Raw genomic sequence first — 72,089 nt, 5'->3', positions numbered from 1 at the left:
TGTAGTAGACTAAGTAGTTATAGTGAAAATATCAACTAAAATGTCCACGTTTTTGAAATAAAGTGAAGTTATTTCCCCTTGATTTAAAAAAAACCCACATTAAATTAAAAAAAATGTTCATAAAGATATTTTTGAAAATAAACATAAATTAACCTTTATTAGAAAAATGAGAATCCTGATTTACAAACGTTTTTATGGTAACTTGAAGCTGAATGTTCGAAAATTTCCTTTCGTGCAAAATAAATTACAGATGAAAAGAACTGCTCAAACATAAATTCGATGTTGTATCATATATCAAATCTCTTTTTAAACTGTATGATGTTGTTGTACTACTCCCGGAAAATTCACACAGCAATTAACTAATATTTTGTTGTTTATTCCCCGACCACGCCTGACAATTTGTCAATAACTTAGCGTGTTCCGTGTTATAGATATAAACATTGTATTCATAGACACAACATATTTATCCAAATAAAAGAAACACCAGCAACAACAACTCCACCACCACCACCACCAACAACAACATCATCAACAACAACAGCTTCACTTTCATGTCGATGGAATAGAGAGTCATTGCATTCCTTCCACGATTGCATAACTGGTTTATGTCAGTTGTAACGGTGGCTACTGCTATAAACCGTCATAAATATTGGGATCAGCATGCAAACATACTTTACGCAAAATGGATTCTATTTTGATATTAATATAAGGCACATCTTCAAACACCATCCAGCATCATCAATTAAAACCATAACAATGGCATGACTGAAAAGTCCGCCAAAGCAAAAACTTATCCTGACCAGCCATGTATTCAAAAAAAGGGAGTTCAAGTGCATTAACTTAAAACATTTAAAGTCTAGAAACTCAAATGAGTTCCCCTCAGGGAAAATATTCAACGGATATCGGAACCATAACTAGGGCTACAAACACACGCTTATGGTTTATTGAGATTTTGAATGTATTTTCTAGTTTTTAAACTGTTTTACGATAAGTAGTGAATTAATCAGCCGTTCATATTTTTTTATTTGTTATATTCATAACCAAAAAATTGCATCAGGTGTATTTCTTTAAAAGGATTTATTTCCCCACCGGTTTCGAAAATATTAAATGAACTCCGCTTTAACCGATGATAGAGGCGTTAACAGTGCTGACTGTTCCACTATAGCCCCAGAACAGTTTTAATCAAGTTTCATACTTAACATGTAGTTTGTTTCGTTACGTTAACCCATTTCGGATTGGTCTTGATTTTACTGGATGTAGTTCGTGCTTCTTAAGTTAATCCATTCCAGATTGATCTTGTTTATACTGGATGTAGTTCGTGCATCTTAAGTTAATCCATTCCAGATTGATCTTGTTTATACTGAATGTAGTTCGTGCTTCTTAAGTTAATCCATTCCAGATTGATCTTGTTTATACTGGATGTAGTTCGTGCATCTTCAGTTAATCCATTCAAGGTTGGTCTTTTTGATACTGGATGTAGTTCGTGCTTCCTAAGTAAAACCATTTCAGATTGATTTTGTTTATACGCGATGTAGTTCATGCATCTTCAGTTAATCCATTCCAGATAGGTTTTGTTAATACTGGATGCAGTTCGTGCTTCCTAAGTCAATCCATTCCTGATTGGTCTTTTCTCTACTGAATGTAGTTCGTGTTTCGTAAGAGACTCCTTTTTAGATTGTTTTTGTAGTTAAGTGACATTTCAGGCAGCCCTCTCTGTTTTGCCCAGTAGGTTTGTGTATCTCTACGAGTAAAGACAAAAACAACAGGTTGTATAATTCCTAGTGAAACCTGCTCATTATCCTACTACCTAATAGAAACTGTGAACAAGAATCCTAATTTCAAGTCCTGCTTCCGGTGAGCGGAATATTTGTTTCCTATTTTATTGGTTTTGAATTCATTTTCTTCAAAAAATGTATAACATTTATTTTATGTCTTATCTTCTCACCTATATATGTTTTTGAAAATGTTCAGGAACGTTTCATATTTGAATGACTTCAAAACAGGCGCTTACGGGCGATTAAGGTGCAATTCCTAGATCGATGCACGATTATCCAACACAATCGGAAGAGATTAGTGCGTATAAAATGTTAATGAATTATCTAATCGAAACTTTGAGTTGTTTATTGTAATAAAGATGAAACTTGTCTTATTCGTAGGTAGATAAACCTACATTTCGATAAAAGATCAAACAAGAAAGCACCTGTGATGACTCTTGGAATGTACAGTTTTATGTCAAACATCTGTTTAAGATACAACATTATTGAACCATGTTTATGTCAATTTTAAGACAGATGCACTTAGTTCAATAAGAAAATATTTTTTTATTTCTCGGCCCCGATTCATCCAAGTTAAAATATATGCTACTCAAACTGTTTTAAGGATCATCAACGGCGAATACTGACATGTGTGTTTAAAGGAAACCAATGTTCCATATATTATGGATAGGCGAAAATAATAACAGGTTAACTAGTTAATTTCAAAGAAAAATGTTAAAGGATAACTAATGTGTTTTTACCAGAAATTCATTTTAATGTGTTTATCAATTGATTGATTCAAAAGATATATTTTGCATTTTTTCAGTCACATTTATATTGATATAATAAACTACAGAAGCAAGCCCAGTTACCAAACGTTTAAACATAAACTTATATCTGACAAACGGTTATAATTATTTAATTGCTGTTTTTATATGTAGTTTTAATTTTGTTCATAATAACCATGACGTCATGTTTTGGTGTCAATTTAATTGATTCTTACGTTGTGACTAAATAATAATTGATCATAACAATTATTGTCTAGTGAAAAAAGTATCAATAACAGTTTATGTTGCCTTTTCCAGTAAATTATTTTGATACCAAAATAAGGTAAAGGAGATTTGTTAGCAAAATATGTGAAGTATAGTTCGAGCTATACTTTCGCAATTAGCCTTTTTACACAATTTCCCTCCGTAAATTGGCTTACATCAAGACAACACTATTAGATATATATGTTGTAAGTGTTTATATCTTGAAAATATAATAATCATGTCATACAGAATTGATAACTTTGTATGTTTCTGAATATATTCATTGCAATATGACTATTTGGGTGCTATGCATGATCATGTTAAACTATTTGGTTTTATTTCAACCTGTCGTTTGCTCCCAGTTTTGTTTATATACATTTTCATCCTGCAATATCTATAACGGTTTAACATATATATTTTTATTGATATTAGTGATCAAGCCATCCATAATGTGTTCCCAACTTTTCGTCTTTCAGGTTGGTCTCCGGTATATATAAGACGGCCAAGCTACGTAGTCTATGCCAACTAAGTTCGAACGGTCGGACAACCTAATAAGATGTCTTCAGAAACACTGTCTCAAGTCAACGGGACTGTTTTTTATGGACGAATCAATACGACAGGAGATGGTGTGAATAGTACGCCTACTGTTGATGTTTACGAGGAGCCACACGAAAACGTGGAAGCCATTCTGGTGCCTATTCTCTTCGCTATAATATTCCTTATTGGCGTCGTGGGAAACGTCACTCTCATCTTTACGGTGTTGAAAAACAAGTCTTTGCGGAATACTCCTAACATTTTTGTAGTCAGTTTATCAATTGGTGATTTACTGTTATTATTGTGTTCTGTGCCGTTTTCGTCCACGCTTTTCACGTGTTTCTCTTGGCCTTTTGGGCGATTTCTGTGTAAATTTAACGAATACATGCAAACACTTTCTCTTGGTGTCTCGGTATTTACACTAACTGCCCTAAGTGGTGACCGGTATATTGCCATTGTTCACCCCATGAGTAAGCACACGGGAAAACCTACGCTTATAACCGTAGTAACTGTGGTTGGAATTTGGATTCTTTCCGCCGCTCTCGCAATACCGGAGGCAGTTACATCAAACGTACTATATTTTGAAGGAGGAGCCCAAATGGATAATGAAAACACCACAATCGTACCAGTAACTATCGCGATTTGTAAAATATATCCGGAAGACAGCTTGCCAGTGTGGTACAGCAAGGCACACTCCATGTACAGATTTATAGTGTTCTTTGTTATACCTCTTCTCGTCATCGCAATGTTCTACGTCATGATGGCGAGAATCCTGGTAATCAGTAGTAAGGCATTGCCCTGTGAATCCGTAAAAGGATCAGCGATGAATCAACAGCAAAAAAGGCAGATTCAAGCGCGTTTGAAGGTGGCCAAAGTAGTTCTTTCCTTTGTCGCCATCTTTGCTGTATGCTGGCTACCACGTCACATATCGATCCTAGCTGGACATTTCGCAGATCCGGAGTACAATATGTCTTGGCATGTTCTTAAAATAACATCATTTTGCTTGACTTATATCTACTCATGCGTGAATCCATACGCGCTCTACTTTCTAAGCAGTCAGTTTAGGAAGTATTACAACCGCTACTTGTTCTGTTGCTGCCCTAAGGGCTCTTATATAGGTTTAGCGGGCGGGGAACATTCGGCTATGTACAATTTTAAAAGCACTATGCGGCGGGGTAGCATGACTTGTACGGGCGTGGTGCATTCGCAGTCTATTTTCTAAGACTGTCAGTGGTGACATATAAATAAACATTTATAGCTATAACACAAAAAGTATATAGTTCTCACCCTTCCATATTTTTTCTCATCTGATCTTAGCGTAAAAACGATCAAAATTATTTTGCTGACGCATCATCTTATGATTGAAACATAACTTTTTACGAAAACCTAATTCTAAAAGCTTTTTGAATAGCCCATTCGAAATCGTTTTATTCAGTATTAATCAGCAATACTGTATATAACTATTGTGAACAACATGGGACTTAGTTAATGTAAGCCTTTCTATAGCAGAACGATAATTTACCACTGCAACTGTATTTTATTTCGGATATGTTATCATTAGAGATTTCAATGTCATATCAATAAATGGTTAATATAAACGTCACGCTTAGACATATTTTTCTTAGTAATAAATTATATATCTCATGCAAAAATTATTTCAGTGTAAATATAACAATATGTGTAGTCGCAATATTATGTATGGTGGTGATTTATTTATAATTGTTCGTACTATTGTGTCAAAATATATCGAGAGAAAACGGGACGATATGAATGCATTTTTGTAGTAATGCTTTAACAAAAGGGACAATATATTGACATAATCTTAAATAAGCACGCTCCTGGGAACTAATGTTCATTCGATATCTTGTTCTTTTGCTTCGTAAACTAATTGAAATAATTAACTTTTCTGGCAAAAGCAATAGCGATATAAGGCCACAAGTACAGAGTTATTCGTTATTGTTGAATTACACAAAGTTAAATGCAAGTATGGCTAATGAATATCGTATAATAGCGTATACCTTTTAGTACAAATACTTGCTAATAGGTGTCTCAAATCTTTACCAGAAACCAACACGTTCGTTCAAGTCGCACATTTCTGGTATGCATAGTGCATTAATTAATGGTACCTAAAAGTTTAATCAAGAAAGACAAAAACGGTACCCGAAATATATGTACTCAATATACACTGTTTGTCCTGAATTAAATGTTTAACTTCATGTTCAGACATACGCTAATGTGTAAATTTCTTTGTAAGGTGTTATAACCTTATAGAAACACTGGCGCAAAAAGGGTATATTTAGGGAATTAAGAAAGGACATCGTATTGAAAGGTCACGTAACAATCAGCGGTTATTCCCAGTCACAAGTTCGTCGAAATCATGTGTAGACACCGTATGTGAATGCTTGAAAAGTGTTGCTTCATTCAATTTGTGTTATTTTTTTAAGAAATGAAATCTGTGCCATTGTTGCTAATAGTTTTATTGTGGTGAATTTGTATTATGTCATATATTATGGACTGTAGAAATGAGTTATTTAAAAAAATACTTACCTATAATAAAGACCTTTTCTGCAATAGTGTTATAGCGCTGTTGTGAATGTTCATAAAATCGTTTGCCATTTCCAAATTCTATTGGTTCGAAACGTGATTACATTGCTTTGAATTGAAGGCAAACCTATCAAGTATCATGTTTTGTATATTATGTACTGATCTATTAAACAAAATAGCTTAAATATGTTACACTTGCATGTGTTGCAGAAACACCTTATTATAAATTGTTATTTGTTGAAACGAAAGAATGTAGGCATGTATATATATTTAAAAAAAGACATGAACATGTATATAGCTAATTTAACTGTTGTAAAGTTATTAGAAATGTTGTGAAAGCAAGATGAGAACATAAAGTACACGAATGAGCATGCTGTTTGTATGTCAAATGCCGCTTTATCTAAGTTTGCTTTGAACGTATGAATGGAAGTGTATTTATGTCCATATACAAAACAATGTAGAGGAAAAAATGCATATGATATCGTAACAAAAACAACTGGCCGATTGTTCGGAACGTTGTTAAAATCAAAAACTTTGTTTACATTATTGTTGTTAACTCTCAAATCTTTACTTCTCTTGAATCTGTATGATACACATGTAATCTGCTGTATTTCTAACAAGATGTAAAACAAAAGTTGCAGTTGTTCTTGTTTATATTTAAATATAAAAGGACATCAAATATCTACGTTAAAAAAATAACAACCATTACGTTCATCACGTTGTTAACATTTATAAACTTATTAACTTATTAAAATTTTGAACAAACGATGTATTGGTTTAGTGTCTTGTCATTGCCCCATTGTTAATATATATTTTAATATATACATCTAAAATATTGTTATATGTGTAATTATACATTAAACAGTACGACAATTTACACATCACATCTTATACTACATATTTGACATTCTTTTTTTTCAGAAAATATTTTTATTTGCAAAGATTAATTCAAGTGAATGTCTAATTCTATAGTTTTTTTTCTAAAATGCAAGTCCAAATTGCATTTTGTAAAACAAACAAAAAACAAGTATTTTCAAAAGAGATGGATCAATCTTAAGCTTTCAGATACTATGTTATCAGATTTTTTATACCCCCCAAAACAAAGTTTGGGGGGGGGTATTCTGGAATCGGGTTGTCCGTCTGTCCGTCTGTCTGTCTGTCTGTCCGTCTGTCCGTCTGTCCGTCCGTTTTTTTTTGTCCGGGATTCATCTTTGTCGTTATTGAACAAATCTTTTTCAAACTTTCAGATATTAATGGCCATGATGTAAACTTGCGCCTCTGTGAAATTGGTACGGGTCACATGACCCTGACCAGAGTTATCTCCCCTTGATGTGTTAAAGTAGGCAAAATAAGCCCTGTCCGGGATTCATCTTTGTTATTATTCAACAAATCTTTATCAAACTTTCAGAAATTAATGGCCATGTTGTAAACTTTCGCCTCTGTGAATTTGGTACAGGCCACATGACCCTGACTGGAGTTATCTCCCCTTGATGTGTTAAAGTAGGCAAAATAAGCCCTGTCCGGGATTCATCTTTGTTATTATTCAACAAATCTTTATCAAACTTTCAGAAATTAATGGCCATGTTGTAAACTTTCGCCTCTGTGAATTTGGTACAGGTCACATGACCCTGACTGGAGTTATCTCCCCTTGTAGGCAAAATTAGCTTTGTCCGGCCTAACTCCAGGGCAAACAACCTAGACATGGAGGGGTGGGGGGTATTCGTTAGCCTATGCTTACAGTTCTAGTTTGATTTTTTTTTTTAAATTTTGATTTTGCTTGCCTTTCAGAACAAAAATGTTAATATTTAATTACATATAGGGTTATGTTGTAGCTATTTTCTTTCAAACCAAGCTGCATGTAGACAATGGCATGCTTTCCTTTCCTATTTGGCATGCTTTTAAATACTTTAATTTGTTTAATTGATCAACTCTTCCAAAAAGGCTTCATTGCTGTTTACTTACTCCTACTCACACATGCTTCTTTTATAACTGACCAAACCATCTTGATATGTCTTTATATATGTCAGAATTGGAAACATCAAAATACAGTTTATGCGAATATGTTAACGGTATATAGTTTGTTTAAGTAATACACATGTATAAAAAAATGTTGAGGAAAGGATGTCTTTTTAGATATTGCAATAAATTAACCAGATGCCATCTTCAAGGTTTTTTTTCTGTAATTCCTCGTTCTAAATGTTTCGTCGTTTACAGTCTGAAACAATTCCAATTTAGCAAAGTTTGAGTGTGTGCGTGTGAAGCGTTCATGTTTTTTTTTCGAAAAAAACAACAACAACACTGTACTGATAAATTATGTTGTGACTTCGCTAATTTCTTCTCTATGGGATCGCCAAAAACGGGAAAAAACCACCACCAGAGTTAAATTTATATTTAACTGAGTTCTTTCCAATAGATAGTTAAATTAGCGGATTGTTTATGCGTACGGACTAGTAAAATGACTTATACATTAACGAAAACACTGTTATTGCTGCTTTGAGAACAATAATCAATTAAATTAACAGAAAGCTCGTGCGATTCATTTGACTGGGACTATTCTTTTAATGCAAAGTAAATCATTACCAACGTGAAAGCAGCGTCTGATATGGTTCCGTGGTTTTTTTCTCAAAAGAATGATCCAGGAGATGGCATCTGTTCAACTGCGCTGATAGCGTGATGTAGCTTGTAAAATATTGCTCAAACTATGCGTATGTATTATTATTGAGCTTTTGTTGAATACGATATGCATTCTTTTGCAATATCATTATGTCTTTAAATGAATTGATAGTGTGATGTAGCTTGTATTGTTAAGTTCTTGCCCCAAACTATGCGTTTGTAATATCAGTCAGTCTTTCAGGAATCCGACACACAAAATAGGAGCTTTCTGATAGCTTCATCAATGCTAAAATTCATTTGGATGGCTTGTGCACCCATCTTTGTATGTTTCGAATCCTAATTACTTATCTATAAAATGAATGACTAAATGTACATTATACATAAAGATATAACAGTGTTTATATTTGTTCTTTATTCAATTGAAATTAGTATTAGAATGACCTACGCAAAATTTAAATGCAAAAAAACCCAACTTAACTATAATTATATTTATCTTCAAACCTGATTGGTTTTATTTTGTTTACTGCACAGAAAACAATACAAGTCATCACAAATAGTATGGGGTCAGAAGGAATCCAAAATCCACATGCATTTGTACAGGATATCTTCACTGCCTTGATAACATGTTGTAGCTTGTAAGTTATTGCTCATAACTGCATAATTTCTGGGACTCTATAAATGCTGTGATGATATATTTTAGGCTTTAAAAAGCTTTTTTACTCCAACATGTTTATGGATGAAGTGAATACAATTGTAAATTAATAAGTCGTCTGTATAAAACAACCATGTCAAACTATATATGATCCAATTAGAGGAAAGGTCAAAATCATTTTCATAATACGGTCACTGTTTTTAAGAGATCGTGTTTCAAACTATTATCCCAGTTATAAATGGCCGTAAATTAAACGTATTTCTGAATAAATTGTGGACAAAAGGGCCAAATATCTTGTTATCCAGTATTTACACTCTTACTTTGAACAAGTTCACATTTTTATTCAAGTTTCGAAGGAGTGTCTAATGATGCCAACCTCCCACCGATGTGTTGGTGCTGAAGGCGTTCCAAGTTTTCAATAAGTCAGGCTGCACATGCCCAGCATACAGTGATGAGGGATTATGAGCAATTGTATTGACTTATTATGTATTCTATGACGATATTTAATATAACATTGATAAACGAATAACGCATGCACGTTCTTTTATCGCCGTTATCTGCGTTACAGTTTAAACGAAATATGTGCATTCCATTTATCAGAGCAATGAACACTTTTAAAAAAGTATATTTACAGGTAAGAGTTTTGTTTTAGGTACATGAACTGGTAAGAGTTATAATGAAAGGAATATTGTGCAGGTAAGAGGTGCTGAGACATATTAAACTATTTACGAAGGACTAATCTATTGTTTTAGTGAATTAAGATGAAGTGCGATGAAATTCGATTCGCGAACCTCTAATGCACATAATGGTGAAAGTTTGTGTCATAAACACGATAAAAAATGTTAAGGCGTCTTTAGCGGGCACAAATAATTGACATACTATACTTTGCAATGTATCGTATAAATACGTATATACTGTAAGAATACTCGAGAGAACGTCAAGATAGCTCAGTGGTAGTGCGTTCGCCTCGGTTAGGGAATGTCCCCGTATCAATCCCGTACCACGCAATATTGAAATACTGACACGTTAACAATTGGTTACAGTAGCTCCTTTGTCGTCCATGTATCGTTTCCTGAGACTTTACCCTACTATATAAATTCAAACGCGAGTAATGTAACTTAATATTGAAGCTTGATGCTATTTTCACCCTCTGATTTGTATATATTGTAATTATCAACTGTAAGCAATTATTATTAGTGCCAATTGCGAGATTTCGGTCGATTTGTATTGTTTGTTTCTTCTATTTATGGAGACCTGACCGCACCAAAAGGATAAAAAAAACATGTTCAAGGACTTTGTATCTAGGTCTATTTGGCAAAATAATGGTTATAATATTGTGTTCGTTTTGATAATCAGTAAAACGTTTTTAAAAAGATCATTAAGATAAAAATTCAAACCGAAAGCAATCAAAATATTATTTGAGAAACAATATTCGCAATGTGATTTCTTGACATAAAAAGGCATGAAATCATGTTTTACGTGTTATTGCACGAAATGTCTGTTTTAGGTCTCTGTTATAAATCAAAATGCCGTTAACAACCGGTTTTTGTTTTACGAATGTATACAACGTTTGATGCTTTGTCATTTTACACTTTATGACGCATACACACACCGGGTGTTGTATTTACCTGACATACGGATAATACAACTTCAGTTGTTGATTTCTTTATATATTTATCCAAGATGAGAATTATCCATCATAGTAGTATGTTTACAGGTATATATGGTTTTTTTTTCAGCGACCATGCATTCCTAATGTCGGTTAGATGTCACATGTTTTAATTTTATTTTAACTGCTTCTAATTTGGTTATTTTTTCTGAATGAAATGGATTCTGTAGATGGATAAATCAAATGTTGTAACATGTCATTTTGTTCTTTTAAATGTAGTATCGACATACTGGTTCGTAAATGGTAACTTTACAATAAACAAAGTGTTGTTTATTTTTTCCTTGATTTACAACATTCCATAAATGTACCATTGTGAAACTGCACGGTGTTTACGTTTAGCGGTCATAACAACGTGCCCCTGGTTGGACGCAATTGCAACACTTCTGGGAAAAATCAGGTAAAACGAAATAATTGCCATTCAATTGTATTAAACATTTTTATGAAATATATAAAATAAAAGTATCAATGGCAATTGTTCCATTAATCGAGTTTTAGTGTATAAAAAGTAACAACAAATCATTTTTCCACCATTATTTGTTAAGGTTTTCATAAATTATTTTGACGAAAGACAAGTGGCAACGACATGAATTCTAATTTTCCAATATAGAAAACAGTAGGTTTTAAAACTATATTGGTCATTTCTTCAGCTAGTTTTCACTCAGTTTAGTGTCAAAGTTGTGATACTCTGTTACAAGCAACAAGAAACTAGACATTCTTCTCATGGCCGGAATCACTTTGTTACATGCCAGGAAGCAGATGTCAAAACCTGAATGCCGTTTAAATAATACTTATTGTCTCTTCCCTATCCAACTGTCGTTTTCTAATAACAACCAAATTCGTTCCTCTATTTTTTAAGATAAGTTTAGCCCTGTTAAAAAACAAAAATCACAATCTTTGGCCATTCATTTACTTCAGCTGTGTGTCACCTTCTTGTCATAGTTTGCTAACTGAAGTTTTGTTATCTAAGAGGAATAACATTTAGGACTATCAGATATGTATTTAATAACAGAAAGTATCAATGGGCTTTTATCGCTTACAAAATACGACTTTGATGAAATTTCGCAGGACAAGAGACATAATAACGAGATATTAGAAAAAATGTACCCATGGGCTTTTACCGCTACCAGAATACGATTGTGATGAAATTCCGATAGGCACGAGACATGATTATGAGATATTTAACAGAAAGAACCCATGGGCTGTTATCGCAGACAAAATACGATTGTGGTATAACTCCGATAGACACGAGACATGATTACTAGAGTTTTAACAGAAAAAAATGGGCTTTTATCGCTGAAAAAAAAGATTGTGATTAAATTCCGATAAACTCAAATAATATTTACAAGGTATTCAACAAAAAGTACCCATTGACTGTTATCGCTGACAAAATACGATGTAAGACATGCTTACGAGATAATTAATAGAAATAATCTATGGGCTTTTGTCGCTGACAAAATATGATTATGATGATATTCCGATAGACAGGAGACATAATTACGAGATATTTAAGAGAATGGAGCCGTGGGCTTTACGCGCTAGCAAAAAACGATCATGATGAAAATTCCGATAGACACGATACATGATTACGATATAATTAACAGAATGTAAACATGCGATTTACTCGCGTACAGTATACGACTGTGATCAATTTCGGTTATGAGCAAGTTTCGCAGTGCGTCTTATATTCAATCTTACATCCTATGAGAGATATATGTGTAAAAAGAAAACGTTTATGATACATACATATCGTGTTTTGTCAACTATTATTTAATGACGCGTTAAGCACATACTAATATTTATCACTAGCAATATTCGACTTCGCGTCTTTAGCCAGTTTTTTTTTTAAAATACGGAATACTGTTCATGATAAATTATATTAACGACGATGTAACGTTACCATTTTCGTTAACAAGATAATATTTTAACTATATCTCTCTTTCTTTCTTTTTTTACGAGTGCACCTTTTGGCAAATTTGGTTTAATATTGGGATTCTTTTACTTTTTTGAGAAATCGTATGGCAGTTACATCGTTCAGTGTGATGCTAAAAAGGTCATAGCTCTCTTAAAAGGTATTAACCCTTTTCTTGCAGGGATTGTTATAGGTCAAGTGGTTTTAAGATGAAAACCACCTGACTCCGCCGCAAATAATGTCTACATTATGAAAGTTTATACAAAATTAAGGAAAACTTACAAACGTATATACTGGCAGTACATTCAGTATGATTATCAGCTTCGTACGCTTAACATATTTACCCCTACCTTGAAGGTTTCGTACCAAGACATATTGCGATTCGATTCGATACTACCTAATTTGCTTTTGTAGAATTTACATAGGGCGTCCTTTAGCTTCTTGGATATAGACATTGAAAAATTCGTATGCATACGTCAGTTGATATAATGGAGCATTTCTAATGTTCTGAAAACCATACCGTGAAAATACTTCAATCTGCCTCTCCAGCTAACATGACAACGTGACATGTCATCATGCCAACCATCCCCTCCAATAAATTCATTAATTTGACTAACTCTGCTATCGGTGCAATAAAGAGCATAAACAATTAATACAAAGACCAACACAAGCGTGTTTATGTTTGTATCATTTTTGCGTTGCCTGAATGGAATACCAAGAAAAAAACGTCCGTTGAAATCAAATTCATTCCAACGCAATCATAGACGGGAGAAGTTGCAGACAAAAACAAATGTAATCTTTTGATTAACAATATTATCTTTTTTTCAAATTAAACGGCTAATTATATTTTTTAAAATTGCTCATTTAATGTAATTGATATGATAAAACATCGTATTAAATTCCGTTTAATGGGATATGTTTATGCATAAACTAATACAGCCAATGAAGTAAATAAGAACATCCATTGCAGATTGACAAAGTATGCATATATCATACCACTAGTGCCTGCTTTTGCCTTACTCCAGTTGCACGTACACAGATATATGACATTATAGATTATGTTTGAGCACAAAGTGTTTAATGGTTAATTACGCTTTGATATAGTATGTACTATTTTAAATCTATATGAGGGTTTTCGGGCATAATGACTTTTACAGGTTAAGAGAGATATTTCTGAACCTTAGTAGGCATCATCCCCTTAAACAATAATACTAAAACTTAAATATTATTGGCAATACTCAGCCATTGAGTACGATCATAAGTATATAGACGAAATTTGTTTATTTCAGTGTAAGATTGTAATTTGTTTCACGAGTGTCATAGAAAAACTTATTTTCCACGAGTGGCAAAGCCACGAGTGAAAATACAGATTTTCTATGATCACGAGTGAAATAAAATATGATCTTACACTGAAATAAACATATTTTCTGTGTTTTTATGCTTATTTTCGGAGTTTTATTATTTTAGTCTATTTTTCTTGATTTTGAAAAGGGTGTTATTTACGCAGCTACCCGTGGGACGCCCCTACACGCAAAAGTATAGATGATGACGTAGCTGTCAATTATCTATTTCTGGTTGGTTGATAAAAAATTCTCTAATAGTCTTTTTTATAGTTTATTGTTCGCTCGTTTTTAGTGCAAAGATTTTATGAACAGTAATCAATGAAGTTTTATTAGTGCGTCTTTGTCCTCCCCCCCAAAAAAACACAAAAAAAACCCGAAAAAAAAACAACAAAAACAAAACAAACGAAAACACTTTTATATTAAACGGGGCATGAATACATAACCAAATTACTACGCCTCAATATATTGAATAACAATTTGAAAGGTCGAACGTTTAGCAAAAGAATTGCGGATTATCATTGGATATAATCATGATACATTGGTATTCAGTCATCTTACTGTAAGAGACCAGTCTGTTTCCAGGGAAAGAGAGAATACCACGCTTGGTTGTTGATAACTTTTGAGGCTTGGGTGGGGTAAAAAAAATATAAGTTAATCTGAAAATTGTTGAGGATTTTCCGGGGAGTTCGTATTACGTATTACAACGACAAACAGTTCGAAATACATTTGAACTATGATGTAACATTCTATTTATGTTAGAGCAGTGTTTTTCGTCTGTAATATGATTATTATGAAAGTAAATGTTCGAACATTTAGCTTCAAGATCAAGGAAATGTTTGGAAAACGGGTTAACATTTTTTTTATAATAAACGGTAAGTTGCTAATTTTCAAATATATCTTTATTTAAACTTATGTAACCTTTTTTAAATTTTAAATATATGTTTTGCCAACATTTTTTGGTTCAATGGTTCAAATAAGTGTTTTGTTTTGATTTTCATTGTTGTTATTTCACAGATAAAACTACATATTTTATCAAAAAGCATGAACGAAAAGATGTTCACGAGATGTCAAATATTTATAAAACTACTCTTATTTCATTGATTCAAAATAACTAAAACCGTTACAAATTAACGAGTACATCTCACTTTATCCCGTTTATATTTTCAACAAAAACATTTTACCCATTTATCATACCTAGAAGTGGTTTCGAGTAACCTACAACGAAAGCATCTCCCAACGGTTGTTTAGTTCTTAAGTGCTTATTTTGTTTTCCAATTAGGCAACAGGATTATATCTTTCTTTTAAAATAAAGATATAAAAAATATAACGATATAATTTAACTTATTTTAGTAACATTAACACTAATTTGAACCATTGCATCATACATATTCATGAAAGAAAAATGGCAGGAGTGGGATTTAAGAGCAATTCTAAGAGTATTACTAAGCCTTTTAATTGACTTACTTTTCGTTAGGATGGGTGTTGATGTATCGATGAATATTTGTTTCCGTTAAAATGTATCAATATCATTAAACAACATCATGCTAAAAGTGCAAGTATTGGACATGATTATAATTATCATCTTAATTGTTATTATATTGTTTTACTTTATATTGTACTGTTTAGTGTATCATTTTGATGTTTTATTATGATGAATAGTTATCAGTTATATGATGTTAATCTTCAAATACAGACGCTTGTAGTACGGTTTGTGGGGTTAACCCCAGCTATCAACCTTTAATTTGCTAGGCGAACTATGTCCGATGGCTGTGTTTGAATGACTGCATCGTTCCTTTAAGGTGTTTGCACTTATGCTCCGGCTGGATTCATTTGTTTTCATGTGTTGTGTGTATCCGGTCGTTTGATGCTGCAAAGTACCTTTTCAGGTTACATGTTAGTTTTACTTTATTTGTCATTGTTTTTATCTTTACATATACATTTTCATAGTTTTAATTTTGTAAGTAGTGATAACTTTAGAAGAATTCATGATTCAGAAAACTCGTGTTTCACTGATCGTTTCAAGGTGGTGAGTCCACCTGGTGAATCCACCATTAAAAGACAAAGCAACTTTGATGCGAGTGTCTGTTTGTGGTGTCTCTTATTCCGTGTCGTTTGGGCCGTTACGTTCTGCCTCTTAGCGTGGTTTATATTTGAATTCCTGTCTACTGGGCTTGCCCCTGTATTTTTCATAATGTTATTGCTGAACGGGTAAAGTGACTATATGACATTTTTTAGAAAGATTGCGATGGATTTGTAAGTGATTCAAATTTCTACTGGAAGAAGTTTAGTTTTATATACATTGGAATAGCTTTAAAATAGTTTATTTATGGAAAGATAAACTTGACAAAAAAGTGTCGATGGCATTGAATTTTGAAATAAAGCAAGTTAACCGTTTAACATGTATACATGGCTTCTGTAAGTCTTCTTTGTCATTATGCACTGGATCATTTAAGCCAAAATATTACGTCAAAAATAGTTTCCCGGCATTGCGAAGTGTTTCAAAATAGACATATTTCCTCCAACAGGACTCATGTTTCCTAGATTTGAATAGACCCACGAACATTGCGGGTCATAAAATAAATAATGTAATGATTAATTGATATTCACTAGAAGCAGAGCTCATTGCAGATCATTGTAGATCTTACAGAGGTTTAAAAAGCATAACATAACAATCTATTGGATTATATATACTAAAGAGCTCTTGTGTGTTATTTAAACGTAGTTTAAGCATGTGTCCTAAAATCAGTAATCAGATTATCTTTAATTTGTTTTAAAGCTAAACCTAAGAAAATAATGCATACTAGTATTTGTTTTCATTCATCTTCAACTTCGAAGAGGTAAACCACGTCCAGAGGATTACCGTTCTGTGTTTGACAAATGGAGAAGGGCAAATACACACGCAAGATAGGATAAGCTTGTACTTATTTATAATAAACCGTTGTTTAAGCTTGCTTGCTCGTTTCTTACAATCAAAATTGAATATAAGTTTGTCATTGCAATTGCAAGGCTCACATTTGCTTAAGTTGATTTCATATTACGTGTCTGGCTTTACTTATTCCCAACAAACGGTAATTGCAAACTGATTTAGCTTTTGAAAGTTTTCCTACAAACTTTATCATTACAATCAGTTATATACTTCTCATTATTTGCAATGTAAAAATGTATTCTTTTTACTTTTTACGGAGAAGCTACTTTATGATAGTACCGTAGCAGGGTGGTTCAACGTTTATCATTTTTGCGGAAGCATATACGTCTGGCCACCGGGTAGGCGTAATTATATTGCAATAAAAGTTATACAAACTTACTTACCAGGTCAAAATATCATTCGAACACACCAACATACTCAGAGAATCAGTCATCTTGTTCCGCATTGAACATGTCCCTCTTATAACATTCCGCATTAATTAAAGTTAGATTAAGTTACGTTGGGTCCCCTGCGTAGAAATGTACGGAAAAACTAAACGTTGCTGTCCCTGAAGACGCCTTAACTAGTTGTACATTAAAATTGTGGCTTCTGAAAAAGACTGTTTTTCAACACTAACAGCGATTACATCAACAACTTTCCTGCGAGAGACGTCTGTGGACGTTTGTAAAGCAAAATGCTCATATGTATATGAGCGAATATGTGTTGGTCGGAACTAGTCACAACTGTGTTCAGTAATAATTATTGTATGTTGACCTTTTGACTATACAGATATTCTTCGATATTTAAGACTGGTTCCTTATTTATATTAAGGCCAGCTGAAGATTAGCTGTGCGTTAACTGCGAGAAGACTTTACAAGGCAGATATTTGTTTTAGTACCTGTCAAAAAGACTGTCGTCTGAATTAAAATTTGCTTATTTACAGAAATTGTACAAAAAATCCTTTTAAGGTGCCAACCTATAAAGTGCGGTATATTATAATATAAGAATCATTACATACCACTTTGGACCTCCTGACCTTAAAGTGGTCTCCTAGTAAGTCGCTATTATATCAGGATACTCTCAGTGATCTGTATTAATACTTTAATACGGTTTCAACATATTAAAAGAAGAGTTTAGAGTTTTAATATATATCAACGTTTAAAAGCAATTCCTATTGTTTAGTGTTTAACAGAACACTGTTGTTGACAATGATATATTAAATTAGCCTGGCGTGAAATTATAATACTGGAAATCAGATTTACCAATTATTAAGATGCCGATTCATTTATCTAAACCGATTGTTTCTGTCAAGATTTTGAGTTTTTCAGGAAGTTAAAATGAACATAGAACTAAAACATGCGACTATTTCTATTAACTTTGAAAAGCTGTATATTCCTCCATAAATCAAATAAATGATGTGGAGAACTGGGAAAACTAGAAACACGACTAGAATGATAAAAATAATTCATTCAAGTAGAACAATTATCACTCAAAGTGATTTGTTGGAAATCATTAAACTGCTTATTTCAATAAGCAGGTACATTAAGTCACCGAAACATGTCACTTTGAAAACAACTTACAAATTAGCAGGTCAATACATGTGCTTAAATTGCATATGGTCGAATTTGTTGTGAGAATTAACAATGGTCTGACTGCTGAAATTGCACTTTTGCAATGAAAATTCTTTAATATACTCACACATGACAGTAGAAATATTTGAACATATAATATTAAATTCGAGAGGCATTCGACACAGTGCACCATATCAAGTCGCCTAAATATTATGTAGATATTGACAAAATTTTTAGCTACATGGGTTAAGATATTGACTGTAAAGTGATCACACACTCCATAAGAACAATGGCGGTGTGTTCTTGATCACACAACTTTGAACTTTGATTCTTAAACACTGCGGAGTTCAGCGTGTTTGGCTAGGAAGAGGGTTTAATTGCATAGAACTGAAAATGTCGATGTTGAGAATGGCACTTTCGTTTTAAGTAATCTGATTTGAACATATACATGTTGTTTTGCTTGACAGCACACTAGAGGTTTTGCGTAGCATGTTTTTGATATACTTTTGTATTTTCATTTAGGTGAAATGTTTTGATGCAATCCATTTTTATCTACACAATTATAGATGTTTGTTGATATTTCAGAAACACAATAGTTATCTTGAATTTTAGACATTGGCAAGATGCTTATGTTTGAATGTATGAACTATTTGAATTTGTTTTGCAAGGCATTAAAAGGGCTCTGTCAGAGTCACATACATTTGATCATTTGTCAAAAGACAATGTCACATATTGGTGCAAACATGTGAATCAATTGAGTTTAGAATAGCTGATACTATGTTGTTTTCCTTCCATCGTGAAGGCAGTTGAATGAAATGCATATATCACTCACGAGATGTCCCAGTACGTTTGTCCTTTTTGAAATGGCAAGGACAAGTTGACACCCATAACACTAAATTTAACTCTCCCCTTTTGATAATTTTTGTTTGCTCGTTGACCTTGTTTATTCAATATTTTATCCCAAGCTGATGTGTTGTTTGCAACGACAGTGGTCAACGTGCATCCTCCTTAATGAGAGTTTAGCTTTTTTACGTAATGATTGAATATTTTGGAAACTTTATTTGTATTAGGAACATTCACTTTCCTTAGGGAAACCATATATCAAAGCAAAAACAAGTCATAGTTCTGCACCTATATCATGTCCCATATTGATATAATTATGCGACTGTTGTTCACTAAAATAAAATGAGTTCAGAATAAACTGACGGTTTTCTGATTGCACGGCTTTTGTTTCTTAAATTGTAAAATGTCTGTATCTGGCTATCTTATATGCGCTTTGCTTTCGAAAACCACAAAAACATTTTTTTTGAAGAAGAAGTTTAAAGTGGCACACTTCGTGAACAATGTTTGACTATTTCTTTTACTATTTTGAAAGTAAACAAACCCACAATGACATTGAACTGGTCATAAATGCTTTGAATGGATAGGAGACCAAAGATCTTGATAAATACCGTATATCTTCAGGAAATTAAACATAAAACTTGTTTTCAGTATTATGCGACAAATTTTATCAATCAGTCTGAATGTGGTAGTTGAATATTTGTGTTTGTGATTAAGGAAATATGTCTAATATTTATTGCTTATACATTGTTGCTTTGTCAAAAACTATTTTAAAAATGTATATAGCTAATCATATAAAGCACAATATTGGCGGTAAATAACTAAGCATGATTTGAACATACTAAAAAGAAGATAACACCCTGTGACAAGACAGTGTTTCTTGCATGTTAAAAACACAAGGTACACAGGTGAATATACTTTGTAGATTGCTTTAGATGATTATGAGAACAAATTACCTTAGGTTTATTTAAATCATTCTGTATCTCAGTTATCCTATAAAAAGATTGGATACCATCTATCGAACTTCAACAAGTAGATTTGATATGAACGATTTAACGTTTCGGCTGATGATTTGTTAAAGTATATTTTGCGACCGTGTTACAAATTAGGACCTGTCTTTGTCATTGATAAGTTATTGTGATTTTTTGCTCTAAATATCGCCAAGATACTTGAGAGTTTCCATAGTGAATCTTTTCAGAGCTAATTTCTCTTGAGTGTGATCCGCATTATTACTGTCACGGTTTTGGAGTTATCACTGAAAATTCATGATGCACATTTAGAAAATGTATCGATATTTTATGGATTTACCTAAAAAGTACTTTAATTAGACATTTAAAACTAGTTAACTTTGAAAAGGAGATCGGTGCATTATGCTCAATTAAGAACATTCCACATCAAATAAGATTTGTACCACGTCTGTATTTTAGGTGTAGCAATTTTTTGGTAGTTGAAACAAATATAATTTGCACAACAGTTTAAAATGTTGCATTGAACATTCAGTGAACATTTATTATTATGTTCAGCAAAGTATCTAAATGCTCGTATATTATTGTGTAAGGCTGTTTCTGAAATTGTTATTTATTATGGATGTAATAAGAGTCGTTGATCTTTTATTGTGCATTGTGTGATTGTATACTGTTAAATGTAGTCTGGACACGCAAGTGTGTCAATGGTTATATTACACTAAACGAAAGTGTTGTTTATTTTTTCCTTAATGCACAATTGTGTTAAATGTTCGGTGTTTACTTCTTCCGGCCATGATTGTTTCCCTGGTTAGACGTGATACCAAAACCTCGCGTGTCAATACCACTGCACAAAATCAGACGAAAGTAATTTTATTTTAATTGATTATTTCTAGAAATCAAAGAAAACGGCTTAAATGACATGTTCAACAAACAACAATTTTTAGAAGTAAAAAATAACGCATTTGCCTAGCAAATTGTTCGTTGTTTTCACCCAATGAAAATTGGCAACAACATTGAACCAAACCATCAATAACAAGTATGCGTCTATCGTTTGGACACTTGGTTTTACACGCCTCAATATGCATCATTTTAGAGGCTTCAAGTGAATACTTACGTCCGCCAACTAATTCTCGCGAGGTTTAGAATGTCTTAAGCAAAGGGCTTATCATAGCTCTTCGCCAAAGTTATACATTACTTCAACGGGTGTCTATCATATCAATATATATCAAAGCCCGTTGAGCGTTCTAGAATGATGTTTGTCATAAATGTCCATATATTTAACAAATAAAGGTAGAATAATAAAAATATGTTTCATCGAACTAGAGCAATAAACTTACATAACACTACGAGAATAATACAGATAAAATTCACAAGCCAAAGGTTAAATTGAATCTAGAATTAGTTTAAATATCTTTTCATTCTTTGCAACTACTTGGATTCAGGTTCCCTTCACGTTAGCGAATATCCTCATGAATTAGATAAGGGTAAAGTTATTTACCTACATATCTGCTATATAAAAACATATGCATTTAAATGTTTTCAATTTTTCTATTTATATTTTAAGTGGTTCAAGTTTACATGTAGTGTTAACTATCTGTAATGTACCGTTAGGCTTTAGTCTATGAACTTTTATGTATTTTCCTTTGTTTCATCGACCTTTATTTTTTATCCGATTTTTTGTATCAATTTTGTTTACAGCGAAAACAATGCATCAGTACAAGAGTTACGAACAGCAGAACTGAAATATGTTCATACAAGTTTGTAACTTCTGGAATGTTTTAATCACGTAAGTGTTATCACACAATCTTTTTTTATGTTTGTTAAAAAGTAGTGTAGGCACGTGTTACAACGGATGCACTAGCTTGTCTGCTCTATGTTACTTGTATTTTGTTGAATTGAATATGCAGCCTACTGACTTTGATCCACTGGAAGAAGTACTGTTATTTTTTCATGCGTAGATTTTACTGTGTCTAGATACGTTCTTTTTGAGATTTTTCCGATCAGATTTACTTTTATTGTGTTAAGCTTCTGTAAAGAGGAAAACAAAATTAATAGAGCCTTACTCAGGCACAAATTCAGCAGGAGTTGTCCTTACAAGACCGTGTTAAATATGAATATGGCATATGAAAAGTAAACATTAGAAAAAGCAATGGTGACAGTCAAGCCTTTTGTGATTTTCCAGCGTAGAATTGTATATAAATTTAAGGATGTTTAATTCATTTCGTCAGCTATTTATCAACTTATTAATCATTTATAATGGTTAGAAAGTTTTTTCAACAAAATGCAAATTAGGTCATTGGCATGTCAATGAAAACATCATTACGAAAATACCGCAATGACAATTGTGACGCGTACATTTTTGAAATATGAAAACACAACGAGGCCAACAGTGACGCGTACATTTCGTATAGGTCAAAGAGTGGAAATAAAAGTATAAATGTTGCTCAGAATGTATTTTTATAATTAATTTATAGATCGAGTCAACGCACATACATTCATACCGACAAATAAACATGTTACCTTAATACAGTCCAAAACATGTGCTAAATCACGAGATACCTTTCTATATCAAGATTGACTGTTACGAATAAGTTTGAAATGGTCTTCGCTTTATTTGTTTATATGATTGTTCGTATGAAGCCAACATATCTTGTTAATCAACAAGTTTCACGGGTCTGGGAAAATGTGATACAATTCAGTTGTAAAACACTTAGACTAATTGACCCTTGTACCGTACGATCTCTTTTTCAAACTGGCGAATCCAAGCAGAAATATTAATTTCTTTTCGACATAAATTGTTGTATTCGTCAAAAAAACACAGTAAGTTTGAATACACAAATAGTTCTTACAATTCATTAAGAATTCTTAAGGTAATTTCCAGCTATTGCGATGATTAGTTGTACGCTAGTTGTTAAGATGATGGCTCGAAGTATTACCATGTGTTTAAAAAGAAATACCTCTAAAATTAAATTATGTTACATGAATTGTGCTTTAGAAAGCCTCATTTATTACCAATACTATACAATACAATACAATTCAAAAATGCTTAGTTTGTAATACCGGCCCCAAAATACGAAAACTCAAGAATGGTGTACACTAACATGTTTTTGGACATGCGTTATGATAGTAATAATCATAACAAAAAATAGCGAAGTGGTTAGATACCATTTTTAAAACAACCTGTTTTACTTAAAATGACAATTTTAAATATTTCGATAATGAAACAATTGAATCAGATACTCTTCAATAATGTTAATTTCCTATGCTCACACGATAGATATACATTTGGTCCTAAAATGATAGATCTCATTTTCAACAACATTTAAATGTCTTTTAAAGACGAACTGTACAAAATACATAGTCTCTTTCAATATTTAAGTGCCGTCCTTTTCCAATATTTAATGCGTGACATGAGCATCTGAAATTTGATAAAATGTGTTTCAATTGAAATGTCAATAACATATATGTTCCGGGTGTTATAGACTTAAACGGTTTATAACACAATGCGTACACTTTTTGTCCTTTTGCTTCACAAACTATGCTTCAGTCATTACTAAATGTTGTCAACGTATTCAATGATAAAGAGATTTCAAATCAAGAACCAACATTTTTAAAACGATTTACTAGATTTAAGTTAGCCTGTTTTCAAAGCAGTCTTAGCCTTGGCGTCATGGTCGTCTGTGTCTTTTTTGGCGTGGACAAATACGTTAATCTTGCTCATTACTTTACAATCATCAGAAACTTATCGAAGCATCTATTTCCAAAATATCATTTTAATTTGAATTTGAAATATGTAGCAAAATAACAATCTTATCACTAATGGGCCAATGTTGGTTAAACCCACAATAAATTAATGTTTAATTTAAGTCTGCATGCAAGATCGCTGTCTTTCCAATGATGTCCAAAACATTCTCTGAATATTGGAAATATTGGGCTTTATCACGGAAAAGAGCAACCATTGCAATTTATTCTTGTTTTTTTTTTTATACTTTTATCGAATTACTACTAATCAAATCGCTCATAAAGTCAGCTTTTCAAGAATAAGACTCAAACGTAATGAACATCGTGTCGTATTTAGCCTGATACTAGTCTTGTTTGGCTTCAAAAACTGAATTATTAAACCCTTGATTAAAAGTAACATTTCATTAGCACTTTGTGGTGAGATATTAACAAGTTTGTAGATGTTTTCCCTAAAAACGCTATACAGTATTGAGTTGTGCTACGGAAAAAAGGATTTACATTTGAAACGCTCCAAAATATAGATCTGGTGAGGATGTACTTTGGTTCGAAATAAAAAAAACGATGTGGTTTGAAATAAGTCTTTCGAAAATCAAGTAACAAACATTAGTTTGTCAATAAAAAATATATACAGTTACCCATCAGATCATTGTCCGAACATCACTTTCGATCATCACTTTGAAATATACGCTTCGTCTGTCAATGAATAAGCTTTATTGATATGCGGATTTGACGTTAGAAACGTACTGCCAATAAATACTCCTACCACTTTTAACAAAAACAACAACAAAATTTAATTGATATCAATGCGACGACTTTTGAAAGTGTTTTCCTTCAACAAAGTTATAGAATATAGCATTATAAGTAATCCAATGTGCAAAGGACGGACTGTTTATCTATTTATATTTAAATATCATAAAATATGGCATACGTGTGACTAGTACACTAGTGTCGCTTACTACCTCCTGCATTCGCCAGGTCATGTATGCGCCCAATGTTTTATTTCATATCATGCTTCTCATTTTACCGTAAAATTTCGGACACGTGAAAATACGAACTGACAGAAAATTCGAAAAATGGCTGATAATACCTAGTACGTTTTATTACCATTTAAAACAAGATGTGTCTATCAGAAAACGTAGAATGGAAATAGTTCTCAGGCTATAAAACGTTGTTAAAAGATTTTTGTGACGGCATGCATTGTTCTTTTTGTACTCTATATGGGTTATTGGACTGCGTACCGTAATTATTACGGAAACTTTAAAGGCCCTATATGTTTAGGTGTAATAAAAATACATTTTTTTATAAAACTCCGATTTTTAGGTTGTAACAACTCAATGCTCAATGAAGATGTGACTGAAGTTTGCGCAGCCATAAGGGAAAATGAAAATGGTTATTTGTTGTATGTCCAATAAATAGTAGAAGACAGAAAAATGCAGTTTCCGTATTAAACGAATAATGAATAGTGATTACATATTTTGCACTTGTTATATATCCGTAGAAGTTTTATTTTAAAGACGATTAATATAAATAATAACGAAAGTAATAATTTACAAGTTATAAGTATATTTTTGATTTGTGATCAATTAGTGTCAATACCTTTAAGTGAGAAGAATGCTTATTTGTGTCAAACAGAACAATACCATATAAATATAATGAGAGTCCATTTAAAAAACATCTATACTCAAGTATATTTGTCACTCTTCTGACATTATAAATGGTTGTATTTGTGTGTATCAAACCAATGGCAGTCAATCGATTAATATTTTTATTAATATTCAACACAAATTGTCTTAACGTTTTGGCGGCATAGATGCATGCATTTTGTGCTAGACGTCAGTAAAAGAAACAACTCGTCATTTCATTACTCAATGAGGACATGGAGGAAAAAACAGTAATTGAATTAGCGGGAATTAATGGAATTCACTGTTATAATGGCAGCAAAATGTGCTACTTGTTTACAATTAGGAAACTTATTGGATAACATTTACGGAATATCAAAAACAAATTGTTTTCCGCAATAGAGCTGATAGAGCAACCGGCATTTGGCAGTATAATTTAGTATATAATGCTTCTGAATTAATTTCATTAGAACACAGAAAAGACAAAACAATGAAATAATATGCTGAAGTAATTGGAAATCATGACAGAGAGGTTTATAATAACTGGTAAGGCTACATATTAAACGGCTGACAAATAGTCAGATATCCAATCTAATGAACATAGACAAGCATGTTATATAGATCAAGTGTATTGAGATGACAGAAGTTGTGATTCCCGTACCGTTTTATACATGAAGTAACGAAATATAACGAATGTATCGTGTATGTCAATGGCGAAATGCCAATTATTTCTGAAAGAAAAAAGCTATTCCAAACGCATCCCCTCCATACATCAATGGGACACCAATAAACTTAATGCATATTTCGGTGAATATTGAATCGTAAATAATTGCATGAGGTATTTGTATCCTGCAATGTTTATGGTCCTAGACGCAATCATCGTCTGATAACTGTTTGAAATGAACTATAACTCATCAGAAAACTCTGCAGAAAGATGAGGGTGGCAATTTAGGTAATTTGTTACCTATCTGGTATCACAAGAAACATTCATGATAATAGTCTAGATATATGAACATAGAAATACAGTACGTTTGTACAAATCACATGGCTTCTATTGATCAGCATTAATCATTATACTGTTACGTGCTCGTGATGTTAAGGGGCAACCTACACTCCGACTTCTTGTATCGGATGAATCTTGATTGAGGTTTAGCTCTGGCTCTACAGCACCCTGCATTTTCAGCTCATCTGTATTACTTGGCAAAGTTAACTTGATTTACTTTACCCATTTGTTGCAGCACATAATTGTACAATTCATCACGGAATGAAAGATGGCACAGCTTTTCGGTTGATATTTAGTCCTTTATCTAGCCCAAATAGAACCTAATGACTGCTGCAAATATTAAGCGTATGTAGTGACCTGAAATGAAATATATTTTCTATCTTCAATGAACTGTTGATTTGTTTTGTCAAAATCAAACTAAATCATTTCAATGGATTCTAAAGCATTAATTGATATTAAACAAGACTGCTCTTTTGCTAAATACTTGAAACAGTGTCAATTTTATGTACGAGTCGATGTTGAGCTTGTGCTCATGTTTGCGTTTCTGGCCAGATTGATGTTACAAAAAACGGAACAAAAAACGTCGGCTTTAAGCAACGTTATGATATACTTAAACCAACGGACACGAAGGGGCACTAGTAAAGAGTTGCTCGTAACTGCAAATAAAGATGCCTGACTGCCAAATTTTCCAACAACTTACCATTTTACGCGACATGTGGTTAATAAAAGGAATTATGTCAAAGTTTGCACTTTTCTAACACTAACCATTCCAAGGCGGTAATCCCATCTTTTAACGGTAAAGCAAGTTTGATGAGGGTATGTTTCTGTGGTGTAAGTTTTTCTGTATGTAGTGTAAGTTTGTTTTTGGTGTTTGTATTTGTGTATTTGATGTTATTTTGTTTGTTGTCAATAGTTCTTGGTCGATTTGGCCCCTGCCTTGTACCCCTAAACAAGGTTAATTTTTGGATTTCATTGTAATATTAACTTTGCGACTTCTGACATGACTAACAATAAATCATTAAATCTAGTCATGCTAAACAATATCCAAATGTAACATGAATGCTATGCCTCACACATTACAGGTATTATCTAGGATTAAGCATACATTGTTGTGCTAAAACGTTGAAAACAGATATATAAATTAAATGTAAATCATTGGTTAGTAAACATATTGATCTAGGCCCTCTACCATTCATACGACTCTTTGTTGGTTTCCACGTCGAATTACCCTGACCGATGAACAATGTTAATGTATGTTAATACTATTGTCAATATTGATCAAAACTCCAAAACCATAGGGCGCGTTTTATTAGTATGAGATATTATTCGTAATATCAATAATCTTAGATCTGTATAAGTGAAACAAATGGCAACACGATCGATTTTCGTTTTGTTTATTTTCATTCCGTGTTCCTTTTTTATTCTGGCTAACAGTTTAATTCAAAAGTTACAAAATTCGAGTATAACGGGTAATGCAAGTGAAACAAAACAAATTACAGTGACACGCCTCGTATCTGAAACTGTAACTGTTAAAGCTGCACTCCTACAGATTGACCATTTTAACAACTTTTTTTATTTTTGGTTTTGAAAGAGGAAATGTTTGCGTAAATATCAGCAAACCAATGATTTAAGATTGCTGACAAAAAATCAGATGATAGATTTTCATATTTCCGATCGAAAATGGATGTTTTATGGATTAAACCGTTTCTAACGGTTTAAAAAAATGAATGTTTTTTTTTTACTTAAAAATCTGCGGTCTGATTTTTTGTCAGCAGTCTTTTATAACTGGTTTCCATGGATTTTCGAAAAAAATGGCAAAACAAAATAAAAAATGGCAAAACGTTCAATCTGTGAGAGTGCAGCTTTAAGCTTCAGGTGAAAGTTTTATAGGCACCGAGAAGAGAAACACAACGTACAAACATCACAGACAGACCATGCCCGATACGAAACAACTTTATAAAAACGGTAAAGTCACCGCCTAGAAACGATCAGTCAAGTACATATATACAAAAACCTCACATTCGTTTTAATTTATCAATTATTTTATATATGTTTATAATTTTGTTATTTCTAGTTTTAAGGAAGTTTTATTCCATAAAGTATTATTTCCTCCCGTATAATTTGCTATGAGAACTTGGTCATTTTCACAGTTTAATTATCGAGTTAACGATTGCCATACCCACCCATTCAGTTCTGTTTATTTAATTTATAGTTCATTACTGTCTGAGATATACATATAATAAACAATACTTATGTCCGTGAGATTTCAAGTACAAATATCCCATATCCTTACACACATCATCATTTCAACTTATTGGTGACAGTGATGTGATCATAATTTAGATTTATTGCGACACGAGCTCCTTTGGGATTTTCTAATTGAAAGCAAGATACCCAAGAAAAGGTGGCAATACAAAAATATTGTTGGCTTGGAATTAACAGTTGATTGCGGTTTTGACACAAAAATATGGTAACCATGCATATTTTATGGTATCAAACCTCACATATCAAATTAGGTCTCAATGTAAATTCTAAAAGAAGCACGCAATAAAGATCAAAGTATGAAAAAAGGGCCGATGTCATTAACTGTTATGGTGATAATAAAACTTCCTCCTTCACAGTAAGTCATTAATTTTTGTTCGGAGCTTTCGGAGGACAAATTGTTAAATAACTATAGATGTAAAGTAATAAAACACAACATACGAATTGCAATTACAATTCATGTATGAGCATGTATCTGTTACGAGTAATCATGTTATTAACGGAAATTACATTTTAAGCGCTAAGATAATTTAATTAGCTGTTGCACTGAAATACTTATATGAAAAAATACAGAAACAAGCTCAGTAGCCTAAAGTTTAAGCATAAACCCCGTTTAATGGCACAGAGTAAACGCCAAAGACATAGAACACAAAAACAAAAAATCACAAACAAGAAACATGGAACAACAGCACAAATCTCCACAAAGAGCACAGTGCATATACACTATATAAAACACTAGGTATGTTTATCAAGGACTGTTAGGTACCGCCTTGGAACGGTCAGTAAATGCACAGTAAAACTGCGATCTCTCGAGGACGCCGGGGTCCGAGCTGAAAAATCGAAGGAACCGATGTTTCGAACGACCCGAGTTTCAATTTTCCAGTCTGTTATGAAATGTGTATTTGAAATCGTCAAACAGACTGTTATCTACCACACCGATTATGTGTTGCGTTGTGGAAATCACTCATATATTCAAAGGCTGTCGAATACAAAATGTAAAAGAAACAACAATTATAAATGAATAAATAGTAATGTTGATTTTTACAAAATGCACATTTTCTAAACAATCAACATTTAAATATGACAGTACATATTATGGCATTAGTAAGATTTATGTTTCGCAACATAAAGGATTGATGATTGGCGCATCTTGTCTGTCTCGCGAAACTGTTCAAACTCCTAATTACCTTCTCAAATGCTCTTATCACCTATCAGCGGTAAACAGTGATAAACGGTTTTTCACACTCTATCAAATTTCCTTTTAACTGCCATTGCATTTTTTACAATTTGCGAAAACACCTAGCAATTGTTTGTTTATTTTGGAACACGCGTTCGGGATAAAGTGTGAAATTATGACCTCGAGGGAGCCATAAGGTTTTGTGGATGATTTGTGTTTTTGGGACCGGCTATAGCGCTCGACTCCTCGACTTATTCAGGTTTCAGTATATTTTATATGAAAATAGAAGGAAAAATATTTGGGACCAAGCTCCGACCTCGAGAGACCGCTGGTTCTCGAACGACCGCCTGTTTGAACGACCGCAGTTTTACCGTATATTTACTGAGGGTTTAAACCAGTTTACGTGCACAAACCTCACTCTTATCCCAACAATCCTGAATAAGACATTTGTCTCATAACTATGCCATGAAGAAATTGTTTACACTCATCATAAATAGTGTCAGTGACATTAATCTTTGTCTGAAGCCTGTAGTTTACATGAAACTTGATTATTAGAGGCATGCACAAGTTTTGCACATTCCGTCATGTTTTTCTATGAAAAATTATTTCGTAGATAACTAATACATATCAAGTTTTGTCACAGTATGTTAACCATAACTTAAACAGTAATCTATTATTAGTAACAGTGACCTTGACCCTAGAAGGCCAAAGGGCAATCCAATGACAGCTCTGCATAAACTTGTCATATATACCAAGTTTGGTCACACTATGTCAACCCTTACTTGAGTCATTCAGTACTAACCATATTTCTATTTTTAGCAACAGTGACCTTGACCTAGACCATAACTCTTGGGGCCCAAAACACAATCTCAGGAAAGGTCTCTATAAACTCTTCCTTTATACCAAGTTTGGTCACAACATGTAGACCATTACTTAAGTAATTTAATATCAACCCTTTTTCTATTAATAGTAACATTGACATTGATCCAAGGGGCCTCAAACACATTCCCATAAAAGGTCTCCATAAACTCTTCGTATATACCAAGTTTGATCTCTTTATGTCAAACCTAGCTAAAATTATTCGATACATAAGGTGACTTTGACGCTGCCCTCCCACCAGCCCGCCCGAACAATGACGCAAGTCATTCAAATATCATCTTTTCCCTTTATGAAAACGTGGTTTAGAAAATAATACTGTGCCTGTCAAAAGAAATAAAAAAATTCAAGGGCCATTATTTGTATTTAGGGTTAAAATGGAGTTATTTGACCTTATTGTAAGATGCTCGTCATTAATTGTGCGAAGTATTAAGTGCATTGAATGAAGGGTATATACATAGAAGATTTTTTTATTAAAATCCGAACTTGCCCTTAAACTTTAATCTAAGTCAATCAGGGGACATAACTTGTATGAAGGATAATATGGAGTTATGTAACCTCATTGTGGGATGGTCTTGAACAACTGTGTGAAGTATTAAGTCAATTGAATGAGGGGTATAGAAGTTATTAAAAATATCCAAACCTGCCCTAAAACTTTAACCTAAGTTCCATAGTCAATCAGAGGCCACACTTTGTAAAAAGGATGATATCTAGCCTCATGATGTGATGGCCCTGAACAACTGTAGGAAGTATTAAGTCAATTGAATGAAGGGTATTGGACTTATAAGTGAAAATCCCAACTTGCCATAAAACTTTAACCGGACGCCGACGCCGACGCTGGGGGGGGGGGCGAGTAGTATAGCCCTCCTTAATCTTCGAAAAGCTGAGCTTATGATACTCGACGAGAGCGTAGCGGGAGTTATGTATGACATCAATGACGAGTTGGGGGCAGTTTTGTGTTCTGCGCCATAGGACCATGCTTACCATGCCATAAGTACCGTGTATATAGTAACATATTGATACGCAATAAACCACATACAATAACCAAAAAATCAACGAAAATGTCATCTTTGTAAAACATTCGATGGCAAATTCGCTTTTTCGTTATTTATGAATTTTATATAGCAATTAATACTACAGATGCAATCAAAATAGTCTAAACTTTATCGAGCTTTTCTCGAATGAAACTGTAAATATATTTCGGAGACGTTGATGTTACATGTACAAAAGTTTAAACAGGCGTCAAAATACGTACTAGACATTTTCCCCTAGTAATATATTATATTGGATAACATAGCCATTAAGACCCTCTTCACTTTTAGGTATATTATCTTTAAAGCGGATTTGAAATATGTATAACCATGCACGGTGTTAAATATATATAATTTTTTATTGTTTTCGTTGATGGCTCTGGCGAGTACCTTGGTTGCCAGGAAAAGTATTGGGGCACAACCATTGATTCACCCCTCCTGACTACAAGTCGTCCCTTGTACCTCTGGTTCCGCACAGATTTCTGCTGCGTTTCCGGTAGCCCTCCGGTCGGGTTCAACTTACTTTGAAGGCGATATCACCCTGGACCTCAGAAATGGACATGCAATTGGAAACAATAAAAATGACAATTCAAAATGATTTTTTCCTCTTGAAGTTATTGCAGACACTATAAAATAAATTGAGTAAAATACTTCTGTAGTCTGATTTGCTTTTATTCGTTTCGTTAACAAAACTGTTGGTTTAAATCGGGTTAAGTCTTTTAAATGAACTGTCCACTCCCTAAACACTATAAACCATGTAAACTATAAAGAATCCAATCTATGTACACTTTCAACTATCTGGTCTATGTACAAACTAAAATGTACACCCCCTGTACACTATAAACTATAACACTTGAAACTACTCACTCCCTGCACATTATAAACTATTCACTCACAGAACAGTCACAGTACACTTTTGACTATCTATTCCTTGTTTTCAGTAAGCTATGTATTCCGAAAAACACTCGATTCGAGAGGTGGTTCGCATTCCTGACATATTCTACAAATAGTTGAGCTGTCATTTCCTCTTTAAGTTACAGTAACCCTAAGGACAAATTAATTAGAGAGAAAAAAAGAAATGTGTGTATAGCTATGATAAGGTCTCAGATAATGTTTGATTAAACCCGAAGGTTCTCACGATTTGTTTATGGCTAAATTTGATTAAACAAATGAACTAATTAGTTTTGTATAATTCGCTGCTGAAAGTTTAGAACTAGAAACAAGGTTAAAAGACAAAAAGACTAGCGACACATGACTTCACTAAGATAAAACCAAAAACCTTATTATGTGTACGTAACACATCCATCGTTATCAATTATTGATTTGTTGACAACTTTTGTGTTAATGTCGACAATTTGAAAACTGATCTTTCATAAACTTCTCTCAGAGGAAAGCGGTGTACAGTTGTGTAATGGATATGGCCCCGACTACAAATGTAGCTCTTATATCGTTATTTTTAAACTAGGTTCATGCCTTAACTTATCACCTTGACATATGTTTTTCGATATTTTTCAGAAAATATTAACTTTTGAATAAATAAAAAAAAGCATGGACCTGTAAGTGCATTCTGTAGACTAAACAGAAATAGAAGTTACTACATGAATAGTTACAGTAACCTTTAATCATATCCTTTTAACATTTGAGTTTCACTGAAGTTGCAAATGGCATACACTATTTGTTTGCCAGAAATAACACAGGATGAATTAATAAGATTTACATCCGTTTTAAAACTTATTAAACATACTGTCTTTAAAATCTGATATACAATTATTGATTTCCGTCATTCAACAGTATGTATCGTGATGCTTTTTCATCATTGAACGTCTTTGATATAAAATACCATATTATAGTAAGTGATCATTTGTAACGTTAAGTGTAAGCACGTACAAGCTTACATTATCCCATGTGTATGTTACACAGATACTTAACTCCTATAAGTACAAGAGGCAGACTCCAACAGCTATACTGCCCTTGCATAGAAACTGTATATAACTGCAGACGGACTCCCCCCAATTATATTCCTGTCATGGTTCCATTGTGACCTAGGCTTATCCAATGTTTTGGGCGTCAAGTATTGTTAACAAAGGCTTTCATTATCATAGAAATTTTTTACAATAATTTTACGATTGGCATACGTTAAACCCACGACAGTCTTACGAATGATCCACCTTCGTACGTACTTTCTTATAATGTTGTGGGCTGATCCTTCGAATATGATTCTATTTTACCAATTGCGTTTGAAAGCCTTAATCCTTTAACCCTTTACATCCGTACAACACATATTTTGTATGTAAACACTACTTTGAAATTCAACCCCTACCAAGACTATGTCAGTGCCCTTTGTCGCATCCTCAATACCAAGCATACTCATATCATGTAACTCCATTAACTATCATAGGCCAATTGAACGCAGCGACCTTGTATTCATATATTAACAACGTTGAATTCAATGTTAATAGGAATTATTCAACAGTTAACAAGATGTGTGAGGAAAGCGAGATTCAAGCAAAAAAGCGCGAGGAATGCATCTCATAATCATGCAATTAATATTAAAGTTCCACACAACGCTGTATTTTGCAAAACAATTTTGCACATATTGATAACTAGGACACATGTGCAATTAACCATAACAGAGCCTCCTAGATTACTTTGACAAGTACCTGTTAAATTTAAACGATACAGTTTTTTCAACAATACGATAGAGATAAAAAAATTACTATTGTCATCACGACTAGATAATCATGGCTACATTAACACCAACCACTCGTCTAAATTCTAGTTATGTTTCACTGGTACATGTCTTAGCCTTTAAATTATAGGATAGTATGGCATAAGTGTAAACGTGACCAACTGAGAAATGTATATGTTTAGATATACTTTGTAAATGTGAGAGGCTAAAGGGATGTCTTAACATAACTGATATCCAAAATGTACGGGGAAAATGAAACTGTTAGAAATGTACATTTCTCACAGATAAGTTTGCATTATAAAGTCATTATAAAGTAAACCAAATATTTTTTGTTGTATTTGAAATGGTGACGTTTAATAAAAAACAACAATTTATTGAATAATTTAAATAAATTTTGAACAAAATTCGTTATAAATATTAAACGACGGTTCGCCGTTTTCTATTTATAGATTCTCTTGGAGTCGGAAAAACGTAACGATTTGCCTATAGCCAATGAAAAATAGCCTTACAAACATAATTTAAATTAGAAATCCTGTCAACAACCAACTTGAGACAAGAGTCAAGCTTTTCATACTTCCTGTATGTTTAAATGACACGTATACCGCATATTCTGTTCTTACATTTTTAATTCATTGAAATTCCTATATGGCGGCGATGACGAAATTTTGCCGTACCAGTATATGCCCAATAAATCGGCTCATACATAATCCATATAGGAGAAAAAATATTTACACCGGCGTAGCTCGTTTATTTATTATAAATCTACCCAGTCCTGTGATACCGATTGGAAAATATGTCTTATTTCATTTAATACTTTTTTAATGTGCATGTGATATATATATTTTGGTCCTTTTAAGGTTAAAATTTAAAACCCTCGTTACATTGAAATAAAAAGTGACAGATATGTGGTATATATCTGTCAATCGATATTTAACAGACATGTATTTCAAATTATCTGATAAATTTAGTTCCAGGGAAACTGAAAGTTCATAATACGTTTTTTCAAATGAATTTTTTTCCTTTTAAGAATAAGTTATGCCAATCTTAGTTCTTTTTTTAACATTTACTTTGACTGCTGTGTTGGAATGTAGGATATTGGTTAATGACCCCTGCAGCTGTGTCATCCCTGCTGAGCCAATTATGTAAAATTGGTCCATTTATAATATTATCCACTATTTCAACAGAGTATATGACTTGCCGGCTGAGGTTAAAATACCCTTGCAACAGTGATTCTTTCGGTCAACAATGGTCCATAGAGTTGTATAGCCGCCATTTTGATAACCCTTGACGGCAGACACGGCCCCGCCTAGGTGGTTCTCGTAGATGGCAATACCAGTCACGTGTACTGACGTCAAGAACGACAGCTTTGAAAAGTAAAGGACTATGTTATAATTAATAGACCGCAAAGTATACAGTGTTGCGAGCTGTGGTACGATTTGACGGTTTCGTCGAGATCAATACCGATCACATGTACCAGAGTCAAGAACAGCACTTTTGGAAAGGTAAGTGTTTGTTATGAGGCGTCTGGAAATGAAAACTTAAGTACTTGTTTCAAACAAGGATGGGTGTTTAATAGTAACCTATAGCTGCTTCTTGAAGATGGCAACACCGGTCATACGTGCCGGGGTCAAGAACATCGATTCTTGAAAAGTTAATATTTGTTATAAGTTCTTTGAAAAGGGCCTCATGTACTAGTTTCTTACGAGGATGCGTGATTTATATAAATCTATGGCAGTCTTTACAAGCTAAATTATATGTATTTGAACGAAAATTAAGTACAATTTACCTAGAAATTCTGCTGCATTATCGGTTAGAGGTACCCATGCCTCGGAAATACTTCCGTTACTCAGATAAACGACTTGAGCTCTAACTACTTGGTACGCGGAACAACTGCCGAATTGAAACTTAGTAAGAACAGTCTGGAAGGTAGATTCTTTGGAAGTGAAGAATTATTTCAAAGCCGTATTGTTTTAACTGATTCTGCTTATTGTTAGTTACCAAACAAACATTGTCAACAAAATCAAGTTATCCGATGCACAAATATGATATCCGCTTGAGAGTGTCATTAGACGTAATATTAAATGTTGACCAAATAAAATTTCGTTATCATTTAAATGAGTAATGCTTGCTGATTAATAATACTTGAATACATTGTCGATACATTTCTCGTGTAGTGAATTTTATTCTTTATTCCAAAAGAAATCGGACTGGAAGTAATCTATTTTGCAATCTTAAAAGGCCAAAAACCTTGTTTTAAATACTTGTTTTTGTGTGATATCTTTATATCAAATGTCAACACATGAAATATTTACAATTGACACAAAAAAATATTGGTTCACCAGCATCGAACAATCATTTATTTGTACCATCGAATACCTTAACATAAACAAGCAATGGAAAATAAATTGCAGAATGCCTTTAACCTTGAGGGAGAAGTACGACAACATATTACTTTATGCACAATGATTTTACATAAAAATATGAAAGTTAGCAGGAAAAAGATCTAAATAATGGGGGCATATGACTCAATTTGATGTATAACAGATGGTATTAAAAGTATTCGTTGTTGAAAGTGAGAAAAATCACTAAGAAGCTGAATGATTGATGTGTTTACAGAACACTCGTCAGTTATTGTTAACCAAGATGAAATGTCGAAAATAACATTTCGACGTTGCTTTATATGGTGGCTGTTTTCTGCCTTTTCGTGTTCTCGCATACGAAATGTTTCAAATGGCGGGGTGAAAAAGCGACAATGCGTGAATTGGAGGGCCGTCAACTTGGCGTATTTTCGCATGTTGCATATCATACTTGAAACACTTGTCTTGTCTCCACCTTTTTGCGGCAAATATAAGATAATGTGAAACTTTGCCAAAGTGTGTGACAAAAGGCGAAAATGTGCATTTGCGACAGGTGGCTAGGCGAAAATGCGACAGTATGATAATGTTGAGTGACAGAAATCAGCCAGCATACCTTTACTGAAACTAATAAGAACTATATATATAAATATGTGATATGTTTTAATATTGTTGAGTGAAAGTTATGCTTTACACTTACACGAATCGAAATGTATAAGCATATCATAGGGGCAACAGAATACTAATTGAAAATGACTGGTGAAAATCGGTACGTGCAAATATAATTGAACCATTAGTGTAAGAAACATCATTCTAATATTTGTTTGACCACATGGTCTACAATGAGTAAAACAGGCTTAACAAACTCATTTAAAGATTTACCTTGAACAAGTGATACATTTGTTGACTGTCAACATTTATACAATTGACAATTTAAAAGCTCGTATGCACCTCATTACCTTTTTGTACTTCACAGCAAGTTTTAAAGTAATGGCGTTACAATTAGTATTTGTCATTCATAACGATTTCTGCGGTATTTCTGATTCAGTTCTTTTTACGATAATATATATCACTCAACAAGATGAACGCCAACGGTCATTGGTTGTTGTTTTCTTAAGTCGGACATAGAATATTCCGCCCAATTCATTAATCCTTTAGTTAAGGGCCTCGCTGTACATGATTAAATCGCCTTTGAAAACATGTTTACTACGTAACCGTTCAATATATTGTAAGGTATTGGGCTGTATCAAAGCGTAATGTGTTTGAATAACAACGACGACCTCACCAACGACCCTAATGTCGACCACGACGTCGACTTCGGTGTCAATTCTGTGAAATGTTCTTTTTTGTTTAGAAAAAAACAAGAAAACACTAGCTATAAACGTTGAAATTATATTAAATGAATAGGGCAGATATCAAGGAAATGTGATATTCGGTTTTGCCGTTAATCGACTCTGTAGTACAAATACTTCCGGGGGAAAGCGACAACGTATACATGTTAAGCTGAAATACCGCTGTAATTATTATCCTAATACTTCCGTTATGAAGTTTTGATGTTTTGAATTATTTGTTTTATCTAGAATAAGAATAACAGTATAATTATTACGATGACAGAACATTAAATGGATCTTTTCAGAAGATATCCTCATAACGAAGGTTTAATTTTACCTTTCGTTTTTACCTTTCGTGTTTAAGGGATCAATGTGCAATGTTGTTTGACACTCTCATAGCTAAACGGTCTTTGTTTCGTATTCTTTCATCATCCACGCTAATGTATTGAATGTACCTTTGTGGGGATTTTCTAAATAAAGAATCCAACGTCAGCAAATCTATTTATATTAAAAAACTATTCGGTACATATATTTCCTGACAACGTAGGAGGAATGCACTTATGTAGTTCATGCCAGAGGTTCGGTATAGAACCAATGGCAATATTCAATAAAAAAACGTCTTGTTTAAGGTATCAGAATGACAAAATTCAATTACGAAGACAAAAACACACTAATTTAATCAAACGGATCGTGACAACAAAACCAAATATATGGCATCGTATGAGACTTAAATCAATAGCGCTGATAGTGTCGTCGATATTTGACCTCCTTTCATCTGCCCGCATATAAAATTACTATACAAACCAAAAATGAAATTTAATGTATCATAATAAAATCTATTCCCGTAAATGAATCCAAACAGAAAAAAACATATCGAAGTATATAAAGCGTTTTCACGCGAGTTATCAGATATTATTTTATCAAACATCACGTTTATTACCATTCTCAATGGAAATACATCTCTGATTTCACCCATATTAGCTGAAGTATGTTAAAATGTCCATTTATAGTTATGGACGCAGGCTATCAGAAATCCTGTAAATTTCAAGGCATGGACATATCGTGCGAATCTCGTACTTGAAAATAAATCTCCGTATTTTAAAATCGAATTGAGACGCAAACTTGTCAAATATCCAAATGCTCTGAGCATCGTTGTAACACCGAACATCAAGAACAAAGAGTTCGTTGCATTAATTAAAAATTGTCTGGTTAATCCACAAAAATGTTGTTTTATCCCACAAAATGTCGTTTTATCCCACAAAATCAGACATAATCTAATCCATTTTCTTCTTTTTTTTGTACCCGAACTTGTTATCAACCCTCTGCAGACAACGTAGCGTATGACATTTCTGGAAACTGTTTATATGCCTGACATCACAACTGATACTACAGTTGTTGGGAGGTCTGGTATGCACAAAAATACATTGTTGCATTGGATGGGTTTCATTCAACCATTACATCTTTTGAAAGTCATTCTTTTCAAAGCAGGGGCGATCACTTTTAGGGAAAAACCATTGATTAAAGATTAATGGTGGCGATATCTAAAAGGGTTTTGAAGTAGTGTTATTTAATTTCCATCGTAGTTAAATTCTCATCTCTTCTATTTGTTATAAAAGAATACCATGGCAATCCCAGTAGCCAAATATTAATCAAGACGTGTGTAATGTGTGTTGCCTTGGTCTGTAGGCGTTTAAACAGGATCTTTAGGGCTTGTACCTGACGTGTCTATTGTTTTATTAGAATACAACAATACTACGTAGTACATGACTTAAGATGCTGACTACCACCTTAAACCACATGTCCTTGTTTTGAATCTATGTTTTAACTTGGGAAATATTTAACATACGGAATGTTTCATTAACGAAAATATCATTCATTGGATCGTTCGAATCGTTTTTTCAGGTTGTAATGAGATATGTGTTACTGAATTCCTTACCGCACAGTAGTCGATAAGACAGCCATAGTGATACAGATATTGTACTATACTTTATCTCTCTGTTTAGTAGAGTTTATTCATTATATAGAGCTTTAATTGTGCACATGCATTCCAGATTACTCCAACTCAAACATCATGCGTGTGAACAATGACTCTCGTTGAAGTAGACAATAGAATCAAGTTCGTTAAAATTAGATTTAATTTCACTCGGATTCCTTTGGGAATTTACTGAACAAGTTACCAAAGTCAAATTCACATGTAATTATCATATTGACGCATATTCTTATGATTTAGACATGATTTTGTACATCTTAAAGCTGGACACTTTTTGAATAACAGCTTTTTAATAACAAGGAGATTAAAAGTCTGGCTATGACATATTCTATTAAGTTTTTCATTATATGTTCCTTGCAAAACGTCATCAAAATATGAAAATGTACATATAAGAGTAAGTGTGCATGCACGATTACGGATTGATAAAATGTGGGTCGTATTTTATATAGAACGGTTCGCATTATTGTGTAAATATATATTAAGAGCAAACGGCAGGAAATAAATGCACTGTTAAAGTAAAACAATACTAAAAGGCACACTTTGTTGACATAATCATATATCAGCAACGTATTGATGGCAGCGAGACAATTAACGGTTCTTCCCAGTAACACACGTTCATCGAAGTCATACGAAGACATCGTGTGAGAGGAATGCTTGAAAAAGTGCTGCTTAATTAAATTTGTTTTTATTGCAAATTGCCGGCGTCATTGTAACTAATTGTTTTATTTTGGTGAATCTATTAGATATAATATTGAGTATAGAAATGAGTGTTATTATTAACAAGTTATATACTGATAGTGCAGATCTTTTCTTCAATACCGTTATAGCCGGAATTTGCACAGCATCCTTGCTTGAATTGAAGATAAGACCACTCAATGTAAAATGCGGCAATAGGCAGTAACGGCAAGAGAACGAATAACTTACAATATTTGCTGAAAGGCAAACACTTATCAATTTTGATACTATGCTGTAATCTTGTAGCTCGTTTGTCAAAATTAACAACATTCTGGAAAGTATAAATTGGTTATTCTACCTTATTTTTTTACCGTCCAAAGATCATATTTTGTAATGTATATTCTGATATTTTTTTTTTCAAAATATATTAGCAAGAATATGGTCATAAACCATGGTCATAGGGATTATGACCAATTCTATTTACTTGCTATGTACTTATGACGCTAATTAATATAACTTTGATAAGCGTATTATTCTTTGATTGTCGTACTCTACGTTACAAATTAAACGAGATATGTGAATATGTGCATTCCATTTTTCAGAGCAATTAATATTGTTCAAAGAGGTAAAGGTAAAGGTTTTGCTTTACACAAAGGTATATGTACAGGTAGGAGTTATGAGGGATGAGTGATAATGAAGGTATATTGTGCAGGTCAGAGTAATCATGAAAGTATATAACATTCAGCAATATATAATCGTGGTTATTCTACCTTTTTTTCCGTCCAAGGATCATGTTTTGTAAAGTATATTCTGATCAATTATTCAAGATATAATAGCAAGAACATATGTTACAGAAACACTTTATTTATACATTTTTGATTGTAAAAACGATATAATGTAGGCATGTATTTGGCTTATATACTGATCAATTATTCAAGATATATTAGCAAGAACATGTGTTGCAGAAACACTTTATTTATACATTGTTTATTGTAAAAACGCTAGATTGTATGCATGTATTTGGCTAATATACTGTTGTCTTGTATTTTGAAAATGTGTCGAAAGGGAGATGTTTCAAAAAATATCTAAAGTAAAGCATACGAATGAGCATGTTGTACTCGAATGCCGCTTTATCTTGGTTTGCTTTAAAAGTAAGAATGGAAAATTAAAGTTATATCAGTAAAGATGCATATTTATCACATGCTACACCTTGTTTCCGGTTTAATATAACCATCAAGTATTTTTTTATATTACACATGTGTAATATAACATTGCTCTTCTTCTATTGGTCAGAAAATATATCGCTCCGCATTTATATAAAAAGTTAATTGGCAAAAAGTCACTGCTAATTGTTAATATTCCTGTATACCAAACCTTCAATTCTTATCTTATTTCTATAATAAATATTTGTTTTGTTAGAGTAGTTGAATTTCATTCTAAATATTAAGAGGATAACAAAGTATGTCGTCTTGATATATTGAAAAAGCAAATTTAAAAGCGTCCAAAATTTAGTTTATTTTAACCGAAAATGAACATAAACATTATGACGTCACATCTACTAGATGACGTCATGATGTTTATGTTCACTTCCGGTATAACAGAAAGAAAGATTTCGTTAAAATTAAAGTGTTTACAGTGTGATTATTACTGGATATCATCTGAGAATGCATTCTTAAATAAACGGAATTAAAACGATCGGGTATATATGCTGTTTTAAATAAATCCTGGTACTACATTCCTGCAATGCATGTAGCGCAGGAAATGACAACACTTGGTGATATTCGGCTCATAAGCATCGCAGGTGAAACAGGTAGGGTTTTGTTTGCCATTTTATACCGGAAAAAGCATGTGATAAAAAAGAATCTGACACTCGTTGTCATTTAAAACCAATTTTTATTAAACTCGTCCAGGAAAACTGTTAGTAAGCTCGCCAAAGGCTCGCTAACTAACAGTTTTCCTGAACTCGTTTAATAAAAATTGGTATTAAATGAAAACTCATGTCAGATCCTCTAGATGTACAATTTCATATAATTTATTATCACAAACAATTGGCTCATAGTTTGTTAAAGTTTTCAACATTGTTAACGTCATTGTTCTTAACTTTTGAATCGAAACTGATCTAGAAGTTTACTGGATAGATTTGTGATCTGCTGTATTTCTAAAAAAGTTAAGACAACATTGTCAGCTGTGCGTTTTTATTTTTCAATATGAAAGCACATCATAAAAAAAATCGTTTAAAAGGTGAAATACGATGTCGTCCGTCACGTTCTTAAAAAGTTCTGAAGAATCGCCCCGAACATCTCCATTATTTATTTTCCAATTATAATGACGTAATTTCTCATTTGGATATTTAGCTGATACTTTTTTCCCTTGTGCTGTGCCCTTTTGTACAAGACATAACTAATTTCATAACTTGAGTGAAATATGCATTTGGTGCACCTGAATAATTAAAATGTAGATATCAATTTTGATTTAAGTGTTAGTTTGTCGCTGACATTTCATTTTAGTATAGTATACCAGTTAAATAAATTGATACTGAAAAATGTATGTAAAATATACATTAAGCAGTATACAGTACGAAAATATAGTGCGGTCTATATTTACCTGGGGTTTTACACGGAGTAACATTAAATGTATTCTAGTTTCTTATTTATATCAATAAAGGTCACATTTATAATACAATGTTCAATTTAATAATTGTATACAATGTCTAAATTTTAGCCAGCTATAGTACTACACAAAAACTGCCCCATTTAAAAAATTACTGCTATTTTATTATAAAATGTTTTTTTTACACAAACAACGGTTCTACTGTTAGTAAATTATAAAAAGCTGACCGGAGAAGCAAACAACAATAACAAACAAAGTCATTTTTTTTATATAATGTAACATTTAATATTGCAAAGGGATTTGTTGCAATTAGTTTTTTATTCCACCTTATCTGCATGTCAATTCTACTCTAATTCCATCAAATTTTGCCAGCTGTTTACTCACACCTACTTGACAGCAGCTCTTTTTATAAACTAACGAAACCATCTTGATGTTTCTAAATATTTGTCGGAACATGAAACATTAAAAAGGTTGTGGAGAAAATGTTAACGGTATATAGAGAGTTTATGTTAAAGATGTGAATAAAATGATAAAAATATATTCTTTTTAATATTGCTAATATTAATGATTCAGATGCAATTTTCAAGCAATTGAATTGACATTAGGGCTGTGCAATTCAATGGTCTAAAAGTATATTTTGTATGCCGACAATCATAAACAACGTGACTACAACGTCTCATATTGTTCCATCTTTAGAACGAGCCAGTCACCTCATGAAGCCCATTGAGATAAAAAAAATAGCATACGTTCAATTCAATTCACGAATATCCCAATGCAATCCAAATATTTTGTAGCCTGTAAGGTATTGCTTGTAACTGAGTGAGTTCATAGAGTCTTTAAATGGCATGATAATGTATTACAGGAAGCTGTAAAACGTCAAGATTTTCTCCAACATGTTTATAAAGGAAGTCTTTAAAATTGTTTGTTTATATAAGTTGTCTAAAAACAAACTTACCGTGTCAATCTATTAATGATCCAATAAGAGGAAAAGTCAAAATAACCATTTTAATCATTAAGCCGTTTCATTTAAACGATTTTGTTTGAACTCTTTAATCGCAGTAATGAATGAACCTTACATTAAACGCTATTCAGGGAATTTTGTAGTTCAATTTTAACACCTCCGCTTCGAGCATTTTCACATTGTATCGCAAGTTTCGAAGAAGTGTTTAAATATGCCAACCTCCCACCGTGGTGATGATAGAGAAGACGTTCCAAGATATACACGAAGTCGGGCTGTGTATGCCGAGCCTACAGAGATACAGAGGGATTATGACCATTTTAATGACTTGATATGTGCTTTATGACGTAAAATAATATAACTTTGATAAGCGTATTGCGCACACACATTGATTGCAGTACTCTGCGTTACAGATTAAACAAGATATTTGAATATGTGCATTCCATTTTTCAGAACAAAGAATATTGTTCAAAGTGGTATAGATAAAGGGTTTACTGCATACGAAATGATATGTTCAGGTATTGGGTATGAGAAAGGATTGAATGAAGTGTAGTTTGCAGAGTAATAAGAGTAATAATGAAAGTATATGTGCAGGTAAGGGTTATATCGTTCGAACTAATTACTACAATTCGTGTTTCTACCCTAATTGATGATACATATTAAATTATCCAATCGTAATTATTAACGAAGGATATAGCCGATTTGTTGTTGTTTTGGTGCATTAAGACGAAATGCAGTTCGTGTACCTTTTATGCACATAATGATGGAAGTATGTTATATGTCACAATGATTAATGTCAACGCGTTGAATTTAAATATGCTTTGCTTTTTATCGTAAGTACGAATACACTCACGAAGACCCGCCAGTACGCATCGATAGCTCAGTGGTAGTGCCTAGTTTTTCTATGATCACAAGTAAAATAAAATACGATCTAACACTGAAATTAACAATTTTTCTGTTTCTTTTATGCTTATTTTTTAGTTTTATAGTATTTTGATTCATTTTCTTAACTACCCCCTTTTTGAAAAGGGTGTTACTTACGCCGCTTCCCGTGTGACGCCCCTCACGCAAAATTATAGCTTGTGACGTAGCTGTCAATTTCAATTTCCTGTTTGTTGAGAAAAAGTTATCTGATGTTCTATTTTATAGTTTATTATTCGGTCGTTTTTTTAGTGTAAAGATTTTATGAACAGTTATAAATGAAGTTTTATAAGTGCATCTTAGTTCCAAAAAATAACGAAAACACTTTTATTTTAAGCGGGGCATGATTACATAACCAAATTACTACGCCCCAATTTATTGAATGAAAATTTGACAAGTCGAATGTGTTAGCAAAGCAATTGCGGATAATCATTGGATATAAAAATTATGTTGGTTTTACAGTGTGTTTCATGATACATGGGTATTCCTACTGTCACAAACCAGTCTGTTCGGCTTGAACGCTAGTTTGTTGACAAATTTTGAGGCGTGGAGGGGGTAAAATAATATTAGTTAATCTGTAAATTGTTGTGTGAATTTTCCGGGAAGTTCGTATTACGTATTACAACGACAAACAGTTCAAAATACATTTGAACAATGATCTAACATTCTATTTATGTTCGAACTGTTGCTCTCGTCTGTTATTTGTTTGGTATGAAAGCAAATGATCGAACATTCAGCTTCAATATCAAAAAATCGTTTGAAAAACGGGTTACCCACTTTTCTAATAAACGGTAAGCTGTTAATTTCCAAATATATCATTATTTAAACTTATGTAACATTTCCTTAAATCTTAAATATGTTTTTGCCAACATTTTCTTGTTCAAAGTGAAGTGTTCTGTTTTGATCAAGGGGAAGTTACTACAATGGATTTTAAAAGTAGTTCTGAAAGTTAATATTTTCACTCCTTATTTTGCAGTGAAAATATCAAATTGATATTTTCACTGTTGTTATTTCACTGATAAAACTCCGTATTTCATCGAAAAGCATGAAAGAAAATGTAAATTATTTTTGATTTGAAAGATACAAGATGCAACATTAATACAATTAATGACTGAATTAAAGTTTCGATTCATTTAGTTAATCCTAAATAATTTAAACAGCATTACTGGCTCTAAACGCTATAAACGTCAACTATCTGTTTTAATTGAACTTTTTATCCGATAATGTTACCTAACTGGTATCGCAAATGACACGCATGATAATTGTTTTGTGTCTTTAACATACAAATAAAGACGTTTATACGGACCGCTTGGTTAATATTAAACATCATTTGTTAAGTTAGTTTAACCAAAGCATGTTTCTTTTATTTAAAACAGAAAAACGTTTGTACAAGCGTAATTAGTAAATGTTGATATTTTAAGTTGCAACGAATTGATGCGAATTGTTATTTAATAGTGTATTATTTTATTTCCGTTTTAATATTAAAGCGTTCGACTACCGGACTTGTTTCTGTAGTTTATCATATAAATATTGATGTTTCAAGAATTTAAAATCGAATTATTTACTTTGAAAACTTCTCTTCGGAATCATTGCTGTATTATTACTTAAGGTAAGTTATGTTTCATATAGAACTTAAAATTGAGATATTTTTTTCCATTTTGTTCTTCTCATTCGATATTGTTTCTTACATTCTGTGGTTTCCTTTAGAACCTTACTTAAAGTTTTCTAGTATATACGTTAAATAGCCTTGCCCAAATCACCATTTCATTAACACTCTGTGGCGACAATGATGTAACTTGAGTACGACACTAGCTCCCTTGGGATGTCCTAATTAAAAACAACTAACCCACGAAAATGTGCCGATGAACAGTGTTGACATGTGAATTAATGTTGTTGGCATTTTTAAACAGAAAATCAGTTGCCATGAGCAATGATTTCAAATAACATATTATCTATTTTGCTGATTTGGCTACACTATCAACAGTTACACACTGATCAGATATTGTGCCTGTCAAATTTTAACAAATGTTAAGAATCTGATTGACAAACACCAAGACGCTATATTGTAAAATGTTTGGTAAGTTCAAGCCATAAAACATATTCCTATACAAAGTTGCTTTGCTAGTTAAACATAAACGGCAAAAGTTCCAATCTTAACACAACGGAAAAATTGACGGAAATCACAATAAATAAACTAAATATTTAGTGTGTTTTTTTTTAATTGAACCAATAACATCGAAACTACCGACTACTAAAGCCTTTGTCGTTGTGTCATAGTTTGCTTTACCTCCGTTGTATTCATGTAAAATATGTAATCGGTTGTTTCACAATATGTAAAAATGTGCTTTTCCGTAGATTGAAGCTCTTTTCGAAATATTAAATGATAAATGGGATTACAGGTTTTGCAAATCGCTCACAGTATGATTGGTTAACAGTTGCACACACTGCACCATGCTTCTCCAAGGTACCTATTTGTTTCGTTTCTGGAACAGATAAATCAAAATGCAGTATGTGAAACAAAAAAAGGCACAGTCAGAGATGCATTTTCACATTTAATGTTTATTGGCCAGATGCTATTTCGATATCAAAAGTAATATCATTTGACATAGCAGACGCTATCTTTACAGCGCAGTGCATTTAAACACGAAAAAAATGGATATGTGTCTACTTGTATGTTTCCAAATCATTTTAAACTTTGGCCTATGATATTTATGACATATGCCATGATTAAGCGATATACATTTATAATCTACACACCAATAAATTGTGTATGTATTAATATAACTATAACAAGAGTGACACTCACAAAATACGCCCATCAATAATTTCTTGGATTCTAAGACAACTTACTGTCACATTGGCCCTTTGAGAAGCAAGCTTTTCAAGAAGCAAATGATTTGGCACAATATGGCATTAACAGTAGAAAAAAATTATTTTAATTCGAGGGTTTCGAGTCAAAAGGTGCTAAAATGTATATAATTTTCATAGGCACTTAGAACCTTTGGGGACCAAGCCCTTGATATTTACTGAGGGTTTCATGCAAAATTGTATTTACCAAGTACTTCTGTATTTCAGGGAACTATGGCACATTCTTCAGCTATCTATAGCAATTGTTCTGTCAAGAGAGTAGACAAAGCTTAAATGGCAAGGGCAGTAATCCTGAAGTGCTTCGGGGCATTTGGCTGATTATCATACTTGACCGATTTATTTTACCAACAAATATTTTCAGCAAGTTTGGTGAAGATCAGATGATAACTGTTCAAATTAGACAGTGGACAAAGCAAAAATGGCAAATTTTGACCAATTCAAGGGCCATAATCCTGAAGAGCCTGGCTGGTTATATAACTTTGCCAAGAATATATACCAACAAACATTTATAGTAGCAAGTTTGGTGAAATTCGGATAAAAACTGTTCAAGTTTGAGAGTAGACAAAGCTAAAATGGCCAATTTTGATAAATTCAGGGGGCCATAACTCTGGAGTGCCTAAAGCGATTAGGCTGGTTATCGAACTTGACCTAGATATTTCACCAACAAACACTTTCATGAAGTTTGGTGGAAATTAGATGAGAAATGTTCAAGTTAGAGAGCGGACAAAGCTAAAATGGCCAATTTTGACAAATTCAGGGGGCCATAACTCTGGAGTGCCTTAAGCGATTTGGCTGGTTATTGAACTTGACCGAGATATTTCACCAACAAACATTTTCATGACGTTTGGTGGAAATTGGATGAGAAATGTTCAATTTAGAGAGCGGACAACATTGTGGAGCCGCCCGCCCGCCGCCCGCCCGCCGCCCGCCCGCCATGGGTGTTCCCATAATACGGTCATCGTAAGATGGGCGTATAAAAAGGATTTGACATATATGTACTGTTTTGTTTTCTTTGCTGTCTGGAACAAAGATATTTCAGAAGCACAATATATATTCAAAGTATGATAACAGCGGACGCGGTATGATTGAAACTGTTCATTGCCATTCCATGTCCCCTCACACAGTGGATAAAGTCAAGAGATTAACAACATTTATGTACTTTAAATGTTTTTAGAACGTTGATGGATATTATTGATGCAAGCATAAAATACCGTTATTTTAAGTGTTTTCTTGAGCGAATTATAATTTAACCATTCACTAGACCTGATATATGACATTCATAATGACAACCGCGGTATCACATTTCTAAGGACAAATTCATTTTTTTTTAAATTTGGAAATTATTATACTTGTTACAGTGTAGGGGACATACTTCTTTAGTGCGGAACAATTCATTTCAAAAGTACATCTTGCTTAGGTAGGAAATCAGAGAAACAACATCAATTGAATTACTTAGACAAAACGAGGAAAGTTCTTCCAAATAGCAATGACCGTAAAATTAGTCCTTAAATCAATGTCTGCTATAGTTAAACAAGTCATTATTCTTGACTTTCCAGTAATCAATTTATTGAAGCAAAACTGCACTTTCAACCAAAAACAAAATGAGGAAAACATACACAGTTTGAAAATAAATATTTTACCTAAACAAGCATAACAACTCTTTTGAAAATTATTTCGAGATAAGCAATTAAAAGATGACAAAATTTAAAACGTCAACACGTAATTGTTGACGCAGGCAAGTACAATCGTCTAACAATATGTTAACCTCATTTACACAATTGGAAAAAAATGTTTCCGAATTATTTTGTTAAAATCTCTGCCTGCCGGTTACCGTTCCGATAAAAAAATAATATTTCAGTGAAAATTAAGATAACGCTCCGTGGTAATAATATTCGTAGTAACAAAATTATTATTGTTCTCACGTTAATTAAAACCCTTAATGTAAGGAAGATCGCTACAGCAGTGTTCGTGTACTGTTTCTTGCCAAATAGGTATACAATATGTAGAAACAGGCCTAACTAACACATGTACAATGACATTTGGAACAAGTGGCACACATATGTTTTTCGATTTGTTGTCTGCCAATATTTTCATAATTACATCCTCATACGCTTTTAATTGAGCTTGTTTTCACCTCATTTATGCATAACATGTTCGTATTCCAATTCATGTTTCCTTGCCAAAAATAGCGTCAACATAACTCGGCCTGTTTCTTGCGCCGCAAAACAAACTCACAACTATTGTTTTGTCTAAGTCTAACAAGAGAAATTCCCCAACAATGATAAAATCGAAAATTATGAGCCTTGCTGTACATGTGTATATTGTCGCTAAAAACATGTGTACGGAATTTCTTTGAATATCCTCAACGTTTTTGCACGCCTACGACGACGACATCGACCACGTTGCACAATCTATGATAATTCCTCGACTATTTGAAATAACAACAGAAAAAAAGCTGAATTGTTGTTTGCTGTCAGACTAATTTTGTTGTAGTTGGCATGGCATAAGTCTTAAATATAAATACCTCCGGGGGGTGGGGGCGACAACGGACACATATTAAGCTCGATTGTAAATAGTGCTCAGATAACAACCGTCGTAGTTATTTTTTGTAGTTCTTATAGAATTATTTGCAATGAATATTCTATTGATATATGTTATTAAATCCAATACTTTTAAATAGTTGACTAGATTCGAGTTGGGCCCGAAATCGCCAAATACAGTATGTCCTCAAAACAAGCCTAGAACTGTCAATAGGAGCTAGAATGAGGCCGATAATACATCAATTCACGTAATTAAAGGAATATTTCGTCGCTTTCTTAGCTTAGTTTATCCGTTTAAAAATAGCGCATATTGATTCCCAGTGTATAGTGTTTATACTTAGCATAGCATGTGAAAGTCACGTAGTTTGTACAGATACACATATCGACGCTATTTTTGAATTTCCTGGTGTTTACATGGTAGATAAACCAAGTAAATTTCGATTTGAAAAGAATCGGAAAAAAACAACAAAAGAAACATGTGTCCTAAACGATGTGATACATCAGTTAATATTCGTAAATGCATGGTTTTCTTCAAACACTAGCGTTGATAGCAGACATTTTTATATATTCTGTCCACATATAAAGACAATATTATGTATTATGGTACGATTTGGAATTATTGTATTTGAAAATGAAATGAAAAAGGAATCACCATGTGACATTTTCACGCGAGATATCAGAAATTAATTGATCAAACATCACGTTCATTACAACTGGTAACTAAAAACATCTTAGAATTCATCCGTATTGACTGTCTTACAAGAAATGTCCAATGTTAAATATAAACGCTAGCTTTTAAACAAATTGTAACAAAAAATGCATGAAGATAAAGTGCGATTTGCGTATGCTTACACATAGTATAATGACATAAGTAAAAGTAAACTATTTTTGATTTTAATAATATTAATGCTACTTTAACCATTTGGTGAATATCATTTCGAAACGTCTGGTAAATCCATAATGACAGTTTAATGGCTTATAATCCCACAACATCAATGACCCTAAACGATATCAACGTCTGTTATATTTGTTATTTGACCCTAAACTTGTTATCAAAGCTCTGCAGAAAACTCAGCGGATGGCATTGCAGTGAACTGTTTACCTACCTGACATCTCAAATGATACTTCTGTTGATAGTCTGAAGGTCTGGTATTAACATCGAAGCACAGCGTTTTTAAAGATTACATGGTTTCCGTTGAACAATTGCATATTTCGTAAGCCATTACTTTCAAATCATGTTGGAAGGGTGACGAGATTTTTTCGAAATAGGCTGTTTAGAAGCTGTCGAAGTTACGTACTTTAATATTCTTAATATTCAAAGTTTAAACTTGATTTTTTTCTTAATAAAACGCTCATTTTTCCCTAAGCTTTAAAGGCCTAGTTTAAGCCTTCAATTAGTGACCCGCCCCCACCCCCCAAAAAAAATAAATAAAATAAAAAAAAATAAATAAATAAAAAAATTTAAAAAAGCATGTATAGTACACAAGCTATGTGTATTGATCTTAATCTAATTGCCTTGTGTCAGTCTTATCAGATAACGTATCCTGTTGTGCAGTTTTGGTGGTTTTATTATAGAAATGGACAATGTATCTTGTATTTTAGTTGTTGTTGTAGTGTTGTTTTTCAAATAATAATAATATTATTATTATTACAATGGCATAGAATAATAATAAGGTAATATATGTAATATATAATAGCCCTTAAATATGATTTAACCAGGATGCTTCACAATTCGGATATAATAATGGTGACCATGCCTTTAAAATGGATTTAAATATATATGTTAACTTAAATAACTATTAAAAAATATCACTCTTATTTGTTTATTATTTATTTCCAATCGGTTTAATTAATACATAGATTGGTTATGCATATTGTTTATATATATTAGTGAGACAATGAGATTATCTACTCGAAAAGTGTCAACTCTAAATGGCACTGAGTCAATAAACAAATACAAAGGAAATTGGCCCCTACTGTGACACCAGTGCAATTAACAGGAGATGCACAGCAGGGGTTTATCATGCTAAACATTCCTTAAACTATGCCTTTAAAAGAATACTTCAGCGAGACGTGTTTAATTTTTCCTGTGCTGTAGCGTTTTATCTTTTGTTTGGTTTTTGTTTGACCTTAGTCCTTTTTTGCTTAAACAGGGTCTTCGTTATTTGTTAAGGTTACGGGCTAGTACCTATAGTTTCCAATGCTGTAACAGTAGACGTCAATAATACATAGCACATGACCTCAGATGCTTACGACCATCCACTTTCTCTTCGAATAAGATGGCACTAATAACACATGTGTTTAGTATTAACTTCATACAATATCTCCTATATTCAGTACAGTCATTCAATTTTTTAATTTAAATTATTGGACATGCTTTCTAGTTAACGCCAAAAACATGCTTGTGAACACTGATTCACAATAAATATCTCGTTGCAATTTTTTGTATATAATAATCATTTTATTTATGGTGTTAAATATAATATAATTTATTGCGACATTGGTTCTTTTGGGGCTTCGTTCAACAGGCGAACCAAGAAAAGGTGGCAATACTGAATGGGGATAGGGGAACTTCTATGCCTGTGACAAGATTTACACTTACATTCAGTCACCATAGGCAATAATTATAATTGATAAATTGCATAAATTGGTATTTTTCATTTTAATCAACTTCTTTAATTGTGATCCTCCGGACATGAGATGTATGTCCTATGTATCAACAATCGATTAAGATTATTTCATGGTGAACATGCCACAGAGTTTTAAGTCATTTGTGAACCAACTATTGGTGGATATTTCGGGCATTTTGAAGCTGGACATGAGGAACACACAATCAAGAGAATGATGAATTAGGTATGTCTTCGCCATGTCCCTTAATAACTGCTCCCGAGCTCAAGCAAAAAGAGGGGCAAACAAATAATACTATTTTCGTCACACATCGCCACTGGCGGGCTCCGAATACTCCAAATAATATTTTTTTAGTAAATTAGTGCCTGTGTACAGCTCTAATATATCTATAAAGACATAAACCTTTTGCATTTTTCATCTTTTGGGAAAGGAATAAGTGCAAATGGATATAGTCCTACGTCAAAATGTCCTAAATATTATATCTGCAGTTTCTTTTTACATCAGCCGTTTCTGTTTGCATCGGACGTTTTTACCACCTGTTTTGTTCAATGTCAGTTCCCCAACGTCAATCTGTCAATGTATCGTTTGCAACATTACATACAACAAATGAAATGATCTTTTAGTTTTTAATTGGCTTCACCAGCTATATCTTTGTAACAATTTAGATTCTGCTTCCATTGAAAACTATTATTATTAATACTATTAATGGATATTATCGTGTTAACAACTGGAATCGGATGTACATAAATTGTACACAGGTTGCTCTGTTATTTATCACAATCAAATAGTGTCCCAATAAAAAATAATGTTCAAATATTAAAGGCCTAAAGCTGGTGCCTTTTTGCAATAAAAGCAATTTACAATTGCTTCTAATCTTGTTGACATTTCTGCATTTGTTTAATTCATTTAATGTACTTGTAGTTTAAAGCTCGATGAATAAGAACTCTATAAGCTATGCTTTCGTTCCAATCAATTTCAATATTATAGACAACTTGTGTGTGTGCAAATTATGTGTAGTTTGTTTTTATATGTTGAATAAAATTTGTTTGAATCAAAGCGCGATGGATATTGATAACATATTTTCTCAATATCTAATTTTAATTCCGTCATTGTTAATATAATATCGAACTGTTAATTATTTAAATTATGTATGCATATAATAGGCATAACTGTATACATTTTCCTTAAAACTTTCACCACTTACGTAGATGTCTGGATATAAAATCTTGTTAGTTTCCGTAAATTGTCTTCGCTAATGTTAACAACAATTGCTTCTACATTAACCTGCTTGTTATTGTGTGTGTTGATCGTAGGCAATTAGGGGTGGGGCTTTTAAACAGATTTTCGATCATTACTTTCATATTGCTAAGTATATTTTGTTAGTTTACCTTGAGAAAAATTATGGGTTACAGTTTTCAGATCAGTTGAAAAAAGCTTTATTGTTGTAAGCTGTGTGCGATGGATGGAAAACAAAGCATTATACATTTCTAATATGCATGTTTGTCATTAGTATCGCCATTTGATCACCGCACAATTCAATTGCTGACGGTGAATTCGTCGATAATTGTTTTCTCAGCGACCCCAACATTACTTGGACTTGGCAAATGTTCGGATTGTAAACATCTAGTAATCACTTTCGCAGACGGATGAATAGTTGAATAACGGTACAGTAGCTTTCGAGGCACCCGTTGTATTTCGGGATCCGAAAATATATCGTTGTACCTGTGAAACGTGGTGAACATGGTGTAGTACAATATAAAAAGACAGATAGTGAGAACTCTGGAATCATTTCAGACAGTATCTTGGTTGGAGGCAGTTTACCCGTAGTTTGTTCTTGGAATAATATATTTGTATAGGATATAGTGAAAGAGGAACTATTACCTTGCCTTTGGAGATAATCGGTAATTATAATTTATTTCTTATAATCGAAACAAATATAATTCATATTAGTAAATAAACGTTTATACTTGAAATATTTGCGTTACACTGGATGTGTTAATTGCAAATGAGAAAAAGTGTTTATTTTTGTTAATCATTTGGCTGTAAAATTTATTACGGTACATTCATTATTCAGTTTGAGAATTTTTCTTTTTTCTTTCTTTCTTTATATATTTTTTTTATTTCATTTTTATTCATTTTTTTTTTCATTCTTTTTCAGTATTTCTCTATCTTAATTTCATTATTTCATTATTTGTTTATTGATTGATTTATTTATTTATATATTAAATTAATTAATTAATTAAAAAAAAAATATTTTATTATTATTTTTTTTAATGATTGATTGATTTACTTGTTTATTGATTGCATAAATGTATTTATTTATTTCTTTATTTATTTTTATATTTTTATTCATTCATTTATTTATTTATTTATTTATTTATTTATTTATTTATTTATTTATTTATTTATTTATTTATTTATTTATTTATTTATTTATTTATTTATTTGTATATTGTTTGAAATATTTATTTATTTATTAGTTTGTTCGTTCGTTCGTTCGCTCGCTCCTTCATTCATTCATTCCTTCATTCCTTTATTCATTCTTTCATTCAATCAATCATTCGTCGATTGATTGATTGATTTATTTATTTAACTTTTTTTTTAATTTTTGTATTTATTAATGAATTTGTTTGTTTGTTTGTATATTTTATTTATTTATTTATTTATTTATTTATTTATTTATTTATTTATTTATTTATTTATTTATTTATTTATTTATTTACTTATTTATTTATTAATTTATTTATTTATTTTTTTATTTTATTTGTTGTTGTTTTATTATTATTTTGACTGATTAATTTCGCATTTTTTTATTATGTTTTAAATATTAAATCAAAACCTAACCGATTAAAGCGCCATCGGTCAAAAAACACCCCCTTTTCTGTAAATATTTTTAAATTACTTAATACGGGTTGTTCTTAAAATAATGACGCAATTATTGACTAGAAGATTGTAATGATTTGAAGAGCTCTTAACAAAATCGCAACTAGATCATTTGATGTCTTCAATTAAAGAAAACTATCGTCGAAATTAACTATAATATTAAAAAAAAATATATACATTCGTGATGATTTGCCATATCCGGTTCCGATATTTTGTATGTTGATTTATATGATAATTTTTAAATATTTGCATCCATGTATGTTATAAAGGCATAGATAAAATGTGTATCATAATTATAAATAATATTATATGAATTCAGTATCACCCATTTTAGTATTTCCATTCACTCATTCATTTTAAACCTGTACTAATGCATAAACCTAATTAATATGAGAAAATTGTAGATTAATAACATTTACTTTTTTCGATTACCTTCAAAGACGTATTTAACTGTATTTGATTTATTTCACATACATAATTAGTATTGCTATATCTGTAAATGATTTCTACTAACTAATTCGACAGTCTTTCACAGTGGAACATGCAGATCTCTCTAAGACCATATTTTCAATGACCTTACGATCAAAATATGGTTTTAAATTGGTTCGTTATCACAAATTAAATGTTTTGATTGCAAATAAAAAAAAATCAAATTGTATTGATAAAATGTATCTCAAAATTAATGTCATAACTACTCATTAATAATAGTTTCTAGAAAGTTATAAAACGATATGATCGTTTATAAAAGGATCCCTACTGGTTGGCTGTACATATCAAAACAAGATACAGATCCCGAACACCTGTTAAAACACGCGTTTATTTACGGTGATCGATAATTTGATCAACTAAACTAATACAAAGGCTTGCCTTTGAATCACTTGCCAAATTTCATATTGTTTCGATAAGGGTTTTTTTTTCTAAAAATACCATTTAATGATCTAATACCTTTAATATCAAAATGTAGCACACGAGGGAATGACGTCACATCATGGCGCGTGCGCATCTATGAGGCCTCAGATTTGGTGCACTACATTAAAGATATTTATAAATATATATCACGCTTTACATTTGTAAATCGCATGTTTTGAAAAACAGCGAAAACAATAACAAAATTATTCACTTAAGATAACATACTGATTAATCATAATGTCATGTATATGTGTTTTTGTTAGGTTGTTTTACATTTGTTTTTAATCCTATTCAAACTTAAAGCACTCATCTGTTTCTAAATCCTTTATTTTCAGGATTTAACAAAACATTTTTAGAATGGTGTTTATCATAGAAAAAAACCCATACTTTTAAGTGTTCAGTATTTTTGCACACCAATTGATGAATTGAAGGGTGTTTGAGCCTAGTGCGAAAATATATAAGTTTTCGAACAATCATTCTGTGTAAGTAAGACTCAAAATAATTAAAATAATAAAGCACTTCAGGCACTTCACAATACATAATCGGTACATTCATTTTGAACATGTTATACATAGCGGTCTTTAAAAAAAATAAATAAGATAAATAAATGAATGTTTCGCCTAACCTAAATATGTAAGCATGGTAAGACAAGATATAAATAATATGTTTTCATTATAGTTTAGTCTATGACCGGAATATTCCTCAGTCTGTTGAAAAGGGTCACATGCTGAAACAAATGAATTCTTTACAGGCATGCATCTTTTTCTTAGCAATAGAATTTACACACGCATATTGCTATAATATTTACTTATTTTTCGGAAAAAACTAAAATAATATGACATCGTGTGGACTTTTTATTAATAGATTTCCTTCCCCTATCAGAAAAAGCCCCATTTAAGCCGTTTATAGGGGCGTTCACAGTGGTGAATTTACCACTTATGTTTAAATATAATTAAGAAATATATATTATATAAAAAATATAACACAAATATTCCGCTGGAAGCATAATTTGAAACTGAGTTCTCTAATATGCAGTCGGGGACCATATTAATATCTGCTTGGTTTATATATCATAAATATTAAATCTCTAAATTAAAACTGTGGCGTCATTTGTCAACATTTAAACGAACGCTATCAGTATTTGAATTGTTAGTTCTATTCTTTTCGAGTGTGTGAACAATTTTCAGTACTCAGCAACCATCTGGTTCCGTTAACAATATTTGATTTTAGGTACATGTCTAATGATAATAATGAGCTTTCAATAGGCATTAATAAAAATCCTGTTTATATTTGTATTCGTAAAGATACACAAAGCTTCTGGGCAGAACTGAGAGTGCTTCCGTAAACACAACAAAATCATTATATGAACAGTCCCAAACAGAGTCTATTAAGAAGCACGAACTTTATTCAGTATCAACATTGATAAATAAGGTTCATTCCAACTCCGTTAACCTCGTTTCCGCAAAACCCCCTTCATTCTCGGCCATAGAAGATACTTATAATCCTGTAGTGTTTATAACTGGTATACATAAACGTATTCATTGTTTTTAGTGATAAAATTAGAAATAATGTTTACCTGCGTTTTCTAATTTCAGTTATCTTTCCGGAATATGTCAGAGGGACGGGTTAGCCCAATTTAATTAAGTTGGAACGGTCGGACAATCAAACAAGATGTCATCAGAAATATTATCTCATATTAACGGGACTGTTTTCTCTGGGTCAATTAATACGACAGGAGACGGTGTGAATAGTACGCCTACTGTTGATGTTTACGAGGAACCACACGAAAACTTGGAAGCCATTCTGGTGCCGATTCTCTTCGCTATAATATTCCTTATTGGTGTCGTGGGAAATGTCACTTTGATCATGACGGTGTTGAAAAACAAGTCTTTGCGGAATACTCCTAACATCTTTGTCGTCAGTTTATCAATTGGTGATTTACTGTTATTATTGTGTTCCGTACCGTTTTCTTCCACGCTTTTCACGTGTTTCTCTTGGCCTTTTGGGCGATTTCTGTGTAAATTTAACGAATACATGCAAACACTTTCTCTTGGTGTCTCGGTATTTACATTAACCGCCCTTAGTGGCGACAGGTATATCGCAATTGTACATCCCATGAGCAAACACACGGGAAAACCTACGCTCATAACAGTGGTAGCAGTCGTTGTGATTTGGATCTGTTCCGCAGCTCTCGCCATACCGGAGGCAGTTACATCTAACGTCCTATATTTTGAAGGAAGAGCCCCTATGGAGAATGGCAACACCACAGTCTTACCAATAACTATCGCAATTTGTAACATTTATCCGGCGAACAGCTTGCCAACGTGGTATAGCAAGGCACACTCCATGTACAGATTCATAGTGTTCTTTGGATTACCTCTCCTCGTCATCGCAATCTTTTACGTCATGATGTCGAGAATTCTGATAATCAGCAGTAAGGCATTGCCCTGTGAATCCGTGAAAGGGTCAGCGATGAATCAACAGCAGAAAAGGCAGATTCAAGCGCGTTTGAAGGTGGCAAAAGTTGTTCTTTCATTCGTCGTTATCTTTGTTGTTTGCTGGCTACCACGTCACATCTCGATCCTAGCAGGCCATTTTGCCGACCCGGAGTACAACATGTTTTGGCATGTTCTGAAAATAACTTCATTTTGCCTGACCTATATCTATTCATGCGTGAATCCATACGCTCTCTACTTTCTAAGCAGCAAGTTTAGGAAGTATTACAACCGCTATTTCTTCTGTTGCTGCCGTAAGAGCTCTTATCAAGGCTTAGCGGGCGGGGAACATTCGGCCTCGTACAAATGTAACAGCACTATTCGCCGGGGCAGCACGACTTGTACGGTCGTGTTGCATTCACAGTCCATGTGTTAAGACTGTGAATGGCGATACATGAAGTTCTATTTATAGCAGTTATTTCAATGGTATATATGATATTTTTTCTGAATTACCATCCTGACAGTATTTCCTGCTTGATCTTAGCGTAGATTAATTATTATTTTGACACATCATTTTTGTGATTTAAATTCTATGTTGTACAATAACTCGAAGCTGATCGATTATTGCAGAGCCAAATCGAAAACGATATATTCAGTTTTAATAAGTACAATATATGGTATATAACCCTTGAGAAAAACAGGAGACTAGCATAATATAAGCTGGAACTATTTCAGAATGGGATAGGTAACGAACGCTTTTGGCTAGAAATATGATACTAAGTCAATTGTAGTAAATATTCTCAGCAGAGATATCCAGTTATTTTAATATCAAGGGAGTATTAAAATTCTTCCTAAGACATATTTATTCAGTAAAACATTTTATTTTCCTTGAAAAAGTAATCATAGTGTTAGAGTATACATATAAGAATATGTGTGCATGCAATTTGACGTATGGATGTAATCTAGGTGATATATTCTATAGAATTGTTCGTTCATATGTTGCATGTCGGGTACAATTATTGTCTTTTGTGATTCTACGATGAACTTAATGTACCATTAATTAATGCACTATGCATACCATAAATGTGCGACGTTTACGACTTTGAACAATAACACCTGACAAATAAATATATAAAAAGCAAATGGCACGAAATAAATGTATTGCTACAATAAAACTTTAACGTAAAATTCAAATCATTGATGCAATCATAAAGGAGGACGCTTGTGGTTGCTAATGGTCGCTCGTTATCTAGTTCTGTTTATTGGTACACTAATTGAAACAATTCACTCTCCTGGCAAAAACTAAGTCAAAATGACGGTACTGGTACTCAGCTATTTGTCTAGTGTAATTGTTTCATTACGAAATGGAACACAAGAAGTGCTAATGAACATCGTATAATAACGTTCTCCTTTTAGTACAAAAACTTGCTGATAAGTGTCAATTAACCTTAACCTTTTAACAGAATGCAACATAGTCGTAAAAGGTGCTCATTTCTGGTATGCATAGTGCACTAATGTATGGTACTTCGAATAACAAAAAACAATAACTATAGTACCCGAAATACATCATACACGTTCTGTCATGACTAAAGTGTTGTATTTTACGAGTTGCTGCAGTATAAGTTTGACGTGCTACATGGTATACTGATAAACTGACGCAGCAATGTAAAAGTAACCCATATGTTTATTCAGAAAGTTAAAGAATTACAAAAGGGAGTATTTTAATACAACATAACAATTAGCGGTTCTTCATAGTCACTTGATATCTTCAAAATCATTTGCAGATTATTTTTAGGAATGCTTGAGAAAGTTCCGCTTAATTCGTTTTTTTCTTAATTATAACAAATAAAAGCGGTTGTCGCTGTAACTAGTTGTGTTAATGTGTAGATTGTGTAAGAGCTAGTATGAACTGCAGAAATGGTTTATTATTAGTAAGTTATATTATTAAAGTACAGACCTTTTCTTGGATACATTTTAGCCGAAATATTTGACAAATCGCTTTCCATTTTGATGAATTTGTTAGATCTGAATGTGTTGAACTGTAGAAATGTGTTATTATTAGTAACTTGTAAATATAGCACAAACTTTTTCTCTGAAACACTTTAGCCGGAATCTTTATCATCAAATAGTGATGTCTATGTTTTAAAATAAATGCAAAAATACATGGTGTAAAATGAGGCAAAAGGCTGTACCCGCTAGATGTGCTATTAACAAACTTGTTCGATGACGCTTTAATATTATCTTATTCATGTAGATTATGTTAATAACATCCAGGAAAGGTTTATTTTTTGTATTTCTACATTACACATTCTACCGTCCAAGCATCACGTTTTGTACTTATTATAGAGATCTATTATATTGGAAAGCTTGTTTATAGTAGCAAAAATATAAATGGCAGAAGCACTTTATCTTCATGTTTTAGTTTGTTGAAACGATAGAATAGTGTATATAGGTTATTAATCCGTTGTCAAGGTTTTCTTTAAATGTGGTTAAAGAGAGTTATGTAATATAAATACATTTAATAAAGCACAAGAACGAGCATGTTATTTGGATGTCGAACGCCGTTGCACTTTATGTTGCTTTAAAAGTATGATAACAAAGTGTATAGAGATAATAAACGAATAAATGTTGAATTTCATATAATGTCGTAACAAATTATATGTATTTTCATTGCACAACGGTCAATATGTGTAAATATATTAATATATACATTTCAAATATGCTATTTCATCAGATCTCCATTTGAATGATTTCCAAAACACTTATTTCAGAGTTAGTTCAGACAATTTTAGTCTGATACGCTCGTTTCATAAGTGTGTAAATTGAGCGAAAATTGCATTATATATATATAGATTGATTTATTTCTGTATAAAATGAATAAAATATGAATTCCTCAAACAAACTATAAGGTTAAATATAGCGTCCTTACATAACTTTTAGTCTTTTGATTTCAAGACAATTTGCAGCTTCAAGTTATCTTTAAAACTGTCTTTGGCTGGCTAGGAATGTTCAGGCATGTGACATGTCTTTTTTCAAATATTTTACATAAGTAATCATTTGGAAGAAAAGTTGAGCTAATACAAGTCCTTTTTTAAATAATGTTTTAAATGTTATTGTTGCAATAAATTATCAAATGGTCACTTAGACAACAATCAAAAACACCACTTTGAGAAATAATTTGGGGGTCAGATACTATAATTAGATCAATGACTGTAGATGATACAGATGAAATTCTTGCGTTGTCATTTATCAACTGTGTTAGACTCAATATGCCACAAAATGACTTCACAGCTCTGACCAAAAGGCATTTACTTGTGGAAAATACATTGGTGTTTAAATCACCTAAAATAATTGTTTAAAAAAAACCAATGAAATTTGGACAAGATAAAAACACTGAATCTTAAACTTCATAAAAGAGTGTCTGTTAAGGCGGCCTGTACATAACTAAACAAAATATGGGCTTAGTCTTTGGCAGAAGTGCACCCGAAGAAATATAATGTACATATTCATCTAGATTTTATTGAAACTAGTTTTGACGCTGAAATGTCATTCGTAGTGCTGTTTACCAGTTTATGTTGTTATTTGTCAAACGTTAGCGGTAAATTATTAACTAAATATATAAGTAATTATACATTAAGCTGTACATTGTTTTCTAGGAGTAAAGAAGGAAAATATCTGATAAATATCGATTAACTTTGATGAGAAGGGATAATGTTAACAATTGTAATACAACAATTTTTTATTTCAGCCAGATGTAAATAACACAGCATTAGCCCAAATTCAAAATCAAATGACAGACGAGTCTTTGCCGAGGAAATATATATCTGATTTCATACAAATGTTATGTACAATTAATTTGCGTTTCAGATACTAAAGAGCCAAGCGTTCTTTTTATGATGGTTTTTCGTCCATTCAAATGCTATCGAAATTGGCTGTGTGTTAAACCCTAGATAATATCATATCACATAAACAAATTTTCTGATACATGCAAAGATCGAATGTATATTTGCAGACGTATTTTCCTACTGAAAATCCAAACGCCATAAAAAAAAATGAAAAAAATAATAAATCATATTTCAATGGTTTTTATACTTTCAGAGTGCCTCAGTCAGAATAAATTGTTTTCCACATTTTGATTATGCAAGCTTGTCAATTTCTATGTTTCTCTTTCTCTTAATACTCAGAATTTTAAATATGTATTAGAATATATAAAAGTGCCAGTAGAGCGATTCAAAACTAACAAAATATCCAAATGACATTTAAAATAATTAATAAAAAAGAAAACAATAATCTAAAAAGCTCTGATTGAACAGTTTGTGAAGCACACTATTATTCCACAATGCAGAAGTAATAAAAAGCTAATCAAATAAGCAAACACAACATACATCAAATTCAGTTTATGAAAGTGTCAATATCCAATAAATGTTAAGGATATGCTGTAGCTGGTGTTTCTGTTACCCTTATATGGATAAACACAATGGCATGTTTACTCTTTGTGTTCAGCATGCTTTTATGTATTGCAATGTGCAAACTCGTCACCTCCTTAAAAAATATGTTACTACTTTTATTAACCCCTACTCACTTTAGCTCTTTTTTATAAACTAAACAAACCATTTGATAGTTCTTTATAGATGTCGAAACATGCTAACGGTATATATCTTGTTTAGAAAATACATACATGTGAAAAAATGTTGAACAAAATATCTTCTTTTTTTGATATTGCAAAAAAATAACCTGATACCATCTTCAAGGATGATTATGTAGTTTCATGTTGTACATGTTTCTTCGTCAACAGCCTCGAACAGTATCAACGTAGCAAAGTAAAGTATTTACTAGCAAAGCGTATATGTGCGTTGGAAACCCCCCGATACATTACCAAACCTAACATACAATGTGTTGACGCTCATAATATCCGCCAATGGGATCTCCGAACAGTTTCCGAATACATAAGTAAGCTTAACAAAACCAACAGCCAAATGTACATTAATTGGTTAATTATTTCTGTAAGTGGTTTTATCATGAGCGCTGACTAAATAATTGACATTGACACCAATACAAAGACTGTTAATTGTTAAATTAGGCTATACTAAACATTTAAATTGACTGACGTGCTTTGCGATGTAATGGTCTGAAAAATTAACAACATTGAAACAGCTTCTCCTACTATTCCATAATAAAAGGTAGTAAAACTTAAAACTACACGTATACTTTTAATATGTTAATCAGGCTTTAATGCACTGATATTGTGTCGTAACTTTGCCTGGAACATCAGCAAGTCTCTAAGGGATCTTAGCCGATATCTTCAGTAAACTTAATATTTAAAATGAGTGCATTGTGACCCTTTATTAGTTTGGTTTTATTCGAATGTTATTTGATGGTTGACTACTAATTGGTCAAAGTAATGACCAAACTTGTAACATACATAATTGTATAACAGAGTTTTATTTGGTCTATATTGCAACTAAAATCAGACGTACATTTTAATCAAGTTTGTTATCTTTGGAGACTAAACAAATCGATGTAATAATCATATCAAGTATGTGTTTTTTCTGCACACACACACACACCCCTGCCGTATCAAATACTGTTGGGTCCACAGGTTTAAAATAAACCCCAACTTTTTATAACATACACTTTACATGTCGTCATAGTGTTTTGTAGCTGGCAAATTATTGATTAGAACAACAATATGTTACTCGGTCAATAAGTGCCTTACTAATGTGGTATGGGATGTAAAGCGATTATCTTTTCTCCAAAAAATATTTAAAATAAGCCTATACAATCTTAAAGAAAAAAACACAAAACAACAATGTAAATTTATACATATGTATGTATAATCTTATTATATCATATTAACACCCCCGAACATTTTTAACCAGGTTTCAAAGAAAAGTTTTAAGATTACAACCTCCCACCTCAACAGTTTCGCTGAATGCGTTCGAAGTTGTAAAATTAGTCAGGCTGCACATGCCGATCATACAGAGAAAAGGAGAAATAATGACCAGTTTTATCGACTTATTATTTGCTTTATGACGCTATTTAATAGAATTTTGATAATAGTAGTTCGTATAAATGTTCTTTAATTGTCGTTATCTGCCTTACAAATTAACCATAATATGTGAATATGTGCATTCCAGTTTTCAGAGCAATGGAAAAATGAAGGTTTCCTTTAAATCAATGATATAAACACAAGTAAGAGAAAGAGCGTGGGCACTTAAATGATAAGATCTCTTGAAAGGTTTTAAAACATACAGCTTTCTGCATAAAAAAATATGCATTTTCGTTTTGAAAAAAAAATCAAGAACATATTTAAATATTTCGAATATTACATTTATTAAACCTACTTAACAAGCATACTTATAATGAGAACAAATTCGTAGGTATTTCGATTGATACATGCGGTCGTTGGGTTTATCCCGCTTGATATTTTCTGGATATGTTGGTACAGTGGTGAAGTGGTGAAAGTGTTTGTCCCTGTCTCTGACACGGCAGGTCTATTGCTAAAGTTCACGAGAATATATTTAGTTAAGACATGTTTCAATTACCATATACATCATCCATTAGATTGAAACATTATTAGTAAAAGTATTATCTATAAAAACGGTTTAAAACGACAGCAGCTCTTATAGATCTACTCTCAAAATAGACAAGAGAGGCAATTTAATACGGCTGATGAAAAAGATACTTTTAATGAAAACGAATTCCCCGTAATTTATATACGTATACAGCTGTCTCCACAATCGAGATAAGGTTCAAAAAGAAGGAAATTAAAGCCGATCTAACAGCTGTTCAACGTGTTTCGGAAGCAAGAGTAAAAGAGCACCTAATCAACAATAAATACAAAACTAGTTATTTAAATTACATGTTTAGTATTTGTTAGACAATATGAACTATATGAATGTATTAATTAGAAATATTTACTCTTAAATGTGTGCAAGAATTTGATATAAGATTATATCTGACATGATTTTATAATATAATGATACGAGTTTAGCCAGGAGCCAAATACCGAATTATCTTTGTAGTAAGTGACACAAGGAATAAAAGCCATATGACAAACGGGAAAACGGGAAAACCACGCACATGAGACACCATAATTACTTATCTACTTATTTGACATCAATAGGAATTAAAAAAGGTTGTCAATAATAAGTGGGGTTACTGCCTTGAAACGGTCCGTGAAACAGCAAACAAAATTACTTGGCGAATGGTTACATGTAAACTGATACTTCCGCAAACTGTTTTGAACAAATGTAGATCAAGACACTAACTGGACAACAGACACGGTAACCGCATTGACATGTTAAAACACTGGATGTCAAACACTGGGGAATTGCACATGATTTTAGGCACCCATCTTACACCTACGATTCTATCAAAAACTCCTTAATTGGGAGCATACGCCCTTCGGTTGCAAACACATATAAATGTAAATGTCTTATACAGGCAAATATCGCTATGTCGAAGTCATTGGCACGTCGGGAAATACTTCGAGATAACGAAAATTTGATTTAACCGAAATACAAAACAAATCTAACTTAACCCAACCCATTCGAAAAAAACGCTCGATACTTGAAGATAGAGATAACATGATTCGTCAAAGCGAGCTGTAACTGTAACTCATAAATTCATTTAAACGATTAAGAGTAACGGGATGATGCACACCGTTAATGCCAAAAATCTCTTATTATCATTTTAAACGATCTTATGACTGCTACATATTTAGTTATAACTTGTATTACATGCGACATTGTTTAACTAATATTTAGCCTTTTGTGTGATTTGAAGTTTATAACATTTATTGCGTATCAAATTTGCATTGCCAAAGTAAAGCAAGTTCTTTATTATCGTGATCTATAGTGTCAATACTTTTAGTGAACGAAAACCCGTACTTGTTGAAACAAGTTTGTTTGTTTCTGTTTTGATTGATAAAACATATAATGCTGTTTAACTATTCTACGTAGGCAGGTGTTTCAACAATTGAGTTACAAAATGTGGGATTGGTTGAATACCTATCCTTGAAACTCGCTAATTGAAGCGTATGGTACAAGTGCCTTCAGTTATTTAAATATTTAAAAAGTGTTATTATGTTTATTAAAGATTGGAAAAAGGTATGTTTTATGCGGCACAAAATTAAGGAATAAATGCTACACCCTATATTTTATAGTTTGAGAACATTTAAGTTTTCATGAATTAAGAGATGAATGCAACATTATGTTTATTAAAGATTAGAAAAAGGTAGGTTTAATGCGGCACAAAATTAAGGAATAAATGCTACACCCTATATTTTATAGTTTGAGAACATTTAAGTTTTCATGAATTAAGAGATGAATGCAACATAAGATAGTTAATAGTTTGAGTACATTTATCTTTCAATTTTAAAACAGTTTGGTTTAATCAACATATTATACATTGATGTGTTATAGTGAATGCTAATGTTTTTACTTTCATAATAAGACACTTAATCTTTGTGATATTTTCTTTACGTGTGACGATTCTGTACTACTTAATTAAAAACATAAACAAGAACAAAAACGAGAAGTAAGCATACTGTATTCCCCTTTCTTAGTTTCCAAATAGTTTATACTTCACAAATGTCTGCATCTTCCTATGTATTTTAAAGGAGCGTTGATGTGGATGGGAAAATTCAGACAGTGTTTGAGCTAAACATGTATGATTTCCGTATTCTGTGAAGCTGTTCAATAAGTTTTAAAGTTGTTATAGATTATAGTATTTATTTCTAAATGAAAAAATCATATCCTGGATGGCGTGATACATTGACCAATACCTTGTGTGATGACTTGAAAGAGTAGTAAAACGTTAAATGTGACTGAGGTGACAGGCGTCAAGTCAGTGCATGAGGGTTGTCCCAGAAAATTGTTGAAGACCACAATTTATTTTTAAAAAATACTATTCAGCTTGACGATTGGTATGATTGTAATTCAATTTTCTTGATGCACTATTGATTGTTTATAATCAAGTTGTGTATAATGTCAGAAATAGTGACTCCATATTGCTTCCTCTGCTCTCTCTCTCTCTCTCTGCCTCTAAATAATGTCGTAGTTAAATATTTGGCTTCTTGGGATGTCCTTGTCATTTCCATTGTACATTTTGTGAAGATTTTGTGCATTCATATACGCATATTTTTGCAATTGCTGCACATTTACATCAATTACGAAGTTCAAACGCCGGAAATTTTAACACAGTTGTCTTTATTTAAGTATTGGTCATTAAGCTATTCATCCCAATTTAGAAAGACGTTAAATCGAAAGTGTCGCTTAACATTTTGAGTAAGCATTCATTTAGTATTGTTCATTAATGCATTTATTCACGAATAATGAAATAACTATGCTACATATAGAACAACGTTTATAGAGAGTAATTAATGTACCTGATTTAGAGCGGATTTTAGTTTTTACTTTTAACAGTAGGGTGGCACTTTAACATCAAGGAATATACTTTCAACTGGATTTCACTCCAATCTGAAATGATTAAGACAAATAAGCCAGTGAAATAAATTTTACTAAGATAAATTTTTTCATGAAATAAAGATTCACAACTTTATTGGCTTGTGTATAATGTTTAATGATAAAATCGATATTAAAGATAAAAAAATAATAACATACACATCTCGTAAGCATGCTGTGAAATATAATGAATATAAAGACTGTTGTTTATCAATTAATGGATGCGGTAATAGTTTTGAACGGTTGCTGTTTTAATGGTCCTTTTTAATTAAGTTTATACACTCAATGAGGATATTTGTTATCTATTGAGAACTTTGTTTGTTTTCGACAAAGTGATACATACGGATGGCAAGTGCTATTTTGAACTGGAAACGTAGATACGTTCAAAAACGTTTTACCTGATACTCAATAACTAAATACCAACTCTATACACACACTGGAATACCATTCAAAGCATATTTTGAGTCTCTGCTTTCAAAAAAAAAGAAATACCGTTCTGAAGCAGTGTCTTGTTTTGTGCTCTTTACGATGTTGGAATGCAGGTGCGAATTTCCGGATTGGTGGTGGCACAACGTTGGGGAACAACATCAGACGCGCGTCTCTAGCCTGAATCCATTAAATCAGGCTTATAGGGTTTAGTGTCATACTAAAAGAATGTTTTGCTACTACTCGTCTAGAACGGCGCATTGAGTTGTATTCAATGTTTATTTGTTTCAGTTTATATAGACATGTTAAGCAACTAGGACAATTGTAGAGCGGGGGCGTCGAATTCGAATAAGCCTTGATCTTCAAGTGACATGTTTGCTTCGGATTTGAGAAAGTCTAAGTTCTGAAGTGCATTTAACAAACTGTTTCATAGCCATAGTGTTGTTTAACGTCCGTTCGATATTAGATGAAAAGGCATATTTGATATACTGACTCCTTATATGTCGGTCAATTTGTCCTATACCTCTGTCTAAACCATAACTATTTGATATGGTAAACCATAACTACTCACATTGGATATTTTTGTCGTTAAAATGATCAGTCAGACGCGAACAGATGCTCCTTGTGCTGGAATATTTGATATAAGACAGCTTATTGATAGCTTACCTTATTTCAGCATTATTATTACAGCTTTGAAATGATTGTGATAGCCATGATTGAGGCTTAATTCTATGACATGCTTCACAATGTGTCAAGAATAAAAAATAGTATATCGATAATCCGTTAAAATAGATGAATTGAAAAGTTAAAATAACGCTAATGTTTAGATGTTCTGAACTATTAAAACCACTGAGGACATAAAATTACCAAGCTTTAAAAGGTTTTGAAAAGGTATACAGTGGATAAAATAACAACTATCGACATTAAGACTTTGCAGGGTGTACGTTTAACTTCAAAGCCACCGGACTATCCACGGACGTCGGTACCAGTGAGGGTAACACTTTTGTTTAGTTGTGGAAAAGTGTGCTATACAGGTTAGAGCTACACTGATTCCTTAACGTGCATCAGCGTATTTCCCTTAAATACGGTTAATGGTTGGTTGTGGAGTAGAGTGTTACACTGGTTACAGCTACACTGATTCCTTAACGTGCATCAGCGTATTTCCCTTGAATACGGTTAATGGTTGGTTGTGGAGTAGAGTGTTACACTGGTTACAGCTACATTGATTCCTTAACGTGCATCAGCGTATTTCCCTTGAATACGGTTATTGGTTGGTTGTTGAGTAGAGTGTTACACTGGTTACAGCTACATTGATTCCTTAACGTGCATCAGCGTTTTTCCCTTGAATACGGTTAATGGTTGGTTGTGGAGAAAAGTGTTACACTGGTTACAGCTACACTGATTCCTTAACGTGCATCAGTGTATTTCCCTTGAATACGGTCTGTGAGGCGGGGATTCGAATTTGCAATCCTTAGATTGACAATCAAATGCCTATTCACAACACATTGAATCCCGTATTAAGCTTTGCACGATTCGTATAGTCGGTGTTGTTGTAGGCAACCCATTTACTGGAATTAATTTACACAGCGTAAATTGGTGAAAACAATTCAAAGTCTCAAAGAATTGTTTTAAATGATCGGTGTTGATGTACATCAGTTATATATCACAAACTTCCAGGAAAACTGTTACACTGCAATACAAGGTAGATCTGAATAAATAAAATAAATATATTTCATAATGTATCAAATTAATCGTTTTATTATAGATTGTAATGGCTTCCTTCGTTTCTCAGAAAGTGTAACTGTGAAGAATGTAAACAAATCAGAATCAAATTATAAGCCAAAAATAAGAACTATATAAGATAAAGTGAAGTGACTTCTTCCCATCCATATGTTATGAACTCTGAATGCTCGATTTGATTATTGCAACCGCTGTTACCATACCTTCTAGTTATATGAAACTAATATCGATAAACTGCGGATGTTCATGTTATTAATACGTACAGCATGGCTCGCCTAATATTGATCACATATTCACCAAATCCTTCCGACTGTGGTGTTTATTGTCGTGAACTGATCGGCAAAACACATGAAATTCAATTAACGTACATGGTTACCATTATACATGGCATTTTCGTATAAGAAAAAAAATTCAAACAAACATACGGAATAGAGAAATATTAACAAAAAAAATCAAATAAAAAGCAGTCCAGTATTCTCTTTAAGATCATTGTTAAATTATCCCAAAAATGATATATAATTTAGGCACAGATAAAATATATAAGTGATGTTTTGGGGTGTTTTTTAACTTTGAAATTTGGAAAAGGGAACCTTTACAATCACTTAATATATCCCAACTAGAAACAG

General features: G+C 32.6%; 2 protein-coding genes across 3 annotated transcripts in view; both read left to right on the top strand.

Moving 5' to 3' along the window:
• LOC128236698 (neuropeptide CCHamide-1 receptor-like) overlaps positions 1 to 9,405 on the top strand; it is a 10,768-nt gene extending 1,363 nt beyond the window's left edge. For both annotated transcript variants that reach the window (XM_052951768.1, XM_052951767.1), the window contains exon 2: positions 3,262 to 9,405. In XM_052951768.1, the coding sequence (XP_052807728.1) occupies positions 3,342 to 4,541 (1,200 nt within the window). In that variant the 5' untranslated portion in view covers positions 3,262 to 3,341 and the 3' untranslated portion in view covers positions 4,542 to 9,405. The remainder of the gene's footprint in view (positions 1 to 3,261) is intronic.
• Positions 9,406 to 55,382: 45,977 nt separating this feature from the next.
• On the top strand, positions 55,383 to 63,303 carry LOC128238664 (neuropeptide CCHamide-1 receptor-like). Its single transcript, XM_052954797.1, has 2 exons — positions 55,383 to 55,504; positions 58,991 to 63,303. The coding sequence occupies exon 2, from the start codon at positions 59,067 to 59,069 to the stop codon at positions 60,264 to 60,266; it is 1,200 nt and encodes a 399-aa protein (XP_052810757.1). The 5' UTR covers positions 55,383 to 55,504; positions 58,991 to 59,066; the 3' UTR covers positions 60,267 to 63,303.
• The last annotated feature ends 8,786 nt before the right edge of the window (positions 63,304 to 72,089 follow it).

The sequence above is a fragment of the Mya arenaria genome, chromosome 6 (assembly GCF_026914265.1).
Source record: "Mya arenaria isolate MELC-2E11 chromosome 6, ASM2691426v1".
Classification (NCBI taxonomy): domain Eukaryota; kingdom Metazoa; phylum Mollusca; class Bivalvia; order Myida; family Myidae; genus Mya; species Mya arenaria.
This window is presented reverse-complemented; position numbering and strand designations above follow the sequence as displayed.

Bases quoted from the DNA above. Each gene is read 5' to 3' on its own strand.
- LOC128238664 (XM_052954797.1), top strand. From the start codon at position 59,067: ATGTCATCAGAAATATTATCTCATATTAACGGGACTGTTTTCTCTGGG.